Source organism: Passer montanus, unplaced genomic scaffold (assembly GCF_014805655.1).
Source record: "Passer montanus isolate IOZ18808 unplaced genomic scaffold, ASM1480565v1 scaffold23, whole genome shotgun sequence".
NCBI classification, from domain to species: Eukaryota; Metazoa; Chordata; class Aves; order Passeriformes; family Passeridae; genus Passer; species Passer montanus.
Window position 1 is genome coordinate 3,186,585 of NW_024366926.1, and position 72,089 is coordinate 3,258,673.

Below are 72,089 nucleotides of genomic sequence, written 5' to 3' on the forward strand. Positions count from 1 at the left end.
TGTTAGATTATGCAGACTTTAAAAGAGTGCTCTTCTAATCAAAACAAAACTTTCTTCAATACTTTACCAAGACTGCACATCATAAGCACATAATGAAAACGAAATATAGGCACTTGCCATGCTGAAGGTAGCCAGTAATCTTTAATTTGCTGAATGTATTTGCATGGCTGTGTTGAATATTATTTCCATCTTCAGAGATGTAGTTATTATAACTATTCCCCTCCCCAGTATCTGATAGCATTAATGCTAAGATTAACCTTCTCTTTTCTTTCCTAACAAAAGTGATTGATGTAATAAAAAGTAAATTAGTATAGGCTACTAAATAGGAATAGTCAGCTATAAATAACCAAAGCATTTCCTCTTAATTACAGTTTTGATGCTTGCCTTGAAATTTTCTGGTTTTCCATCTAATAAATTAAAATCTGACAGTGACGTGTTGGGAAAGAACCTTAGGAGAACTGCTGTTACTTTTCATTAATTTAATACATGATTTTTTCAGTGTAATATTTTCAAAGTTTAAAGACTCAGGAACCTCGGTTCCATGAAGCCTGTGATATCTCACCTCCCACGTTGATACACTGTAGGTGTGAAACTTTCTAAAAGGTGTTTGCGAAAGGGTAGCAATAGCCAGTGCAATGATGGTTGGTTTGGGAAGAAAAAAATTATCCACAGATGTTAAAAATATGATTAATCATGGAGAAGTAGATTGGGAATTTGCAAGCTATGAAAATCACAGATCTAATTTGTTCCCAGAGGACATATTTAAGTACAGCTCCATTGGCTTTAACAGACTTACTTGACACTTCAGAGTAGTGTCAGCGAGAGGACAATCGAACCCAATTTCCTCAGAGTAAACAAGTGCAGGGGAATTTCAATCAGCATTTTCTTCAGACTTTGGTTACAAAATTGAAGCTGCACATATCCATCTCAAACATAACTCTTTTAACTTATTTGATTTGGGTTTTTTTTTTTTTTTTGACTTTGTGATGAAGGGCAATACAAAGGAAAGATGTTTTGTGTTGAAATTGGTAAAATATACAAGGTTTTCACACTTCTCTACTGGTTGTGACTTGATACACAGTCCTTCTGGATGGAATATGGTTGGCACAACTGAAAACACAACATAGCAGGGCAGACCCCAAACTTATAGTCTTGTGGTGGTGGTAGCTGGTATGCACCTCAGGACAGAAGTTACAGGGGAGTTTTTGATCTTCCTCATGACTGCAGGACAGTTCCTGGCATCCACCTTCCATAAAATCACCCTGATCATTCTCTGGCCTCCCTCTCAGTGGTGCTGCTGGCTACAACCACACTGCACTGGACTACTCTCACTGCCACCCAGGCATGTTGTTATTTTTAATTGCAGCTGTGTTGCTGCTGCTGCTGCTTGCAGCGTGGAGATTCTTCAGGGTTTTCTTCAAATTTGATATTTAATAGGTGCTTGTTATCATCTCATAGAATCACAGAATGGTTAGGGATGGAAAGAACCTTAAAGATCATATAGTTCTAACCCTCCTGCCATGGGCAGAGACAGCTTCCACTAGACCAGGTTGCAAGAAACCCCCTCCAACCCCAACCAGTTTGAGTGCTGTAGTTGCTGAGGCTGAGATGCTTGGTTGAGATGGCTCCAGACATGGGAGAGGAGGGGGATGTCAGCCTTCCCACTCTGTTTAGCTGTTTGGTGTCATGTAGAGATGAATGTTGTCATGTGAGCGTGGAAGATAATGTGTTTTCTGTGTGAACTGAACATAACAATTAGATAGCAGGAGGAGGTTGAGCATAATGACTGTAAATCCTGGATTGTCAGGAAAATCTCCCTAACCCTAGACATTTACACAGCTGGAGCTCTATCTGCTCTAGCTCTGTTGGCATTGATCCTGATGTGGGAGAGGAAGAAGAGGGTCAGACTGATTATTGATCTTTTGTGCCTTGGTCAATGTAAATTTTTGCCTTGCTGAAATATTTTGATAAACGGGAATCTTCTTTAACTCCTCTTGAGATAAATGCTTCTATTAAGCCTGGTTTTTTTTTCACTGTGCAACACCCAACTTGATGCTGTTCTTTGAAGTGCCTTGAAGCACAGTATAGGAAGCAAATAAGACATATTGCATATAAGAGAAAAGACAAGTCTTTGCTGAAGTTGCAGACATCCTTGGCCTTATTTTGGTTAATTTTGGGTGTGGGCCAAGATGTCAGTTCACGGCTTTGTGGCTTTTTGATTTATTTAAAAAAAAACCCTCCTTGTAGAGGTTTAAGTATGTAAAATTTCTATTTGATGAGTTAGAAAATATTTTCTTAGATCTAATTGATTTTTTCCATAAAACAACCTAAAAAGCCTCAAACCAGCTGCACAACCAAGGTGAATTTCATAACTGAATTTCTCCCCACTTGAAGGTGAGGTGAAATGATGTTTGCAAGTCCTTTCAGAAAGATCTCAAACCTGAAATCTTCTAAGAAATCAGAGCACTTATGGCATGTGAGGCTTACGTGACCATTAATTTAGCAACACAAAGGGAACTTTTAAAAATTATAAAAAGGAAATAGGACTCTGGTCTTTTTTCATAGTAGTAAAAAATTTCCAGTGAAGCTTTGAAGGGTTTGTGCTGGAATCAGTGCTGATACTCGTTCATATTCATCTATTCATTCTCAATATATTCATAAATGAAATGGAAAAGGGGAGAACTGTTATTAAGGATATGATTTAGTGCTATCAATAAACATTATTCAAAATACTAAAGACAAAGGCTTACTGAAAATTATGGAAGGACCCATTGGCTGGGCAGTAGGTGGGCAGATCAAATTAAATATAGATAAATGTTAAGTGATGCGTGGAGGGAAAACAATTGTAGTTTCACATATTATATGATGGGTTCTGGACTGGCCATTAAGTTCCTGGGAGGCAGATTTGAGCTTATGGCAGAGTTCCCTGAACACATAATCTCAGAAGTCAAAAAAGCCCTTCAGTATTGGCATTATTAAAAGTAGAATAGAAAGGGAAACAAAATCATGGTACTGTACAAAACTGTGGCTTGCATTTTGAAATCTCTGTTTGGTTCTGGTCCTTTCATCTCAAAAAGAATGTGATGCAACTTGGAAAAGCTTCAGAGAATGGCCAGGGCCTGATGGGGTATTGTTGGGAGTAGGATGGTAGGGAAAAACATTGAGTGGTATAGGAAAGATGACAGGACCTCTGGTCCAAGTTCTAAAGGCACAAATATTGTTTTCATGTGAGGTTTAATTATGCCTTAGAAGCCTTTGTAAAAGGATGCTATGAGTACTAAAAATGTGTTTTTTCTGGAAGACTGGATGAAATCATGCAGGAGACAAGTGGTTCCCCAGAGTCCTGGGGAGTTTTCTCAGTAGGGGGAAGTACCAAATATGACTGATCCATGCTTACTCTTTCACCTTGACATCTGCTTTTGGTAGTGGTCAGTGTGAGGATACTGGATAAGACAGACCTTTGGCCTGACTCAGTGTGTTATGTTTATCTTCTGAACAGATGGCTACGTAGTTTCTCTGATACTTCTAAAAGAATTCTTATAAATTCTTTCTGCTCCAGAAACTGAGGGCAATAAATAGAATATTATCAACCTTTTTTCTAAACTGGAGAGATTTGATGTATATGCTATTCAATGGATGTCATATCCTGGGTTGCATCAAAAGCAGTGTGGCCAGCAGGGTGAGGAAGGGGGTTCTGCCCCTCTACTCCACCTGGAGCACTGCACCTGACTCTGGGGTACTCAGTACAAGAAAGATGTTACCTCTTGGAGCAGGGCCACAAAATTGGTCAGAGGGCTGGAGCACGTCTCCTCTGAAAACAGGCTGGGAGTTGAGGTTGTTTGGCTTGGAGAAGAGAAGGCTCTGGGGACACATCATAGCAGCCTTCAAGTACCTAAAGGGGGCTTGTAAGAAAAATGGAGTCAGACTTTTTAGTAGGGCCTGTTGCAAAAAGACGTGGGGTAATATTGTAGACTAGAAGAAGGGAGATGTAGCTTAGATATAAGGAAATAACTTTTTATGATGTGTGTGATAAAATACAGGAACAGGTTGCTCAAAAAGATTGTAGATGCTTCATCCCTGGAAGTATTTGAGGCTGGGCTAGACAAGTCTCTGGAGAAACTGATCTGCTTGAAGGTGTCCTTGCTTACTATGGGTGGATTGGTCTAGATGACTTTTAGAGGTCCCTTTCCAAACAATTTCATGGTTTTATGAAAAGAATCCAACCATCTCCTCTGTTGTCCTCCCCAAAACAATTGAATCGTTTAAAGGTTTCTAGAAAAATCTGAACACTGCTATGCTGATATAACAGATAAACCGGCCAAGAGGTCTCATAGCCAACAGCACACAGACTGGGGCATCAGCCCACCATGCTCTTCTTGCTCATTTGGGGTACTCTGGGTGTTTCTCCAGGACTATCTTCTCTCTGCCACAACAGGCATGTGTTTGATCTCCTCCTTGTGCAGGGGACCTTGCACAAGGGTAACATTAATGTCACACTGGGAAGCTGAAATCAAATTAAAGCATAGGTAAAAATCCTGTGGGAAATCCTTCTGCAGATGCACAGCTCTTACACATCTTTATATGCACGTAGGTGTTTTATCCGTGGACCTTGAGTCCCAAACAGTCCTCATGTGGTGAGGCAAGATTATCAGGGGATGCAACATCACTAACAACTGGCATTCTTTGAAAGCCATCTATTTTGTACCCTTGTGTTTTTTAGATGGGGAAAAAAAATCCCGTCTATCTCTGACCTCTTGCTTTTGAAAATAATCAGTAAATCACTATGGTGTTTTAGCCTCTCTTTGAAGGTCGTGTTTAATTGTGTATATCATTTGTATGTGGCTCTGATCTTGCTGTCCCTGAATCTGCAGAAGTCCCTGAAAAGACCTGAAGAGATATTTTACATGTTGAAGCAGAGGAAAAAAATGTCCAGGGATACTTCTTATCTCCTCTGGCAGTGACTACAGGAAGCCAGGATCCAGGAGGTAGTAAGGAGGACAAAGGACAGCCTCATATTTTTAATGAGATTTAGCACAAATGGTAGGAAATAGTTAGATTTTAATTTATAGTACTTTAATTAAAATCCTTAATCAGAATCATGATGGTCATTTAGAGACTCTTACGGGAAAATCTAAAACAAAACTCTGTCTTTGATTTCCTTTTGTTTATGACAAAGCATCTAAAACGCCAGACTCTGGGTAGAATATTTCCTCCTGCTGTCAAGGTTGGCTTTATCTGGGTAATAGGTCAAGGCAGAGGCCTTCAGGGTTAGCTTGAAATGTATTTTAGATCTGGAATGCACAAGCAAAGATCCTCCTTTAGCTGTGTTGTCTCTGCATGTCTTTGATGCCATTATGACAACCTTCCTATCTGATTTTGTCTATGATTACATCAAAATTGCCCTCCTGGTAAAGTGCACTATAAACTTTAATTGAATTCTGCTAACTTTACCACACTCTTACAGGCAGAAGGAGGCTGTAATGGATTTTTGTGTGCAATGTAGTAATTTCTATTTTCTGAATTCATTTGAAAAGTTGGCAGATGTTAACAGAAAGGACAGAATGACAGAAGCTGCCCACATTGTGGACTCTTATTAGGACACTTGCATATAAATAATATTCTCAAATATGGTGTCTTTAGACACGACATTTGAAAAAGTTCAAGTACCTTCTGGCCCTGCCAAAACCCATGTATCACTATAAAACAATAAGAAAATGTGTGAGCACTGCCAGAAACCTCTATCCCTGTGGATCTTCCCCTGGTTCAAAAACACGTTTGTAATCCAGACAACAGAAAATGCCATAAGCTACAAAAGAGGAAAAGTCCAATAAAAACATTTGCTGTTCTGAGCAACCACACACTTTGCAATGTGTTAAACCTTGAGTGTGCAAGCAAGAGTGAGCAGTGAAGGAAAACCAGCAGGTTTCTGTGTAACCAAGAGGGAGTGTTTCTGTCTGTCAGTAAAGCCAATGCTTGAGAATTGTTATTAGGTATCCCAGATCTCCCTCCCTAGGAGCTTGCAATGGCTTCAGTGGCTTCCAGGCGAAGCACCACAAAGGAAAGAAGAGACCACACCCCAAAATGCCAGTACATGAACCAAAGGCCATGGGCTGCTGGTCATCCACATGACACTCAGAGAATCTTGTGGGTCCCTTTGTAGGAATTGCTGAGAACTGAAGGCTTTGTGCTTGGATGAATATCTTTTGAGGAGTAACGAATGTCAGAAGATTGTTGGAAGAAGCACCCTGCAGGCATGAAGAAAGCAGTGAAGAAAGACTCACCTGAGGAAAGAAGTCTCTGCAACTGCAGTACTGAATCACAGACAGAGTAGGACTGCTGAACTCCCCCTGGCTTCCTTAAAAATTGAGGTGCAGTTTGGCTGCTACACTAACCTCTGGAGAAGTGCAATGTTTGAAGTTTAAGTGGTTACCAAAAACAAGGCAAATGTTGATTTCTAGCTTAAACTGCCAAACTGAAATGAGTGTCTGCCTATTGCAAGTAGACTTTTAAGTTAGGATTAGGAGATGAGATTGTCTTGTGTATAAAACAAATTCTTCATGGTCAAATTCTTTGCAGAAAATAGTTTTGTTTTTATTTGTAGAATTGTAATAGAGTTTTCCAGGTAATGCTGATCTTCAGCAACCCTCTGCTCTGGCTAGGGATCTCATCTCTTGTAATGCCCCTATTGAACTCACCAACAACACACTGACAGTTCTGAGTGTTCCTGGGGGCTTTTTTTTCTTTTTTTTTTGTTAATTTGGCTGTTTGTTCCTATTATTTTTTTTTTTAGCAGGCAAAAAAAAGGTAAGCCAACTGCAGGAAGGATCTTCCTCTCCTTTGATTCTGAAATTCTGGTTTGATTCCTAAAGCACAGCTTCTTAAGCTGCTAGGACTTTGTTCTGCTTGTATTCAGTTGAGTAACAGTCCAGCTGATTCCAGAAACCTCTACAGTCTGCAGTTTCTCATCTAATAATGCAGAATAAAGTGGCTGATTTACATAATTTATGTTTCCCTTGTTTCCAGTGCAGTTTCCTGATTACATTAACAAAATCATGCTTTTACTTTCTCACCTTTGAAGTTCTTACTTTGAAAGCTGAGGATATCTGCCTTATTAATTCAGTGTAGGTGACATTAGGAATGGGCCATGGCCCATAGTGCAGCGATCACTAGTGCAGATAAAACAGATTCTCATTAATATGAATATATAATAAGTTTATTAAGGTAGGGTCTGTAGTCTGGAATGAAACAGGGCACTCTAGTGCAAATTGCTTTGTTTGTTTAGAAAAAACACAAATCCAGTCTTGGAGAAAAAAAGCAACTAATGACTAATCAACTGAAGAAGACAAAAACCAGAAAAGGAAATGGATGGGGGAGATCACGTATCTGCCATTAGTGAAGGTCTGATAATAGCTGAGACCTCCTCAGTGCAATACACCCTTTTCCATTTCATTTCCTTCTTTGTTAAATCCAAGGTCTACCTAATGTTTCTAGGTAATTTCAGTCCCTTTATTGCAAAACTGGCTTCAAATTGGAACTAAGAGAAGGTTTAAGGTGGCATTTTGATTTTTTTTTTACCTCATAAGGTTTATTTCCTTTTGTTTTGCTTGTTAACTTGGGGGACTTTGTTCTATGTTTTATTTGGGTCCTACAAGGCAGTTGATTGATGTGGCCAGGAACTTGATCTTCTTATCTGCTCTGCATCTTACATAGTGCTCCTCAGAGTGACTGTGCTCTGGTGTGACTTGCTAGATGTTACTACCTGTCTCTTTCCAGGAATCCTATGGGAGCTAAAGGTTTAAATTTAACCTTTCTCTTTTAAAAGTGATGTATTTTTAATTTATTTATGCACCTCTGAGAACAATGCCCCAGCAAATTATGGACTGCCTTTTGAGTGTGGAAAACACTTCTGTTTTCATTTGGTGATTAATTTCCCTGAAAATGAGGAGCTACATGTCCCATTTGGGTACCACTGTGTCCATGTTGAAGATTAAGGTCTCTGCCTAAAGACATTTGCAAGTGTGAGTTGATGAAATGTAGCTGATACAGCCAAGTGGAGCAATGGAGTATGTGTTGAAGATAGTTGAATCTTGACTCTGACAGGACATTAATGTAGTTGAGCACAGTTATAACATGATTTGCCTTTCCAAATCTGCAGCATTAAGGAAGGTTAAATATGCTAAAAAACACTAGGCAGATGTCCTGCAGGTTGCTTAATAAAAGCTGAGCTCAGCTATCCATATTTAATATTCAGAATGGACAAGCTTGCAACAGAGAAGACAAATGTTTTCTCTGCAGTCATCTCTACTTTTGTCTGCACACCATGTGTTAGAGGCAATCCTCATAAATCTTAAAGGATGTGCAGATTATTTTGCCCTGTCAGCTTTCTTGGAGGTACTATGGACTTTTTCCTGGAAGTACAACTCTGGCCAGCAATTACTTATTGTACACCAGCCATTGGAGCTGGACACTGATACAGAGAAGAGAATTGGGTGCTTCAGCTGGAAGTTACCAAAGCTGTACATGTTTTTGCCTTCTCTATCCCACCTAGAAAGGTAGAGAGGGGATATTACCAGTGAAAAGAGACAAAAGTTGGAAGTCCTGGTACCACTGTATTTTGATATGTCTACCTTGGACCATGTTCTGTCCTCCTGTTTGGAAATATTTGAGCTCATTTCTTGTCTTCCCAGATGTGTATGCTGAAACAGTTACTTGTGTGTTGAACTGCAGAGTGTTTAACTGCATTAAGCCTCTTGGTTTAATGCAACTAGTTTGGTTTTCTTGTGCACAAATTATGTTAATTTTTATCCTTGGACTGTAAACGGAACTTTGGCAAACCCTCTATTTTGTTTTTTGCAGAAATCTCTCTTTATTGACTGTGTAGGAAGCTCAGGCAGTCTAAATTTCTAAATATGCTGGTTTAGGTGTGGAATGTGTGGCAGTGTTCACAGTGTGTCCCCCTTCCTTCTGGCATAGAATAATCTATTAGTGGGAGGCTCAGGTGAAAAAAGCCTCCATAATCTATGCAGTGCTGAAGTGCCCTTAAATCTATCCTCAGCTGTTCTGAACAGTCTTGTGCTTCTCTTTGTATTCTGTGCATGTTCCTTCCCAAGTCTTAAGATTCTCCAATGCTGTATTAAGCAATAGATCTAATATCTCTCTCCCACAGCTTATCCTTTCCTTGAGCAGAATTTTACATGCAGGGAGTTTATTTGGGATATTTTTGCTCTTTCTAAAAGAAGAGCATGGGTAAGGGTTTACAGAAGGACCACAGTCTCCAGCCAGAGTTCCCTTTTTTGAGGCTTGCCCAAATAAACCAGCCATCTCAATCGCATTTTGAGAGTTTGGGTTCCATGCAGAGGATGGTGTTTATGGGTAGTGAATTAGCAGGAATCAAGAAATTAGAACTTTCAGCCTAGCAAAAGCTTCACCACACTTCATCTGTCTCATTAACACCAAAATAGCTGTGCTACCAATGCTCCAAACAAAGCACTGAATTTCTTCTTGTAGCTGAGAAAATACCTTTTCCTGGATCATTTGTTGATTCCCTTGTCAGGTTGAATTTGCTTTACCGACTTGCACTTTCCACTGTGAACTTGCCATGGTGCTAATTTCCATCAGCTGTTCTAATGAGCTTGTTTTCCTTAAAATAACAAGCAAACAAGCAAAAAAACAACCAGAGAAAAGTTCACACACCCATAACTTGGGCTGCTGCTGTTGCAAGACCCTGAAACTAAAATTGCACTGATGAAACATTTTTTTCTCTTCAAAATAAAAACCAAACCCAAGTAAACAACCAGACAGCTGTCTCAGCTGCTTACCTGTACCTCACACCTTGCTGCATGCATGTGCGCTGTCAGTTTAAAGTACATCAGAAGATCACAGTCTGTCTTTTCTAACATAAGAATGGTCATTCTTGAGTTTTCTCCAGCAGAGAAATTAAAAAATGTGTCTGAGCCTGAAGGGTAAGTTCAAACTGTCTTTTGTTGAAAGGTCTGTGTCATAACATTGATTTGCTTGGCTGCTAGATTTCTTAGCCCCTAAGAAATTCAGTTGTGAAAAGGATATAAAAGTGGCATAAAAATATGTGTTTTTCTTCTATTTTTCTGTGTGCTGATATGCAGTATGTAAGCAGAGGGAACTGTTTTGATGCCAAATTCGTGAATAGAAAATACCTAAATTTGTGTTGTTTAAGTGCCAGAGCAGGTGTTTTTGTCACTTTTAAGGTCAGATTTTGAGGCAAAAAAAAAAAAAAAAGGAATGCTGTAAAATTTATGTAGATTACAAAGAACTTAGTGACTAATATGAAAGAAGTTACTGTGAAATACAAATCTGCCTTACAGAGTTGCAGACTGTGTTTCATACTTAGGTTTCAGTAAGATTTCAAATAAAGTAAAGCTTGAAGAAAATTCTGGCAGTAGAAATACAATTTGTTGGACTCTGTTGATTTCTGTCTATCCTGTGGCTGTATATGGCTTTTGATGTATTTTCAGCTTTGAATTGGTTTCTCCATTCTTACTACCACATACCACAGGGTATAGACTGGGATGAGCAGAGTTAAAAAACAGTATTAGGAGCAAAGGTTCTCTGTCTGGTATCATGCTAGAAACTAGAAAATTGGAGTAATTTGGGTCTAAAACTAAAAAAAGAAAAAAAGAAAAAAAAAATCAGCTAAGAATGATATTTTACCATAGAGAATAAATGAGTTCTTTTAAAGTTCATGAATTAGCAGCATGGAAGCTATGAATTAGGTTACATAAAAATAAAACTCCCTCCTCTTGCCATGAATCTCATAAATCATATGGACTATCTTACCCAGGTTCCCACAGGACTCTTTTCTCAATGTAAATGCTGAAAGTCTATGTGATTTTAAAAGAGACAACTGAATAAATTTATGGGGCTAATATATGCATCTCTGACTCAGGAAGTCTGAATCCTGCGAGACTGAGAGTACATTCTGGGGAAGGTGGCTTGGGAAGAGCATGAGCCATATCCAAGTTGACCTTGAGGGAAAGCAACGCATCCAGAAGTGACTGTAACAGCCTGGTGTTAGCACTCTCCAATTGGCCTCCAAGGGCTCATGCTGTCTGGGAACCTGTTGCCTCTCTCCCTTAGCTCTGAGATGCTAAACAAATTTAAATTCACTTGTCTTTCCTATTTTACTTTCAATGCTCAGTCCTTGAGTCTTGCACTCAAAAGTGTTTCCTTTTTCTCTGGGTAGCTCAGAGTAGTTCTTGTGCTCAGGGAAGCATTTCCATTCTGATTATTTGGGAGATTTTATCTCTGCTGCAGAACAGACATGAAGCCATTTCTTATCCAGGAGAATGGATTGATGGGCAGACAGGGAAACTGTGATAGCCCAAGGTATATGTAAACACCACAGCAATTCCCATCACCACACCAGCTCAGTGACGTTTTACACAACCATGTTACCAAGGAAGGAAGCCAGCCAGCATTATCAGGCTTGTCTGCAGTTTGGAGATGCAGGTTTAGCTTCATGCCCAGACATTGCTTTCATGTGGATGTGAGCAAGTCAGCCTGCCTGTGTTGCAATTCTTTCACCAGCAGCATGGGGATATGAGCTACAGTCCTGCAAGGAAAAAGCAGAAGAGCACAGGGCACCCTAGAACAGTGCTAATGAATGTGTAAGTACCATAGGCAATGCTGCAAGGCTCTTCTCTTTCTACAATGAAGAGTACACTGTCTGCTTCTATCTGAGTGTGTCTCTGTGTGCTCAATAACTGCAGGGATGGGATTCATTATTGAAATGACAGTCATTTCACTTGGTAGGCTTGGGTCGAAGATTCCCAGTTGAATATAGTGTTGATAAATTAATATTGTTTTAGTCAGGTGGACTGTTACACTAGTTATGAGGTTCCACTGACAAGCCCCAAATTGCTGGGTTTAGGGTAGCAATCAAAAAAAAGAGTTGGTTTTTTTGGGTTTTTTTTTGTGTCTTGAATAAATGTAAACTCAGGCTCAAGTTTCAGAAGATGCCTCACTCACTTTAATGCTTTTTATTTTAGGGATTCACTATTCCTCAAAGATAGCTTTATATTTGGTATCTTTCCTGAAAATACTATGCTGCCACACTACAAATGTGTCCACATACTCTATTTTTAAATAGAGCTTTTGAGGCAGCTGCTGCTCTCACTGGTGTTTGCAGAGGAGCACAGATGCCCAAGCCCTGCTGCGGCTGAAGAAATAATACAGACACAGCCTGTGCCTGCCCTGCCCTTCAGTTATCATCTCAGCAGCCACAGTAACTTTCCTATATCAGTCCACAGGGACTTTGTGTAGTAGGAGGGTGTAATTCTTTGATCTGGGCTGCTTTTTCCTTAGAACCTCTGAATCCTACGCCTTATTAAATGCTCCTCATCTTGGAATGTTAAGGCTGTATTCTGTGTTGTGGTTTCAAAGTCAGAGATTCACAGAAATTAGGACTGGAAGGAACGGCAAGAGTTCCTCTCATCTTTGCACTGATGCAGTGCAGGGCCAGCTAAATCTATTATCCTTCACAGCAGAAAAAGAATAGGGGAGCTTTATTGGAAAGTATAGACATAGATCTTGAGATCTGTAATTGCAAACTTTATCATGCTCCTGTGTTCTTAGAGCACTGCAGCCACAGCAGCAGTGTTGTGATGTTATTTGTGGCAGATGACTCTGAAGACCCCTTAGGTCTGGAGATGCCCAGAGCAATCTGTTCTGTTGCTTATCCAGAACACTCAGTGGAACTCGGCTCCTGGGGATATTGTACCTGCTGCTGCAAGATTGACCTTTGCCAGCAGATTCATGGAGCTTATTTCGTGCTATTAAGGAAGAAAGATGATACATTTTGGGTACCACTCACATTTATAGACACTGATTAATACTTATAGCAGTAGGTGTAAAAAGACATTTAATGCAAGGAGAGAAAACATCACTGTAAATCACTGAGGCTTTGCTAGCTTGAGTTAATCCTGTTCTCTTTGGTCAAGAGGGAATTTGGGTTTGTGTGCATGACTGTTGTATGCAGCAGGATCAGAGACTTCACAAACAAGGTATTTTTTCCCAAAGCATGGGTGCAGGGTTTTAATTTTACCAGAGGTCACCTTTGGTTTCAAACAATTTTTTTCCAGAAGGGAGCTTATCTTTGATGAAATGTTTTTGTCAATGGTTTGCTTGTAGAGATGGCTCTGATGATGTGGGTCATGGCCATCCCCTCTGTTTTACTATTCCACAGATTAATATAGTGTGCTGCACACAGAATGTGCAGGGGCTGTGTATATCACCCTAATAGACAGTGTTTGCAGAAGTCATAATTCACAAAGGCAGTCACAGCAATGAATTAAGTGCTCTTGGCATTTGGGAAAGAAAGCCCATTTGAAATCCAGCTGCTTGCCAGCTGTGGATATTCATAGCAATTATTACATAGGTTGCTTTTTTCACTCCATCTTTTCATTTTAAAAGTGTAATGAATGATTTTATTGCCATCTTAAAAGTCTATTTACAATCCATTCATCTTGTGATGAACATGTGTATCCGATTCTCAACCTCTCTTTAATACTCTACAAAGTATTGTTGCTTCGTTTAAAGTTTTCTTGGCACGGATGTGAGACAATCACATTTCTTAACAGCTTGAGTGACCTTAACTTTCACTCCTGTACTACTAGAGTGTGAGTTTTAATCAGTATTTAATATATAACTAGGATTTTTTTCCCATTTACATTTCAGTCATCCCTACCTTTCATTTTTCTTTGCTAGCAATATGTGGAGAATGACTGGGGATGCTTGGAGGCATGGCAATACAGGCAGGTACCCACTGCAGTTTTTGATGCCTATGTACACAAAATAAGGCTTCTGATGGCCACATGGTTGTGACACTGTTGCTTTAAACCTGTTTCCTCTGGCAGCTGTAATTGCAGTGACCACTTGACTGCAGCACCATATTTTTCAGCTTGTATTCTCATCTGTCCTGCTGTGGCACTTTTGTTAACAGTGACTTAGCCCACAGCTGATGATGGAAGCATTCTCAGTCATTGCCATGCTGCTGGCAGGCCTGGAGCCTAGTTGAAGGAGCAGCAGAGGTTAAATGTCTTGGGTGGACAATGAGTGGCATTTAGATTCTTGGCACGTGGTTGTGGCACTGGGCATTGAAATTTCAGGTATTTTTTGTCTTATGCCCATGTATTGCCTGTGATCACTCTTCTTAGCTGTCATGTCCCAGCTTCACACTCAGAATCTGGGAGATCTGGGCATTTGACCTTGTTCTAAGATGATCAGACTATTGATGGGCTGTATCCATATTTGCCATCCCATACTCTTCTAATCTGGCTCTGCTGTCCTCTGATTTTCATAAAAATTTTTATTATGTCACTCTCTGGATAAAATGTCACTCTCTGGATAAAAAAGTGAAGATTCATTCCAAAAAAAACAAGCTAGAGATGCCTCTGCCCTGTGGCCTGGCAACCTTGACACAAAGCCCATGGTCTGTTACTGGGTACTGTATTTCCTGCCCTACTGGGCAGCACTGCATGGGCAGGGTGGGGAAGGTGGTGGAGGAGGAGCTGGATTTTTTTCCGTGAATCCCTCTTTGGAGGGGCATGCCTGATGTTGCTGCCTGTAGCAGCCTGCCAACCTGGGTGTCTGAAAGGAGGGCTAGAGCAATCCCCCTCCAGGCACAGATAAACTGCAACATTTTGGAGGTGGCCCTTGCTCCAATAAAAAACAACTGAAGGCTGTGGGACCTGGCCAATGGAAGATCATGCCTAACAACACTGGCTCTGATTTTTAAAAGCTCCTTTTTCATAATTCCCTACCTAAGTAATAAGATAATTGCATGCATACACAAGCATTATTTGAAGGGGACAAGAGAAAAACAAAGCTAAATGATTTATGACAGGGAGAGTTTGAAGTACAGGAAAGGGATCTTAATTAGGAAGCCAGAAACATATCTGTGCCTCGTGTGAGGACACACTTTTCTGAGGACAGTGGGTGAGACTGAAAGCTGACCTGACAACTTGAGCCTTTCTGTGCACTAAAAAGTCTGGAAAAATATGGCATATATCCATTTTTGCCCTCCCCCCACTTTCTTAATACCTAGATGCGGACCTGTATGGTCTTTTCTAATATGGTATGTTGCAGGATTTTTTTCCCCTTCCTTGGCCTGCCTCATTTCTTTTTGATAACATAATGTGAAGGTCATCTTCTGAGCCACAAAAACTCAGCTCTTACTTGCTGCTTAACAGTTTCAGTGTCTGGAAATTACTCTACCACCAAGAAAAAGTACTGATCCAGGAATATCAAGTCTTAAGCAGTGAGGAATGTATATGCCTGTGCCCCTCTAGTTTTGATGACTTCATTTCCCCAAGGAATGCAAGGATAAGCAGTGTGTCAGCACTGACCCTCAAATCACCTCCCTTTCCTGTGATCCTCATGGAAGGACTTGGGCTCTCTAAACGGAGTCAGATGGACAAGACATGCAGGTGGGAAGATCCAACTCTTTGCATAACTAGCTCCCACTGCAACAACCGTGTCTTTAGCTTCTCTCTTCCCCTGCTTGCTAGATGTCACATTTACCTTTGTGATATACTGGGCAGAGAAAGTTTCAAGCTTTCCAAAACGTTGTGTTAACTGTACTCAGTAGATTTACTTTATCTATTGGTAGCTAGGAAGAGGAGAAACAGCCTGCTAAAGGTAGTTCTAGGGATAAGAAGCTGAGAAAGTAAAGAGAATTATTTGCATAAGGCTTAGCAAAGAACTAATGGATTGAAAATAGAGTTGCAAATGCTGGTGTGAGTGAATACTACTAATACAAATAACAGCTGCTTGAGTTCCTACATGGTTGGAGTCATTAGCTTCATCGAGAGTTACTTGCAGAGTTCCTTACCACTCTTTCTGCAGCTCTTTTTTCAGTCCTTCTCTGTCCTTGATGAGATTGGACCCCATCTTGCACAGGCTTACACCACTTGATCGTGGTGATAAGCATGGAAGTTGCCTGCTTTCAGCTGGTTAAAATGCAAAAACAAACATTGATTTAATATATCATTTAGTTATTTTTTTACTCTCTTTATACTGTCTTTCAAAACCACACAGGTTACCCCTTCTCCAAAACTGGTTCCCAGTATGAGTGGTATTTGTTGTCTTGAACTGAGATTGTTTAACCTCATCTAAAATCCTGTTAGAAAAACATGAAGTGATTTTTTTACTTGTTCTGTATTTTCTAAAGAGTTTCAAATGCCTAAGTTTTTCAAAGCTGTTACCTGATTTTATGGATTTCCATTATAGGACACATACAGACTTGATTTTTTGCAGGAAATTCTGTGTCTTGGAGGCTAGTTAATGTGGCTAAAAATTCCATCTCCTCCAGACAGACAGCTAAATACTTTCATGCAGCTTTAATTTATCTGTGATATTTTTGCCCAAAGCTTCTGTCCAGTGCTCTGAAATCTGATCACAGGATCTAGAAGTAATATTGTTTGGAAGGACTTTTGCACCTTGGAAGGTTTCACTAGTAATTGTTGTAAAATGACCATACCAGTTAGGAATATGGTTTTTCTTTCTGATATATAAAACACACCATGAAATTAATAACCAGACACAGTAGAGCAGTTCTTTTCATTACTTAAATGGGCTTAATTGGAGTTACAGCAAATTTAGATGGCATACAGCAGCACTATATAAATTAGGTATGCATTCCCATGAATAATACAGCCATTATCCAACTCGCCTTCTTCCTAATTTCATTCTCCTCCTTAAAAGAAGTTAACATTTTTGTCACCTACTTAATACAAATGATATTTTACTCTTAGGAAAGAAATAATAGAAGAATAAGTGGTGCCAAACTGTAAGACAACAATTAGAAAGTCACTAGGAGCAGCAGTAAAAGTATTTTTGACTTTTGTGGTAAAATATGCCTTGAATCTGATCGTGGTTTTGGCATGACAAGAAACTGTAATGTGCTATGACCTGCTACATTTAGCAGAAGATGGCAAGATTAAGAGTCAGCAATAAAAACTTTTTTTGATCTTTCTGCTCACTTCTGCTCTGTGGTTGAACTAGAGACACCTGAACATAACCCCTCCTATGCATCCATTGGATAAATCCTTTCTGAGGCAGTGACACAGCTCCCATCCCTGCATTTGCCAAATTACTCCTCTCTGTCCATCAATGGTGAATAGGTGGTAGGCTGATCTCTGTTAGTAACTTTGAGGAAAAGGAGATATGCCCTTTAGGTCAGCTAAAATCTTCACAGCTGGATGCCAGTGAGGTGGTTTGTAAGCGTTGCTCAATCAGCAGCAGCAGATGGGAAGCCCAGGCTGCCAGTTTAGCTGATGGGGTGACTTTCACATGGAATGACCACTGAACAAAACACACTTCAAGCAGCTGTTTGCTTAGACAGGGTTTTTAATAGATCATCCAGTATCCCTGAGCAGAGTGTTACTCATTTTCCATGAAAGAAAAAGCCCCTGTTTTTCAGACTTTAGAAAGCCCATGAAGATGTTCCATTTCCTCTTATTCTTCATTGAAAGAATTGAAACAATTCTTATGAAATAGGAAAATTTCCCTTAAAAGCTTCAATTTCTTCAAAAATGCTTTTTGAAAAAGAGGTGTCTGGAACAACTGGGCAATTTAACTTTTAATTTGTGCTTAATCTTTCATCCAGCTTCTCAAGAAGCAGGGGAAGATTTTTAGGACCCAAAAGAGAATTAGGTTTGCAAAGCTTCTCATCTTTCACTGTAACTTGAATGTTTCTGTCTTTGAACCTTTTAAATATCCTCTCATAACAAAGATGCTGAGTAAGCGTGTTCTTTCAGCTTGATTGAGAGCCAGATTTAAGGGTCAGAGTTATTTTTTAATGGCTGTTTTAGCATTTTTGGTACTTTCCACTCTCATAGTTATTCAGAAGTGTGCATGAAATGGAAATGGCTTTGAATATTTATCTTGCTTCCCTTTCTATTACTTGCCATGCTTTTTATAGGCTTAATTTTTCCTTCAGTATTTATGATACATTCTGCCTAACTTCAGTTCTGAGTAGCAGTTGTAACTGAGGCTTAATGAAGTTTTTTTGATGGTGACTATAGATGCATTCAAATAAAACATTTTATTGTAACATATTCCAAAACTAGCCAGTGGTATTAATTGCAGTGTTAGAGATTCAAACAGCAAGGTGAATTTTTAGTTTGTGTAGCCTTACAGTAAGAGCTAAGTAAATCACTGATGGAATAGAAACTAATAAAGTACCTGAATTCTCACCTCATGGCTGATTTGGCAACAATTTTACATTTTCTTTCCTATATTCAATTGAACTTATTCATAGATATTCTTTCTGGCATAAACTTGAAATTGTTCACAAATATTTTTAATGAATATTTCTAAGCATTTCCCTGTGAGTTTTTCTAAGCAGTTGATTGCAAGTAATTGGCAATCAAAATGCAAGCTGTGCTGATTCATTTTTATTAGGCACATCACTTACAGGTATTGTTTCTCTCCCCAGATGGAGGTTCCAGTTCAGGAAAATATTAAAAGTTTTTATTAGGCACATCACTTACAGCAAGGTATTGTTTCTCTCCCCAGATGGAGGTTCCAGTTCAGGAAAATATTAAAACAGAGAACTCAAAGGGACTTCATAAAATGCTTACAGGTATGTTCCTCAGCACTTTACTGAGTCCAGAGTATAATGAGGTAGTTCTTTAAAGCAAGTTTTTTGCAATGCATAGGTAGTGTTTATGAGTTTAAAATGCACTTTCTGTCTGTGTTTCTCTGATGTTAAATTAAAACTTGCTGCTTCCATAATATCCTTGCCAGGAAATTCACTTGCCAGAAGTATCCATAGAGAGGGAGCAGAAAATGAATGTGAATGCAACCACAGCAAATGCTGGTGAGTGAATAGTCAGGGGAGCCGGAGGTGCAATTCCAGTCTAATTATGGTCTAAACAATGGATGTCATCCATGAAACAAAAGGATTTAAAACAGAGGCCTTTTTATGTACATTATTCCACCACCCAAATAAGAATTGGTTCTAATATCTCTTGGGTTTTTTCACTCATATCTGCAATCATGCAAGACAAACAGAGGTTTATAGTTTCAGGTTCCTGTCCTTCCCATTAGAAGAAGAAATTTTGAAAATCAGTAGGATTGAATCAATTTTACACACACATATTGACAGATATGACCATCTTCCTTCCATGCTGCCTGGTTTTGTCATGTAATTTAAGGAATATAATCCAGAGCACTGAGGATGACATTTATCATGTAACAGTTTGAAAGACAGTTTGTCATACAGAGGGGCTCAGACCTCATTAAAATCTCATTCCCAGTCAGCATCTGGTGATGGAGGACTTGATACAGGTAAGGAAAGTTCATTGTAGGGTCAGAGCCTGAGCATGGGGATGAAATTTCTTTTGACATCTGCCAGGGGATAGATCTTCTGTGTATGGCGTTGTGACAAGACAAGGGCATGATGTAGGCCTTTTCTTCTGGACAGCAGAGGATAGGATCCGCCCTGTAGGATCTGCTGCTTTTAGGTTTCTAGCCAGTGGAATGGCAGTTCAGGCTACTGTTTCCAACTATCATGACAGAGACTTGCCTCACTCCCATAAAGCAACTTAATTTACAATACTTCTAAAATTACTCTAATTTCAAGAATTGCTCATGCACAGGTGGGTTCAGTAAGTTTTAATATAATTGATAGGTGTATTTAACTGTATTAGTAATTTAGTCTTACTTTGGATTGTGTTCTCAGTTATGACCTACCTGTTATTTTTTTTTTCCTAAAGAATGTCTGGTTATTTTATGTACAGTGTGTGAAAGTTCTCAGTTATGACCTGTCTGATTTTTTTTTTTCCTAAAGAATGTCTGGTTATTTTATGTATAGTGTGTGAAACATACATATTTTCATAACAACTGGAGATGTATTTGCACGAGTGTGAAGTTTCATTTGCAGAGTTTGAAATTGTAATCAACAAACTGTTCTTTAATTTAGACAAAGCAAGCATATCAAACACAAATATTAACCATTCTATCTTGCAGTGAATACTTTAATGTAATAACAAAAGATTTGGAAGTAAATCACCACAGCTATAAAACTTGTATATGCATTTCCCATGCTGATCATAACACAACTTGTTTACTGAGGAAGAGGGAAGTCTTGCTTACCTGGCAGAAAACAGGGGCAAAATAGTTTCTCTTTGTCATTTACCATGTATGTCTGTGTGGGCTTTATAAAAACAAACACATCAAGCATATCAAAATAACAGGTTTACTTTCCAGTCAGTGTTCCCTGGTAGAGGTATGAGGGAGGATTTTGATTCATCATATAAAAAACTCCAGACAAACCTTCTTCAGTGCAAAGCATTGTGGTTCGGAACACAAATAGTTGTCACTGGCAAAAAACACCTAAATACAGATGGATGTGAATCAGTGCAAGGACTTTACAACTCTGCAAAAACATGAAGGAGGAAAAGCCAGTGAGAATGCCAGTGTTTTTTTGCTAGGATGGGAGGCAGTGGTCTGGGTTCTCTGTTCTGCTATTGATCTGCTGTACAGACACATCATTCTCATTTTCTTAAATCAGCCACAGCATCTCAGGGTCACAATGAGGCAGTAAGCTCAGCTGGTCCTGTGGATGCCTTCTGAAATGGAAATTGAGGAAAGTAACCTTTAGTGCAGTATGGGATAGGTGAAAGTCTGTGCTGTCACACTCTGCTTTCTGCCTCTTTCTTCTGTGAAATAGAACTCAAATTTTGAATATGAGTAAAAAGACCATTGGCTCTTCCTGGGTGTTCTGGGCTTATTAATAAAGTGGTTCTGAATAACAGTTTTCTCTTCAGTCCTGAGGATAGATATCTTTTCCTGTATTCCTGTGTCCTGACAGTGGTCACAGCTCTGGATACTCTACCATGGTAGAGTAACCAGATCTTTATTCCAAACTCAGTAAATTCTGTGTGGCTCAGGGGTGGTGCATGGGGGTTGCCAGCCTACCACAGGCCTATCTCCCCAGCTCGCTGCCTTGCTCTTTCCATCTACATCTATTTAGACCACACAGTGAGGCTTTGCACTTAAAACTGTGATGTGTTTGAAGAGAAATCATTTGTATTAAGAAAATAAACTTTTAAAGAGCTTTATTTTGGGTGAGGAGGGGAGCAGGGTGTGGAAGAGAGTTGGAGAGAGGAAGTGTATGAAGTTACCTGCGAAGATTAAGTTAAAATCTTGGTGGTATTTCATATGTACTGGGGGAAGACTTGCCCTGGAAATTGCAGGGATTTAAGGAGCACAGTGTCTTTTGGATGTCCATCCCTTTAAGCATGGTTTTAAGGGCTATTGTACACAAGTCAAGCAGTCTATAGTTTTTGTTTCCTAATGGTTGTGTTTTAGGGATTGTTAATCCTTCCTGTGGATTTCATACATAGAAGGTTGTGGCAGAAGGGCACAGATCTCCCAAAATGGTGTCTTTTTGGATCTCAGCAGGTGTCATGTCACAGTAGTCCAGAGCTCAGTACGGGCTAATTTCTCCTAGGAGCATTACAGCCTCAATTTGTTGGCCTGTGTTGATTGTTTCTGAGCTGCTCCTTTTCTTATCACAGTACAAAGCCTGACCCAGGAGTTCATGGCATGATGACATGTACTAAACCTTCCAACACAACACTCAGCAACTCTAGAAAGTGGTTGTTAAGCAGCAGCAAATGAAAATGGCCAGCCAGTGACTCAGCTCCTCACACAAAATTGTCATTGCAGTAATCACCATTATCCCTGAAAACCTGTCAACTTTCCCACCTAATGGCTTTGCAGAGGCCTTGGAAGGCCAGCAAATTCAGCCTGTTTTAAACAGCTTTTCTGACTCACCTCTCTTGGTTCAATAGCAGAAGGTGTATCAGGGCATTTGCAAGCCATGAAAGGGCAAAGGTTGTTATTCTGGGGCAGAAACGGGGTAATGAGTGACTCAGCCAACCAGTAGAGGAGAAATCACATTTTTCATAGTGTGGGCCACAAAAACAGAAGCTGTAAAGAAGTGGGAAATCAGTGTGAGACCTTTTGCCCCTTCACACCAAGCCCTCCTCTCTCAAGATCCTTCCTTAGTCACAAAGGAGCTGGCCCATAGCTAAAGGTCTGCAGAGGTCACCCGTCCACACCACTCACCCCTTTCACTATTTGACAGCCAAACTGGTATTTAGGTGAAGTTGACTTTAGCCTGTGAAACATGCAAAAATAACCTCAATTAGTGTATTAACCTGGCTGACCAGGTGGTAAAAGGCTCCATGCAATTCTGAATGCCTTCAGAAGAGGCTGACTTGACTATGACTCGCTAGCTGGGAAGATAAATGACAAAACCAAGTAAGAGGAAGGCTTTCTCTAGACCAGGTTATAAGTATGCTGCATGCACCTTGGTGCCTCAGGATGCCATGGAGCTGGAATTAGAGAAATTTGTGTCAATATGTGACCAGTAAACAGCATAGATTACTATGCTGTAACCTCCTAATGAGAAGATTTTTAAATTGTATGTGGCCATTATTAGGAGAAAAATCTCTTAAACAAAGTAAGTGCTCACATCTACATCCTTACCATCCACACTAGCTGTTGTCAGAGGTGGGATTCTGAGGAGGATGTTTGGTCTAAATCTGTGTAGTTTCTTCCATGTTTTTAAGCAGTTTTTGATCCATCTGTGCATTAAGACGGGATTCTACAGCTTGGTGCTCTGTAGCTTAAGCCCATCAGGACAGCACTCTCTAATGTACCTCACTTCTCAGCCAGTAGAATGTCTGTAGGCTGACTGGTGAGAGGTGAGTCAACTCATTTAAAGTAAATCACCCTAGAACTGTCTTCTCTGATCTCCAAAGTGCACATACTCTTGCCATTGTAGCAGGATCTTCATGTGAAAATGAAAACAGAATTTCATCTGAAGCTTTAGTTCTCCCAGAGTACTTAAAGCAGACACAATTTTATATTCACAACACAAAAACCTGATCCATTCTGTATTTCACTTGAGTATGCCATTTATTTTCAATCTCCCTCTGAGTAAGAAAGGTACTATGATAATAAATGAAAACATAAATTCCCTTGAATTGCTGTTCTTTTGCTTTTTATATTGCTGCTGAGATTTTTGCTGGCCTTGGTTTCTCTTCCTCACTGCTTCTGAGTCTATTAAGTGACATTTCTTAATGGTTCCAGTTGGTGTTTAGAAGAGGAGAAAATCCTCTCTCAAATCCAAGGGGTTGATGAGTCTCTGAATCAGAATTTTTTCAAGACCAGATCCAAGACGATGTATCTGGCCAGAGCCAGTAAGAGAAAAGCCTCTCTGCACAGCTAGTTATTATTCATTCTTACCCACAGCTGCCAGGTGTAAAGATTTGCTTACTGTAATTTAGAACAGGGACTTGAATTTTTTTAAAACTTTATTGCAGTCTGTCTTGCTGGGTTTCTTCTTCCTGGACACAATGGATATTTAAACACTAATGGGGACAAAGTGACTGATTCAATGGCTTGTGGACAATCAGTAGGACTGCTTTCAGCTGCATTTGTAGTACTGTGCATTTGTCTTTTTTGTCTTTTGTATCCCAGGAAGTTGTTGGAAAAGCATGTTTAGCTTCCATGTTGCTTCAGAATTTTTCCATGAAACTTCTTCATATCCTCTTGTTTGTGCAACAGAACCAAATGTCAGAGTCAGAGTGTTAGTGATGAAATATAATTTTTGTTTTCCAGACAGACCTGCCTGTGACATATAAATGCTGGCAGCATGAAGCAACTGTTGTGACACAGCTTGTCAGGAAAGTAAATCTGGGCCTTGGGGCTCCTGGTGACAGGTGTCCAAGTGGCTGCTGCCTGACTGGTCTGCTTGTATCCATAAAACCTCACACCACTAACTCACGGCAAAGAGCCTTGACACCCATTGAGTGCTGTAACAAGACTATCACAGAGTGAAGGCTTTTCAGACATGATCAGATGCTGCTACATCCCTTCTTGATTTTCCCTGCTGTTCCAGTGAGCAGGGCTTTATCCTGGACAAGGCAAATCATGTCTTGCTGTCAGTTTTAGGACTCCTATGAGCAGCAAGGGCTAGCCTTAAGTATTCTGTTCTTTCAGTGGGCAGTGTGCAGCTGAGAACTTTCTTTTAATGCAGTAATACAGCCCTGTTTACTTGTAGGTACTGAATGTAGTATATCAGCATCTTGACTATTGACAAAGGAGTGCCTCTAGCACCTGCCAGCAATTTTATGTTACTGTAACCCACAGTATGGCAAGCATGTGAGGTAAACAGGCTTGTGCCAGTGCATAAGAGGGAAATAATGATTTAGCAAGTGGGTGTTTGAGTTGTTTAGTTTTGTTTGGGGCTTCTTGGTTGTTTGGTTTTTTGTGGTTTGTTTTGGTTTTGTTTTCTTTTGGGTTTTTTGGCTTGTTCTGTTGGAAGCTGTGTTAAGATTCCTCAAGTAAATTTGTACTGTCCTCTTACTATTTGAGCTGCATGGAGGGAACCAAATGGCCACGGGTCATCCTTTCCCTGCAAAGCTGAGACAATGATGTTGCAAGGAGAGTGAGTCCTTTGCCAGTCTCGGGAGATATGTTAGAAGTCTTTAGACCAAAAAGTCATATTCTGAATTAAGGGATAGACTTGCATGCTCTTCATTTCTTAGCTGAGATTTCTGAAATATTTCTACTGGTGAAAGACACTTTTCATATAAGTGGGTAGCCCCTTGAGGGATAGCTCACTGTTGTAAATTCTGCTTATAAATTTTAATTAATCTTTATTTCAATAGATACCAATTTCTAGTAGGTCAACATATACTCAGTGAACAGTGAGAGGCCTCTATACAGTCTGCTGCTTTATGCAGTACTTTTGATTAAGCACATAATTTCAATTACTGTCAATCTAGCTTTATCTAAAAGCTCTTTTAAGTGTTTATTTTTTTTTCAGCTTACCAATGCCAGCAAAAGTGGCATTGGCATTTTCATACCACTTTTATCTACAGAAAAGAACAACTTTATTAAAAATACAGGAAAAGAGCAATATGTACACCAAGGGCCAGATTTAAGACAGCAAAGTACCTGCATGTCCTATAGCCATGTAAATCCTTCTCAGTGGCTGAATCAAACTCTTGAAGTCTTTGTAAAAGCCCTAGGCTACTTAAGGCCAGATTTTCAGCAGTATTTGTAAGAGAGTGTTGAGGGACTGTGAACTTTGGTCATTTCAGCATTAGAAGCTTCAAGATAGAGATATCTAGCTAGTGTGATTTTCAGAGGATTTTCATAAATATGTGGTACTTAGGCATTTTTCAAAATTCTGCTGCTGTCTGTATCTGCATCTTTAAGCCCTTAAATACTTCCACAAATCCAGACCTAACATCTTTGGGCTGCATCTCAATGTTAGACTTCAACATTAAAATTTTCCTGGTGAAACTAAATAAATGCCCTACTTCTCAGAAGTCAGCAGGAGTTAGTCAGAACTTCTGAAGGTCAGACTATGATTAGGAACGTGCTTAACTCTCTGAGGTTTGTTACCCGAGGTTTGTTACTTAGTTTGACTGCAATTAAACTTGCTTGCTTTGAGTGCTGCTGTTTACAGCATTTCATTGCAGCGGAGCAAGTGAACCGATGACTGCTACAACCCTGCTGCTTCTGGGGTTTGTTTCCCCTCTTTGTCTTTTCTGGTGTTTGGTGTTCTGAAACAATTCCGTCAGAACAAAGAACTGTGCAAGGGCATGTGGCTGTGGGGAGAGAGGACAAAGATGTGGAGGGGATTTTGGATGTCAGTGATTTGGCGTTGGTGCTGCCTGGCCTCACACTTGGCTTCAGTTTGCATAATTACAGAATGAGATTTAGCTCTGCACTGGAACCTCAGGTGGCAAGGAGGTACAACAGGGCCTGAATCCCACTGTCATTGGGGAGAGGGCAAGGAGTGTGCCCATGTGTTCAGGACTTGGTAGTGTCTTCCCATTTCCCACTTGGAAAGTGTCAGCTGGAGTGACTACAAGACTGGGAGGCATTTATGTATTATGGTGATAAAGGGTCATGAGATTTGGGGGGGTGTTAAACTTCTGGAGAAAAAATATGTGACTTCTCTTCTTCCTGATAATGCAAGTGGTGATAAGCCCCAGGGGATCATAGCATTCTCTGATAGCAGCATTCAATTCCTTCCTCTGCTCTGAGGACATTTCATTTCAGGGATATAAGGATAGCAATAAAAGCTTTCTCCACACCTTCTTCCCAGAGCAATTCCCCAGTTCATAGCTGCCTGTCCAAAACTACGTCAGTAATATTCCAGTATTCAGCCCAATAAAAATTTTGTCAAGAAAGCATAAAGTTTCTGTCAGATCTTTTCCATTAAAAATCACTTTTATAGCAGCAGGCTGTAACAAGCACACAGCTATGGAGTGAAAGTGTGAAATGATGAGAAATTTGGACAGTGTTATCATCCAATGGGGAGTCAGTGGCAGGCCACTTAGAATGCCTCCAGTGTATGGAGCGTGACAACCAGAATATTTTTCACAACAGATTATAATGTAAGAAATTTATTGCAGATCTCAGAGGGGAATAACCCACACCACTGATTCTAGTCCTTTCCCCCAGATATATTACTCAGATAATATAAAGTCATAACTCCTTGTGAATTATTTATGATCCTGTCCCACCTTAAATTAAAAAATATTTCTGCTGGATACTTGCAGGGTTAATATCTGTAGCCCCCTGTGTTTGATTTGCTGAAAGGAGCAGTTATTTCTGTAGTCAATGGGAGGTGTATAGCATTTGCTTTGTCTGGTAGCTACACAGATGTGACCAGAAACGGGACATGCATCCGTGACCAGACCAAGTAGATCCAAGCACAGAAAACCACTGTAGCCCAGGCAGAGGACAGTTATTCAGTGAAAAGATTTGCATCATGATCCCTGACTGAAATGAATCTGATTCATAGCATACTTCTGTTTAATCTTTCATATGATGGATCATAGCACCAAGAGCATCGTGGCAGGAACCAGACTTGGCATTCATCGAATTAATTCCTCATTTTTTATCGAGAAGTCAGGAATGTTCATAATTTGTAGCATATTTGTAGCAGACAGCAATGTCTGCATGACAGACAATATAAGTCAACCACCAGCTCTCTGTGTGCTAATGCATTCAGGAAACAGCACACTACTCAGAAAGTGACTTAAGAATATAAGTATTCTGAGATAGTGGCTTCCACTGTGAATGCAGGGGTTTACCAAAATAATGGGTGAGTTAGTTTAAGAATAAGGAGTACCTTCTGATCTGCACCAGACTTTAAGCTGTTGTAGGCTTAAAAAAATTCTGGAAAAGGAGAAGATGATTTTCAAGTCCTAAAAATGAGAAGTTTATGAGTAGTGCAGAATTAATCTTGGAAGACTTACTTGACCTTGCACTTCAAGGTTAAACAAATAACTTGGGATAAAAAGGAGGGTTTTTACAGAATATAAATTTAACCAAACTTGTCTGCAGCAGTATTTCTTCACTTTCCTCTGAGTATCTTGTAACTAGTCATTATCAGACACAAGATGGTGGACTTATGGGCACACTGGTCTTACCTAATCTGTTGTTTCTTCTGTGATCTGCTTTTAAACAGCTTTGTACCTTATTTATTAATCATGGGTTATAAGAACAGGACCAGAATGACAGGGGCAGACAAACACCTCCTTTATCAACATGCTTTTCTATGGTCCCTCTTTCTTCCTTGTCACAAGAAAATAGTTGCAGAAGTCCATCCCTTTCATTTTCAGAGGGGTTTATTGGGTGTCCTGACTTGATAGCTTGAGTTGGTGCAAGGCAATGAGTACCTTTGTGGCAGCAGTGGTGCAGGGCATCAGTAATGCAGGGCTGAGTGGTGATTGCAAGACTTCTTATTAATTCTTCTGAGAAAGGAAGCAAGGTCGTGAAAATCATGTCAGTGATGCACAGGCAAGCGAGGAGTAGAGGTAGAGAGAGATTGTTCTGAGATAAACACAGTAGAAGTCAAAGTATGGTCATTCTTTTATGACCATGTTTATGAGAACATCAGTGATATTCTTTGCAATTGTCTAGTTGAGTTTAGTGCAACTCATGGCTTTGCTAGAATTATAAAAGAGTCCATCTACACAGATACAGCACTCCAAAAGACTTCCTGGAATCAGGTCAGGGAATGGGAGGAGGCAGAAAAGTGTCTAAAACATGGTGCTTTGCTTAAAGCTGCTTGAAAGAACATTAGACCAGAAATGATGTTGAAGTAAAGTTGTAGGACATAACATCCATCCATCTGTGCTTTTCCTCAATCAGGTCAGTGAACTTCATGCTGAAAGTGAGGCTTAGGCTTCAACTAGGAAGAAATTTTTATGCCCTCTTCCAAAGGAAGGTTTGAACGAAAAAGTTAGCATTTACTGCCAGTATGTGTTGTTAGGTTTTACACCCTGATCTGTTGATAATTTCATCACTTGAACTTCTTGATGTATTGATTTGATTTTACTCATGACCTTAATGTGATTGTCAGATTGTTCTGTCTTTAATTACCTCAGTAAAACTGTAGTATATTAGCTCAGTGAAGTGCTAATTTAAGTGCCTCTTTGCTTGCTCAACCTCTTCTAGAAAACTAATTTTAAAAAGTCAACATAACAGGTTTCATCTGTCAAATTTTGCAGCATGGACGTTGCATTCAGTAGGTACAAATAACCTTCAGCAAAGAAGATTGCAAGTCAGTGGTTTCTGAGACAAACTTACTATCCAAGCCATTTGGCCTGACCTAATAAGAGAAAAAGCATGTCTGTACCAGAAACTTTGCAGTGGGACAAGGGAAATAAGCCATTCATAAGAAAAGTTTAGGAAACAGAACATTTTCAGAACTGCCCATGTTGGGTAACTCGCATGGATTTAGGGACAGTGTCCTACAGCCAGTGGAGGCAGGGAGCAGAAACATTTCAGTGAATAATTTAAAAGGCCCCATAAACCCTAGTTCATTGTGCTCCTACAATTTACTTAAAGGGGGTATCCCTCCTATATGTTGCTTCCATTGTGGTCAGTGTGTCAGGGAGAATTTATGGGAAACATTGCCTGCAGTCCTGGTGAAGTTTTTCTTCTCACCCTGTAAGATTTACCTTTTCTTTCTGATTCTCCTCTCCTCTGGTGTGTGTGAGGGGAGAGTGAGCCAGCAGCTGCATGGTACTTTGTTTCCAGCTGGTATTAAACCACCACAAGCCCCAGATTCCTGCTGCTGGAGTTGCTTGGCTAGAGCTGCCCTGTCACTGCCTCAGCAGGGTCCATGGGCCAGCTGTGGGCGGCAGAACAGCCCCTCTCACCTTGGTGCTGCTTGGATAACGGAGGGAAGGCAGGGAAAGAGGATACTGCTTGGCAGTGGAAGGCCAAAGACAATACTACTGAGAGGACAGGGGTATCTTTATCCCAGTTATACCTTAGGGGTGGCTAAGGGGTTCCCCAAACCAGATGCAGTCAGCTTCACCAACAAGGTCCATTTTCTCAGTAACAGCTGTGTGATGCACCCAGGCACTGTTAAATCACTCTGATGCTGCCCAGAGGTCTATACAAATTGCTCTGCTTTTTAGCATGCGTGTCCTTACAGCCAAACAGTCCCAAATAATTTTTGAGAGGGGCATTATGAAGCCATGAAAAGCCACTTGGATGACTGCACAAATCCACAAATAAAAGCTCCAGCTATGTATGTCCTTTACAGTTGTATAAAGCCTGCTGATATCAGCCACTTCAAATGGGTGTGGGATGAGAGGCATCATTGCTCTTTCACAAATGGACACTAAGGTCACTCAAAATCAATAGCAAGTAAGAGGTGAAAAGCAACTCTTAGAGAAAATAAGGCTGAACTGCTCCAGAATTTGAGGTTTGACCAACCACTTCTGTGCAGCTTGCACAGCTGCAGAAGCAATTGTAAAAACACCTGGGGTTTGTGCCTCTCTTGTGTTTACAAAGCCCCTGCCCTCATGGACCTCAAAGACAAAGCCACACAGTTACACAGGAGAAAGAAGTAACTTCTCCAGAAATGGGCACTGGAATCCAAAGTTCTTATTTGGATGCCAGAAGCAGTTCTTTTTGTATTTCCCAGCTCTTTGTTTTTATAACAGCCTCATGGTCTACAGCAGTGTTTCACAGTGATGTTCCATTAATATTGGTCTTCTTCTATATGCTCAGGCACTTGTGTTCTTATGGGCAGCTGCAGATGTTTTCATTTTTTTTTTTTTAATGAGCTCATGTTTGTGTATAAAATGTCTGAATTTTTGGCTTATAATTTTTTTTTGCTCATGCTTGTGGAAAAATGCATATGAAAAAATAGCTTCTTACTAAAATATCTGCAGAGATGCATATTTCTATGCAAGATTTCTAACTCTTTTTAAATAAGCTATTTTCGATTGCTTGATATTGGTGATGAGCTTTTTTGCATTATGGCTCCTAAAAGTAGACACAGTGCTAAAACTGGTGCAGAGCAGGGAAGAAGGATAAGGTTTTGCACCACAGAGACTTGCCTCCTTTTTCTGTCTTAGACATTTGCCTTTTCACAACAATTTTGCTGTTGACATGCTCAGCTTGTGATCTAATCTGTGCTCATTAGAGGGCATTTTACACATGCACAGAAGGCAGACTGAGGGAGGGGGAGAGCCTTTGCCAGTACTTAGAATTTGAAGTTACTTCCCCAAAGTGGAATTCATGTACAGTAGTCACTCTCCAGGCCAGATTTTGAATCTGTCACTCCAACCATAAATCATATATTCAGAGGAGTGGAAAACTCAAATAGGCACCTGCTGTCTAATGGAAGAAGTTCTTCATTCCTGCTCTAAACAACATTGTTTGTAGCTTTTCACTGATTTGGGTTGAAGAAATTCAAGCTCTATTAAAGCTTTAGGAGAATTTCAGTTACTCCAAGTGGGTTAGATTTTTGTTAAACATCATTTGAATGTCTATATATATTTTTATGCTATATTATGTATACCATTTAATAGATTTTGATCGGTAATGCAGCCTGAAGCCTTGTTACTTGAAAGCTTTATAGCTACCAGAAGCAAGTGTTTTCAGTCTCTGATGGAAAAAAATCAGCTTTCTTGTTGGAGGCTGGCTTTTTCCAAACTGAGAAATCAATAAATTGTCTCATCCTTTTATGACAGGTCTGGAATTTCAGCTCTGTGTGCCCTGAGTTGAGTACTGTGGATATTCCTTAAAGGAGAATTTAGCTGTCATAATTGATGGGATGCAGCTTGCAGTCTGCTATTGGGCACCTCAGCTTGGGAAGGACATCAAAGTGAGGCTATTTATTGGGATAACCAAAAAAAAAATAAAATCATGAGCATGTGGAAACTGTCACCCCCTCTTGCCTCTGGGTGTCTAGTTTATATTCACTCCAGTGGAGACACTCACAGTGTCCTATTTTTCAAGATTCTTCTTTCATTCTTCCTATTTTAATTTCTTTTCCTGTCATACATACTTAACACAAAAGTAAAACGTGACACTATGGCAAAATGGGATCAAAGTGAAGGAGAATCCTTTGCTACTTTCTAATCCAAAGGAGAAAGGTGTTGTTAGCAAACAAGTGAGATGTCTGCTGTTCTGTGACACAGGAGTGCTGCTTTCAGAGGAAATGCCTTCTGTTTGAAGGCATCCAGTGGTGCCCATAGTCAAGGCTGCCTCTTAGGAGGGAAAAAGTGGTCTTAATTAAGATGATGTCAGCAAGAATATAATAATATTGCAGGTACAATGTCCCTGTGAATTAAAATTGCCATGAAGTCGTCCTTCAACAGTGTGCTGAGTGTCTGAGCAAAGCCTTGGTAGAACTGACAATTTTATTGAAGTGAATGTCTGTTGCAAAGCCTTTTTTTTTTTTTTTTAGTGAAGAGCTCTCGCTTCATGTCATATTTTCAAAAGGATCACCTGTTTCATTCTGAATCTGTGCGACAAAACTGAAATCTATCTTATTGTAGATTGTGCTTGGTCCAGTAAGAAAGTGCCCTGCCAAGATGTTGCACTGCTGGTGTGTGGGGCCCGAGTTCTTGCAAAAGAGAAATGGAGATTTCAGGGTGTGCTGGTGTTGAGTGGTGGCCATGGGTAACTCAAAACTTACAGCACCTTGCTTTGCTCTTAGAACCAAGATCTTCTTCAGATGTGTGGGTTTATTATTTTGGTCTAGAAAAGAGTTAGTCTGCAAGTTGCCACCTTCTCCTTTGAACAGTAATTGTACAACTTCTTCCTCAAGTCCAACCTACCCACCCTTCTGTTTGTCTTCAAGACAGAATGGTCCTGCATCAGTTACGTGCTGCAGATGGATATGTGAGGAGGGGGGTGGCTGGTTAGCAGGGAATTGCCCTCCTGTCTGTGCCTGGGAGTGGGTTGCAGACGGGTGGGATGAGCATCAACCAGCACGGGTTAGGATAGTACAGAGAGGAGCTGAACTTCACTCGTGTGTGGAGCGAAGGGTCTAGGGATGGAGCTGAGTGTCTTCTGTCAACAAAATGCTTTCTCTTCCACAGATCAGACAGAAAGAGCTGCAGGCTCTGTATTTACTGCAGAAATTGTGCAGAATACTGCAGAATTGGCTCATAAGTGTGTGAAGGTCATTAAATGAGTGCCATCTACTGGCACAAGGGGTCTTTGTTGTCTGCTTGCATAACATGAGAAATGAGTGCTGCAGCTCATGCTGAATCACTTCCAGGTGAGCCCTGAATGCAAGGTGCCAGCCTAGTTTTAACTCTGGCCACAATTTTTATTCCTTTTTCAGCTTTTTCAATGTCGGTGGAAATCCCCTCATCTCACGCTCTCTTTGGCAGAGCTTACGGACTAGAACCATCTCTTGCTACTTGACTGGGCTGCGTGGACAGAGCAGGTCAATGCACATTGTTGAGTGACCCTGTTTAAGTGGCATGGTGTGTCACATTCAGCTAGCTTCTGGCAGAAGCATTGCATGTCCTGCCACTCTTCCACATGTCCTCAGCTGTCAGCAGGCTCCCTTGGATCTTTATAAACTCAAGTAGAGAAGATACCTAGGAAATAATTTCAGGAAATCAGGAAAGCTACCTAGGAAATCAGCTCTAAAGTAATGCACAGCAAGGCAGGGGGCTATTACTGCCATTTAATTAATTTAATAAATATACCTAATTGGAGCCATATCAGTGTAATCATCACTAGGAGGCCTCTCATTTATCTACTTTTCATGCAGAGCAGAATTTTGTACAGCACAGGCGCAGTTTCAAAAGATGTCAGGACCAAAGGCTGAGTAGGAGTCAAGTAAATCTTCAAGCACTTGGGAGAATCCGTGTGTGATTGGGCAATTGGTCACCCAGAGTTACAGTACAAAGACATTGTATCTATTTTGTTCACAAGAGAAAAGGAGGCAACTTGCATTTTTCTGTGGAGGGAGGAACTGTGACCTTTTAAATGCTTGCATCAACAGATGAAAACTGAAGTCCTCTGATAGAGCTCTCTAAGGAAAATTTGTCCTGCTGCTTTCCTTGATTAGGAGAAAGCAGTTTTTCTGCCTTGCAAAAATGTCTGACATTTAAGAGATTATATGAAAAATCCATTCTTCAGTAAGATAAAATGACAGTTTTGCAAAGTTCTTCACTGAGAATGAGGCACTAGGATAGACCGGGGTACCCATTCCCATGATGGAATCCCAGGCTCCCCAAGCCATTGCTAGAACAAGGAACTCAGACTCAAGCTAGGAAAGATGCCCACATCACACAGTTATTCTCCAGTGGAGTCTTCCTCCCTCATGAGTTCAGTGTCCATCTTCTCCGCAGGAAGCCTTTGAGAACCATATTGACGGTAGCTCTCCTCACAGAAGAATTTGTCATCTTTGTGCAGGGGAAATATATTTCCTAGAAGATTTCCATCTGTCTTGAGCACATACTATTTAAACATCCAAAATATTGAAATAAGAAGCTGTTGGCAGAACAATCACCTTATCATAAAACACACCCCGCTAAGAACATGATTTCTGTTTCCATTTAATGTGAGGCAGTGTTCCTCATTATTCTCTGCACACTGAGCTTCATCTAAATCAAATTGAACTGAAAAGGACAATAGTGCTATTGATTTCTAGTACTAAAAATAATGCATAATAACCTCACTGTACTGTCAAATCTGTTCAGTGAATGAAATTGCTATCACAGAAGATGTATCATTATTCATCAATTTTATTATCCTTGCCAAGCAGGCTGGCATCTTCATTCAAGTCATTTCTATGGAACCTGACTTGAGCAAGAAGTGACAACACGATCTGCACTTTTTGGTCACCCATGCATGCCCAGGAGCTGTTCAAACATCTTTATTCCTGTGAGGAGAGCATGGAGGTGCCTTCCTGCTGATTGTATTTCTTAGGCTAATAGGTATGGGAAGACAAGCTGCAGTTCAGCTGCAAACAAGATGAGGAGAGATGGCACATGCATGTGTTTGAACGTTTTAAATCTGTGCACAACAGTGCCAGGAGCAAAGATTCTTGAATTAGAAAAGATATAACAAGAAGATGAAAAGCACAACTAAGTTGTTATATGCTATAAGCTATCTAGGCTATAAGCTTTTCTCTTCTGTTTTTAAATACTGTTTATAATGAGTGCTGCAAAGGAAACCCTGCAGTACAGGGTGTCATGTTTTGGGACAGGGAGTTGCAGTTGTGTTGGAGGTTCAGCTGGCATGAACTGGCTTGGGTTCACAGATGGCATCTCCCTTCTCTGCCATGTGCTGTAACATAGCTCAATTCAAGGATGCATGCTGGGCATAATTATTTTTAGATGATAACTGCCTAGTTCTGGAGGGGCCTTTAGCAGTCTTGGAGCCAATAAGAGAACTATGGCATCAGCAATGTGAAAATTGCTGCAGCTCGGCATCCAGGAAAAAATACTGATTGGCTTGGGTCAGGTTCTGGTCAGAGAGAGCCACCAGCAAACACTGACACAAGCAGCAAGGGTTTTGGGGTTTGGGGCTATTGCTGTTGATTAAAAAACCCAAAGAAACAAACCAACAAAACCAATCACCCCTCTTGCAAGTATTTTTCTTTTCTCACACACTTGGTTTTTCTGAACTGCAGAATGATTTGGGTTGGGATAAACTACTTGCTTAGTTTTTGTGACATGTCAAGAATTCATAATGAGGAATTCTTGATCCTACATGGCTCTGTAGCCTGTGCTTTGTAACACTTCCACCACTTGCATCTGAAGTCCAAAACTGGTCCAAATCCTCTTTCTGGTTTTGATTTGTTGGTGTTTGTATCTGCCCTTCCAGGGGCTGGCTGGAACCTACTACAGACGGGCAGAAGTGCTGAGTGGAGCATATTTCACTAGTTTCTTAGTCTGACTGCTAATGGGAAATACTGACACTCGGTTCCAAGAAAGCTCACTCACGTGGCCATCTCAGTTTACCTTGCAAGTTCAGGCTGACTGCAAGGTTCAAGGAAAGGGGATTTAACTGACCCCAGCCATCAAATTTACTTCAGTCTGACTGGTGAGGAAGTTTATATGAGGTTGAAAGTCAATTACTTTGTGTGTAGGTGTTGGAAAATTCAGGAGGAAAAAAATAATTCTTTTTGTGTAAGGTGCCCCAGGACTTTCCTGTAAACCTCATATTTCTGCTCCCAGGCTCTCAGATCATGCAGATGATTATTTTAGCACAGCTGACTTTTATGACATCAACCCTGCTCATTTCTGTTTCAGTCGTCTTCTCAGGCCCTCCTATCTCATCCTACTCAAGTGGAAGGAGTATGTGAGTAAAGAAGAGTGGGAGGAACTGGCAAAACCCCAAAACTTTCATATGATGTAGCATAGCTGGTGATGATGATGGGTCTGAGGACCAAAATATTCTGCCATTAGCCAGGCCTTTTGAAGAAGGGAATCTCTGTAGGGCAGCACTGAGAAAGGATAGGAGCTCTTGGGCAGGTTGCACAACTTGAGCTCAATGGATGGTCTAGGCAATGCACAGGCCTTTTAGAGGGCTGCTCTCGAGCAAGAAATTTCCTCAGCTGACCTTGTGGCATGGGCTAACTCTGCATTGAGCTGACAGTTTGCTTTCCAGGACCTACATGACACCTGAGGTGGAAACACACTTCCCACAGAAAGGCTATTAATAAATCTGCTTTTGTGAGCTCTTGGCCACAGTCTGAGGCCATATTCTTCTAATAACCCTAAAATATGTTTTGTTTTCATGTACTTGTGCATATTAGGTTGAACCTTTCCTACTGTCAGGGATTTCTGAAACCTTAATTGCTTTTCCAGCTTAATTGCCCCTGGAATGAGCTCAGGAATTAGCTTTTTGCTAATGGGGAAATATTTGAGCTGTTAAGGCTCTCAACTATTATTTTTAGACCTAAATTAAGGTGGGGAAATGAGATGCAGATAACAATCAAGGTTTCAGTGTTATTACACTCAAATGCACTAGGACTTACAGGATTAAATACAGCCTAAAATGAGTCCAAGAACCTGTTCAAAATTAGTAGAGTAGTCTTGAGATGAAATATTTTCTCAACTACATGCCATCTTGATGTTATTTATACTTGTTTTAATGTAAAGGTTTTGTTGACAGGCATCATTCCAATAATTTCACTGGGTTTTTATGCTAAAAGAGTTGGCTTTATTGGAATAATATGGGAAACTTTTAGGGTTTATATTTTTTTTATGTCATCTTAAAGAAAAAATTGAGAAATTGAGTAATGACCTAATTGGTTTTAGCAGATGCTCTGCCAGCATGTGGAGAATTCATGTGGTATTGCTTGTCACTGGGGTGCCTTAACCATTTTTGAGTACTTACAGCCCTCAGAACCAGTACAGTAATACCTTGCAGTACTTCTGAGGTATATGCAAAATACAGGTTTCAGCAGATACAGCTTAAAGCACAGCAGTTTGTGAGAGTAAAAACTGGAGTGTAGCAAATTAGCAGTTTTATTTTATACCCAAGTCATTGCTCAAAGACAGAAAATTATGCTAAAAACACAGCATGTGATAAAAACTAACATTATTTTTATTCCTAGAAAGAAATTTTCATAGAATGATTATCAGTGTGGCAATTGTCATCACTTACTGGTTTGTTTAAAGGACTCTGCTCCTATGTGATGGCCCCTCTGACAAGGCAAACCTCAAAACAAATTCAAACATACTCATCTGTCAAAAAGTCTTGCATTTAATCATTCTGCCTATATGTGTCACTCAATCACGTTTTTACCCAGGTTTTTAATTTGTGGGACCTACATAAGGTAATATTTGAAACCCTGTAGAAATGTAACATCTGCTTCTTTCATTAAAGGCTGTCAAAATGTATATATGCAACGGGACCTAAAAAAAAAATTCACTGGGGAAAAAAGAAATAATTTGAACCTCAACTGAAATATTTGTTGAATGTTTTGGTGACGCAACTGGAAAATTCTGCATGAGTCTGCTCTAGATCTTGTCTTGCTATTTTTCCCCTCTTGACTCTGTCTTTATAATATGAGCAAAGCTGTTCCTTGCTGGAGACTTTTTCTGTGAGCATGTATATAAACATTTGGCTCAGAGGAAGGAGAGTTAACTGGGTCTTCCTGGACCCCTGCTCTATTTTTGTGAAGAGGATGGGGGAAGAAGTGAAGGGCCAGGTACTGAGTGGCTCCTGTATCCATGAGCTGCCAATACAGAGGCAATGGTACTCGTCTGGCCAAATTTGGCCTTTCAGCAGTCTCTCCCCCCCTGCCTTGCATGGTTCCTGACCACACCCAGGTCCCCTCCCCTGAGTTCTGGGTGCCTGTTTATGCCTTTTTCGCTGTTAGTTTGTTCCCAAGGGAATGCTGTGCTCTGCAAAACCCTCGTGAGCTGCACCAGGCTCCATAATGAGATGCTGGTTGTACTTGCAGTGCACCACTTCCATCTCTAAAGGATAAGTAACATCATTTATGGGAAGTCTTGAGAGCTAAAGCAGATCTGGCTGTGACAGGGGCAATCAGATTTATATAATTTTCTGACAGACAGTTAAGCTTAAAGCTGCGCAAACCGGAAATATACTGTCAAAGAAAGTTAATGCTTTAGGAACCCAAGGTTTTATGAGGCAAGGCACAGACCTCTCCTCTTACAAAGATGCTGCTGCTTTCTCCTGTCTTTTCAGAAGCCCCACACTGCCATAAGACAGCACCCCACCCTTCTATAAATCTGATCCCTATTAAAGGTAATAGAAATAAGTGCATTTTTAAAGAGGGGTGTGTTTGAAATGGACTCTACCATGACTTAGAGTTTAGTGTTTGTGTGACAAGAAGTAGCAGCAATTCTCCTTCGTTATAGCTGGAACAGTAAGTACATTTTGAACTCACTAATGCAGGGAGATGATATGAAATGAGGTAAAAGCTGCAGACTGGGTCACAATTTTCTAGCCAGCACAGTGCCCCAAAGGTATTCTGAACCATTAAGGCTGTCTTATGCTGTTTCAGTTGAATAATTTATCAGTTCCATAAGTTTTGGCACAGTGTCTCAAACCTAACATTTAGCTAGGGCATGTAGGTACCAAATGCAGGACGGACATGGAGGCTGAAAATTTGTTGCACACATTTCTTGCACCCATGACTATTTATGTTTTGGTGGAAGGGTATGTTGCAAGTCACAAAATGTGATGGTGGAATGCATGAGTCAAAGAGAAGTCTGCCAAAAGCGACAGCAGCAAACTCAGGTCCGTGCTGTGGAAACCTGTGGAAAATTTGTTCTCCTTTACATGTCATATAACCCTGCACTGTGTCTGGGGGCTCTGACTGCACCCCAAAAACACACACTCTACCCCTGATGTGGGCAGGAGACTGCAGAGCTTTGGGGGCCTAAACTGTAATGTTTTAGCAGTGTCTGACTTTGACAAAGGCACCTTGTGCAGTGTGTTTTGATGAGATCTTACAAACCCAAAGGACATGGAGATACCAAACATCCTTAATACACTTGATGGGCCTGCTAATATGGTTTTTGGTTTTGTTTGGTTTGGTTTTTTGTTTGTGGTTTTTTTTTTTTGTGTGTTTTTGGGTTTGTTTTTTTTTTTCTCCTGGGACTTTATAGCTAAAAGAGAGTTTCTGAGTGTGAAGCGAGTTTGTCATTCAAGTATTACTGCATGCTCAAATCCAGCAGGCTTTTTCAGGACATTGTATGATCTTGATATCCTATTGTCCCAAGTTCAAGAAGCATTTGTACTTTTCCTCCTATCTGAGTGTGGTCTAGAGTGACGACAAAAGAATGAAGAATACAGACTCTGTCCAGGTGAAGAATACAAATGATTATGTTTTTATTTAGAAACTAAAAAAGCAAATCAGTTCGAGTAGGAGAGTTTGTGCTGCAACTGTTCTAATTCTGCAGAAAATGGTGCTACTTTACGATCTTTTTGCTGGAGGCGAGCATTAAATTTAATTCTCTCTCTTCTTATTGTTACAAAATACCTGTACCTGCATATTGCACATTCAAGTAACTCTTCAGTGTAAAGTTTTAACCAGAGACGATGATTGCAAATTCTTGTTTAAAGATGATAGATATTTTTCCTCTGCAAAGACAATCTACCACTTTTTAAATGAAGTACTTTTGAAAGCCGAATGTAGCCTCACTGCTTTAACATCTCTTTCATTTACATACTGCACTGAAGGAAAAAAAAAACAAGTAGGTAGAAAATCAGAGAAGGAGGTGGAGAAAGAAGACAGAATTAGATAGTCAAACACAGTTTAATTTTTTTTTCCTGTCTTCAGATATTCCACATGCTTCACCTCTATTTATTCATCCAAAAGGAGCTAACTGGAACTCATAATTTTGGAGTTTTTCCCATTTGAGCTAGGTGCCTTCGTGCACTGTCAGCTGACCTTAGCACTTTGTGCTGAGGAAGTGATGCTAAATAGGTTCCTGTATTAAAGAAGGTAGTTCCCAGAATTGGGAGGCACTTCCAGCAGACTGTTTAGGGGAAGAAACAGAAAACACCTAATCCAAATCCCAAACAGACCACAGGAGGAAGATGAGCGAATAAAAAAAATTGAAAGAATTTTCCAGAATTTTACAGTACGACATAATTATGGGTGGAATTAAAATGCTCTTCCTTTTGTTATCTTTGCATTTGGTGCAGTAGGGGTTTTGTTTGATGTTGTGGTGATTTATGAGTACTTGTGAAATGACACAGAAGGCAGAATTCTGGTAAAAGGGAGAGGTGAATGATTGCCCTTAATGGAGCAAGGGATTCATAGCTATAGCTTTGCTTGGGAATACTTTCCTAGTTTGTAGAGCACTCTTTTATACAGTGTTTCAGTGGGATACAAATCTTTGATCATCTCTGTGCTAAATGTGTATTTACCTGGGTAAATGTTTTGCTCAGGTTTCAGATGTATTTTTGGTTGGGTTGGGTTTTTAGTTCATGGTGGTTTTGGTTATCACAGAAATTAGTGGCTCTCAGGTGATTTCAGCATGTGCCAGGGTGAAGATGAGATGACATTGGGTCTGAATGGAATCCACAGGAACTGAAGACAGGAAGCTGTAGTGTTAGTGAGGCTGTATCACTTATGTCAGGAGAAACTTACCCACTTGGCCCAAGGGGAACATAAGGAATTTTTGGTCAGACCTTTTTATATGTTGATTTTGTTGTATATCCATCTGTTTATAATATGCTTTTTTAGGTTGTTTTTTTTTTTTTGTGGGTACTTTAAAAATGGCTTTAGATGTTGGATCTTAAACTGCTTTACAAATATTTCACAATTTCCTTTCCATCTCATAGATATTGGGCATTTCTGCCTCTAATGCACATATAGTCTTCACTGTAGGAAATAAAGTTGAAATATAGAACCTTCATAGTTGTAAGAGATGAACCTGAGTGTTGAGAAGCTGGTGTACTCTCTCTTTGGATCTGTTTTTTTTTGTAATAATGGCAAGCCTGCTCCCTTGGTCTCACTATCCAGAAATTCCAGTCTCCCAAGTCTGAATCCAGATGCTGATGATGTAGGCGGGTGTTTTCCTAAAACTGAGTGAGCATCACCCCGTAGTAGCAGAAGCTGTTCAATTATTATTTGGTGAGATTCCCCATGTGAACCTGGCATGAGTATATTTAACACTTCCTATTTGTAATTACCAATGTTCTACAACATGTTAAAAATAGTCCAGAGGCTTTGGCCCTGCGTGCCCTACAGTATGTTAAACCTTGCTTAGGCTTACTGCAACACTGTAATCACAGATCTTGTTGCCTAAGGGAATTTTCCCACATTTCTTAATTTAATTAAACATTTCTCCTTAATTTTAATTAAATGTTAAGACGGAGAATTCCTCCTTAACCCTGCAATAATAAGGCTTTGTAAACCAAAGTACAGTTTTCACAGATTTTATTCTGACACTCCGTCTCATTTGATACAGTGAATAATTTAACAGTGATTTTAATATTCTGGGGTTTTTGAAGTCTGTTTCTATTTATCTTCTTCCAGCTCATTGGAAGCAAATGAGACAGGTCACCAAAAAGCCCTAATAATTAGAAATGAGGTGAGCACCACGTCTACACCATCTCTGCTTGTCTGGTAGTTGTAAACTCCCATCAGTGCAGTGCCCACCTAAGAATCCTGACAAGTAATCACTTTTCTGTAATTTTCCAAATTTTCCAGTTTTGTGGTCATATTTATCAGAGTGTAGCGAGTTCATGTCCTGTGTTTTTGTAGTGACAGCACTGGCCAGTCAGACTGTCTGTTGGAAAGTTTAGGTACATGTAATGTAAATAGCTGTGCAGGTTAGCTATGCTTATCTCTATTAAAATTCTGAAGTGTCATGTGAAAGCTCTGTTTCTGCCTGGAAAGAATACTGTTGCAGTTATTTCACCAGTAACGGGGATATTTCCATATTTCTACTCAGCGGGACTACACTTTTTACCCATTTTTATGTGAGGGTGACTGAAATTGCTCACTGATCCTTTGGACAGAAATTATTTCATATTGCTCATCAAAGCTTTGCATCTCTTTGGGCTTTTCTCTGTGTGTGTATGCGTACATATTACAAACACTGCTATTTAGAGAAAAAGAAAAAAGAGAGAAACGTGACACAAGAACTGTACATCCCACATGCCATACACCAGCATGCTGAAGGAATTTCAGCTTTAAGGCTGTTTCTTTAGGCTCCCAGCTGACTTATGATAGCACAATGTGATATTGTAGAATGAGCAGAGTCCCATCAACACCACATTTGTTCAGATTGCTTGCTTTTTAGCTTCCACACTGACATTCACAAATATGAAAGGGAAGAAACTTACAGTTCTTCTGATATGCAGAACATTTTATAGTGTAAAAATTTACTGTATCTATTTTAGTCAAATGCATTATTCTGTCATGACCTGGATATAAACATAGTAATTTTATATAAACAGTTTTCACATCAAAAAACGTTTATTTTACAGTATTTCAAGGCACAGAAAAATCTGCTCTAAAAGGTGAGCTCCTGGCTGTGTTTATTTCAGTAGAATTTACTACAAATTGCATTTATGGGGCAATGAGGCTTGGAGCCGTCCCACCTTGCTTTCTTTCCAGGTCTGCTGTTCACAGCAGGGAGGAAAGTATTCAGATGCCACTTGAAAGCCACTTGACCCTGTGGAGATGCTGTTTCTTCTCCATCATCTGCTGGATGCATAATGCCTGGACTACTATTTTAGGCACTATATTTTGGTGGAATGCTGAGCTCAGACCTGATTGTCCCTGCAGCATCATTTAAGGCTGGATATTCTGTAGGTGGGAAATAGCAGAGCAAGTCCTTTACCTTGAAGAGTTGTCTTAGCTGATGGATTTTCATAGGCCACATCACAGGAGCAAGTTTTCTTTACAAAAGGTGCCTGTGCTTTGAAAGTTACTTGTTCAGTGCCACACTCACATATGGCTTCAGAATCAGCAGATCAGGCCTCTTTGGAGATCCACTGCCCTGAGCACAGTGCTCCATCTCTTATGGATTTATCGTGCTTCTTCCACCATAAAATCCATAAGGATTATTATCCATTTTCTTGTGTTTCTGAATCACATCAACAAGTCTGTAGCCCCCAAAGAAATGCTTGGAAATCACCTTATATTGAACATAAAGATTAAAAAAAAGAAAAAAACTATATAAGAAAGAAGGGCTTTACTTCTTTGCTTCTTTCTTTTCTTAGTGCCTTTAATATTTAAGGTGTTTTTTATTTGTTTTTTTGTTGGGGTTGTTGTTGTCGTGTGGGGTTTTTGTTTCATTGGATTTTTTGTTTGGTGGGGACAATCAGCAGATCAGGCCTCTTTGGGGATCCACTGCCCTGAGCACAGTGTTCCATCTCTTATGGATTTATCATGCTTCTTCCACCATAAAATCTGTAAGGATTATTATCCATTTTCTTGTGTTTCTGAATCACATCAACAAGTCTGTAGCCCCCAAAGAAATGCTTGGAAATCACCTTATATTGAACATAACGATTAAAAAAAAGAAAAAAACTATATAAGAAAGAAGGGCTTTACTTCTTTGCTTCTTTCTTTTCTTAGTGCCTTTAATATTTAGGGTGTTTTTTATTTGTTTTTTGTTGGGGTTGTTGTTGTCGTGTGGGGTTTTTGTTTCATTGGATTTTTTGTTTGGTGGGGTTTTTTTGTTTTGTTTTGTTTTTTGTGTGTGTGTTTGTTTGTTGGGTTTTTTTTTTGGTTGTTGTTTCTTTGTTTTGGTGGGTTGTGGTTTTTTGGGGGGTTTTTTGGTTTTTTTTTTTTTTTTTTTGTGAAGCAAGTTTCCTAAATTTACAGCCTAACTTGTAATTTTAGGATACTTATAGTCAGCAGCACAGGGATTGATAGAAAAATACAAAGGATTCATGTGATTCCAGGAAAGACTATATAGTTCATTCCCAGGGACTTGTGCCAATAGTTGTCAGAGAATACTGATAAAAAAGTCAGTTTTTCAGAAGGGAATGAGCAGGTGTGTCTGAATACATGAGGTGAGCCAATCTGTTGAATAAGAAGATCCTGATTATATGGTACTAATTTTTTCAGGGCAAACCCTCATGTAAGGTTCTTTCATGGGTCACTTCTGCTTTAAGCTCCTGTGCTTTGGAAGGATAAACACTGGGTCATGTCTGTTGGTGTTTGAACTTTTAGCCTAAGAAGAACTGTTAATGAGAAATGTAACTGCTGCATTGAGTTCTACATTATAAGTCTTTTGTTTGAAAATTAAGATTACAACTTTTAAAATAAGTTAAATAGTGTAAAGCTCCTAGTAAGTATTATTCGTTTTTGAGAACTCATATTTTGCTTTAAAAATCATTATTCAGAGTTCTGTTTTTTTCTAAAGAGCTCCAGAGTGTAAGCAGGCATTTCGTAGCAGGGGGTAAGGGGTTTGGCAGAGATGTGCAACATGCTGACTGGAGCAGAAACATCCTTCACATGCTTGGTTCAGCAGCAAGGCTGAAAACACTGAAAAGACATTTAGAGATGAAATCTGCAACCAGTCACATTGCCTGGGTTGCTTCCCCTACAAAGACAAGTTGGGGGTTTTTTGTATTTGTAAATTTTGTAAAATTTATAAATTTGTTTGTAAATGTTTGTATTTTTTAATTGCTAATTTTCCAGAGGGTGCAAGCAGCCATTATTTCCCCATCTGTAGAAGCAGAGAGTCGGATCCATGTCTGAAAGAGCAGTGAGTACCTTCCCAGAAAGGGCTGCTGGCTCACAGACTGGTTGAAAATTGAGAAAGTGCTTTGTTAAATATTTCAGAGCAGCTGAGCTTTAGTCTGGTGTGGCCTCAGTTTTCCTCTGTGCTATTTTCTATAGTTATTTTTCAGTTGGGTTTTGTTGAGGGGGGTTGGGGTTTTTATTTGTCTGGGGTGTTTTTTTGTTTAGTTTTGTTTTGATTTTTTGAGTTGCAATATAAAACTCATGACTCAGAATTTGTGTGAGAAGGGAGCCTTGGAAGCTGCTTGAAAATTGGTATCACAAACTTATAGCGCCAATAATTGAAGTGTTTTCTTGAAAGTTGTGAAATCAAATTAGCAACTCAATTTGCTTATGGTTTTCAAGTGGGGAAAAAGAAAGGGCACTCCTATTTTTGTCAGTGATCACTGTCTTGAAGATAAATGACTTTGCTCCTTGCTGTAGGCCAGTGTACGTAGCCTCTAGCCACTACACAACATTTTTTTTTTGTAGTAATTGATTTTTTTTATGAGGAATTTTCAGAACAATTTCAAACCCAAATATTTTCCCTCTACCCTTTTATTTCTTACTTGCTCCCTGGCTGATTTGGCTGTCGGTGTAGTGCACTGACAAATAAATCATTGTCAGGACTGCGTTCCCCAGTGCACAAGAGTCAGGAGTCCCAAACTAACCCTGCAGTCATGCAAAGGTCCTTACTTCACAGCTTTATCAGAGCTTGCTGACTTTGCAGCATCCCACCGAGAAGGGAAGCTCATCACATGAAAGACAGTATCTTCTGTACTCAGAAAAAATAGACTGCAAACAAAGGTGCCACACAAATACGATATTTAGCACGGGCAACGCGAGTCCTGTTGCAGGGCAGGTGACCTGGTGGGTTAAACACCACAGAATGAGCTGGGTGACCAAAAGGTGAGGGTGTTCTCTGTGACCTTGAGCAAGCAGATTCCTGTCATCATAGCTCAGTTTCCGTTCTTGTGTCATGACAGAGCTGCTGCATACCTGGAGTGAAGAGCAGGCCCCTGGTATTAGGCTTTCCTACCTGTCTGATTTCATGCAGATTGTGCTAGGAAGCCATACAGAAAAAAGGTCTTTTTCTGACAGTTTGGGGGCCAATTTCTGTCTCTCAATGTTTACCAATGTACGGCATCTCACAACTCCAGTGATATTTTTGAGGGTTTTGCTAGAACTTCAGAGGATGCTAGTTTATTGCTAAATATTTTGCTTTTGGTCCTTTTCACATTGAAATTTCAGACTTGCCACCCTGCAGAGGAAAGCTTTAAAATACAGACACATTTGATGAAACTAGATGAAAACTAGAAAAGCTTAAATTTCAGCTTTAACTGATCATGTTAAATTTTCACATACTCACAGAAAATGGAATGTGGGAATTTTCTGTGATGCTGTTTCAGCTTAAGCATGCTAGTGTGGATTTTATGGGGTCTGGGGGTTCCTGTGTGCTGCAATATTTTAATGTTTTTAGCTTCTTGCTGTACTGCAGACATTTGTAGCGAGCAGAAGGCATCAGATGTAGGATAGTGATCTTTTGAACTGCTGCTAAAGCAAAATGTGCTAAACTGTAGAGTGAAAGGTGATGCCACAATCAGCCTTAGAAATTTCACTTCATTTGTTTTTTCAAGGATAAGAAACAGATGAAAGAAAACCTTTTTTATTTTTTTTTTATTTTCCTAGTTGCTTTCCTCACTGAGAAAAATAGTAAATTCACCTTTCAAGATGAATTAGAAATCAGTCCTAGCCACTTGCTCAAGGAGGGCCAAAGAACAAACAAACAAACATTTGAAGTGTAGAAAAGTATGCTAATATGGTCAAGTTGGGGAAAGGTAATCTAAATTAAGCAAGAGGGAATAGAGAGACGACAGCAAAGATGTGAAGAGACAAAGAGCCTTCAGAGAGTTCCTCTAACAAATACTGTGTTTACTTTGTTAAAAATGGGGAAAGCAATCTTTGTCTGCATGTTATCAGTAAATGAGGGTTTTAATAATAAATTATCTATGTGATTGCTATTTTCTTTCCCTTTGCAAGGAGAGAGGCTCTAAAAAGAAAATAAGTATTTCTGTAACTAAAATGTTTCACTAGTGGACAGCAAATAGAAACAAGTCTGGATTATTCTTGTCTTTTATTTATGGGGTGATGGATTTTTGTGCAGGCTTTTTGGGGTGTTTCTTTTGAACAGAGAATTGGGAGAGAGACAGAGATTAGGGAGAATTGCTGTCTTTGGATGGGGAAACAAGTCTGGATTATTCTTGTCTTTAATTTATGGGGTGTTGGATTTTTGTGTGGGCTTTTTGGGGTGTTTTTTTTTGAACAGAGAATTGGGAGAGAGACAGAGATTAGGGAGAATTGCTGTCTTTGGATGGAGTAGTGTGAATTTAGCACCATTGTCATAGTTACTGTGGCATTAGCAGATCCAGGAGCACTGTGAGTTGGAATAAAACTATAATCTTCTAATCCAATGGTTGGGTTGAAATCAGTGTGGGGACACAACTGACCAAAAACTTGAGTGTAATCAGCAAAAAGGGAGTCACTGGCATATGACATGATGATCTTTGTGTGTGTTCTGTGACTAAACCCAGTACTCCAGCAGGCAGATGGCCAGTGGGGGGTTGCACTTTGCCTTTCAGTGCCCTTCTCCTGATCATCTGTGCTTGGGAATATAAAACTACCTTGGATCCCTTTCTGCCTGTTACCCAGCTCTCTTTCTGAGGATAGTAAACACATATTCCTCAGAAGGAGAGCACACATGCAACCTGTGAAGCTGTGGAAAGAATTTGAGTGGTAGCACAACTGGGAGGTAGTAGCCCTTGTGTCAAATTAGTGAAAGAAAAATGCTGCAACTTCGAATTGTGCTTAAATTAGGAGCACAAATCCCATTTTGCTGCTTCTGTCCTAAATTTTGGAAGTTTTGCCTGGAAGAGTGTAATTACATGCCTGAAAAGAGGTCTTAGGTGTCTGACCTTAGGTCCTGTAATTTTGTGCTTATGGTCACCTGAGAAAGGAATAATATGCCTTGGGATGCATTTCTTTTTAGGATGACCATTCGTGCCTTTTTGCCATCTTCTGATTCTCATTTCGTTCCAGTGTTGAGCATGAGTCCCTTGCTTCCCTGTAGGGAGAGATAGATGAGCAGACATGTAAATGAACCTTCTGTAACTCTTGCACAGGATTTCATAGTCTGTCACAGAGGAGCAATCGTCTGTCACATTAATATGGTTCTTATTACAGTATTTATGTCAAACCCCCTGTCTTTCATCATTTTCATTAGCATGAAAAGTAAGGTTTTAACAACTATGGTAATAGGTAATAATGTAGCATTAGAACATAAATCTAGTGATGATACAGATACCCATGAAGTGACAGGGAGATGTTATAATGTGCTTCCAGCACTTATTTTGGGGACAGATTTGTGTACGTGGCTTAATTTTTAGGAAGTATCCACTATAATTATCAGAACTAACAGGGACTCTTGGCAAAGGAGAAAAAGAAATCTTTGGGTTGCAATTAAATTGAAGACAAGAGGTAGCAGTTGCAGTTACAAATTACCAACTTTCTGATGGTGCTTGGCACACATTCCCTTCCTGCTTCTGACCGATATGTGACAAAACCTCACAGTTACAGGAGGGTTCATTGCCAGAATCTCTGACTTTGGTATAGGAAGGACATTTTATATGCAGTGTGTATTCACAGGCACAAGTGGGATAAACTGAAGTGAACCAGATCATTGAGTTAAATAATTTAAATGTTAGAATATGCTTTGTTCACAGTCAGAACTGTGAAGTACTTTGCAAAGATAGCAGAGCCCCTCCTGAGCAGAGGAGAAATTGCTCAGTCATGAAAATTTACCTAAAGAGCTGAGGTAAAGGCAACCATTATTTGGAAGAATAGGGCCATTCAGTGGACCTGCATCAGACTGAGAAAACACAGAAAGGAACATTTTCCCTACACAGTAAGGAAAGGAAAAGTACTTTAGTTATCCAAACTAGCGCTTGAACACACTGTTACAGTAAATTTGAGATGTAATGGAGTGTTTAATGGCTTCCAGTGATCAGGAAGTTGGTTTTAGAAAGATTGTGGGTGAGAAAACTTGTACCCATCCAAAGCATCCAAGTGATTTACAGCATTTGTAGGCTGCACAGTGCATTGTGGTGCTGAGAAGCCCCAGGCTGGCGCAGTTTGCTCTGCTGCCAGAGCTGAACGCAAAGCTGAGGTCTCCTGGCATTGCTGCTATAGATCTAGAGAGCGCTGAGACCCTTGACATGTGAAGATGTATTAGCAGGTTTAGATCTTGAGGACTGTGCTCAGCCTTGCACTGCTTCCCACAGGAATAATCCATTAGCTTTGGGTGTGATGCTGGTTTTCACCCTGTAGCTCTGTCTTCTCTGACTGAGCTCTGGGATCAGACACCTCATACTGCTTTGCATCAAGTCAGATCACATGCCACAGCATGCAGCCAACTTGTCCATGAGCAGGTAATGCTTCTCCATGGGACCCAAGCCCTCGTTTTGGATCCATCTAATATAGGTGGTGATGGGATTTTGCTTTCACTGCTGACCTAATGCTTTCAGGGGGCTGAAATGTGACTTCCCACATTGTGGTTTGGGAGCAGGCTCCATCACTCTTTTCAGCATCACTTAGATTTTCCTGGTCCTGATTTCCACGTATTAAAATGTGTTGTGCTGCCTTGGAAGGAGGTGGAGGATAGAGGACTGATCCTCTGGTGACCAGTGACAGGACCTGAGGGAATGGCCTGAAGTTGTATCATGGAAGGTTTAGGTTGGATATTAGGAGAAGGTTCTTCACATAGAGGGTGGTTGGGCACTGGAACAGGCTCCCCAGGGAAGTGGTCACAGCACCAGCCTGACAGAGTCCAAGTACCTGGATACTGCCCTGAGACACATGGTGTGATTTTTGGAGCTGATCTGTGGAGGGCCAAGAGTATGATTTAGGTGATCCTGGTGGGTCCCTTGTAACTGAAAATATTCTGATTCCTTTGGTAAGAAGCTGGCAGCATGAGGTCTGTGCATGAAGATGGTTGAGGCTACATCAACTCGGATATGAATTTACCACATGTGAACTTATGCACTCCCCTTCTGTGTGCAAATCCCTGCATCCAGCACAAGTGTTTGGCCAGTGGGTTCAACAGCTGTCCTGGGAGTTTAGGCTCCTTCTCAGTGCACTGAACTGCTCAAGCAGACCTCTGGTTAGTGACAAGGTGCATTTGTCAACTGCAGCCCTTTTTTCCTGCTCACGAGTTAATCAGTCTTTGTCATTCGTGTAACTGAGCTGGCTGTTACTGCTGTTGATTTGTGATACAGGACTCTTTTGTCTGGTAGAGATCAGAGCAATTTGGAGATGAAGGTGAGTGCTCTCATCCCCATTTAACTGATGGGAAAACAGCAATGAAAACCAATTTCTGAGAAGCAGCAGAGCTGAGAGTTAGCCATTGGGAATAAAATCTTGTCTCTTACCATCCCTGTGGATGCTTCATAAATTTCAAGTGAGCCTAATGTGCAGTTTGAGATATGTTTTGATATATATCCTTTTGACAGACAAATCATAGCCTATCTTTGTTTTTCCAGATAGGATGGGCCTGATTCTTTCTAAAATGAGATTTTCAGAGAATATTCATCTTCACAAAACCAAATTCCACCTTAGCATTCTGCAATATCGTGTGTTTAAGCACATACTCTTGCTTGGTAGTTTGCTCACTGCAACATTCACAGAAATAGTTGGAAACCTGGAATTGGATACACTCGAAGTAAATTTATGTGGAGTAGACAAATAATTGCCTGCACAGTGGTTACCATCAATTTACCTAATTTCAAAATCCAAGTTCAGGTCCATGAGAATAATGAACTGCCTTGGTTCTCTCTGTCACCTCTTTGTCTGAGTGCAGTAGATGAGCAGGGAAGAATGTGCAATCCCAGCTATCAGCTAGTGCCAGCTGTTTGTGCCAAGGGAGAACCTGGCTCAGCATGTCTCTCCACTTTGAAGGATGTGTGGAGCAAAAGGAATGTCTGCATTATATGGCTAGAAAGAGCTGGCAGGTTACATTGTCAAGCTTCCAAAATATTGTAGCACAAGCAACAGGTTCTGCAAAGTCCTCTCCAAAATGGCCAAGCAGTTTGATGTTACTGATAGGCTGAAGTTAGGCACCTTTGACTTCTCAATGGGTTGATTCAGCCCCTATTCTCTAATTATGCTGGACCTTCCAGCAACTGTGACTGAGTTAGAAAATCTCTCCTTGCATCCATTAACTCCTGCCCACCTCCACACTGATGCTTGGCGGAGTGACAGTCACCTTTGGGCAGTGTGTGCCTGCACACTCAGGTGTGCTGCTCTGCTGGGATTTATGCTTCCATTCCCCCGACACATCTGCAGGGTGACATCTGTACCTTGTGAAAGACGAGCAGGAATAAATGCTGCGGGCTTTTTTATAAAAATGTTAGTGCCTCTACACTTAGGCAGTAGTGTGGCCTGATTATGCAGGAGCTCTGAGGCTTATCCCAAGATGATGATTTTTACATCAAAAGTAGATTAATGGAAGTCGACAGCCTTGTGTCCATCCAAACACAGTATGAAATGATAATAAGTATAGAATTGCTAGTCTGTAGGGTCTCATGTCACATAGTCAGACTAGATAAATGATGAATATGTAATGAAATTACATAGAATTGAGACAGATGGCTCTAGCTTTTGATAAATGCATATATCTTCACAATCAGATAATAATGCCAATGTGTGGAAGATCAATTGGGATATAACAACTTTGAAAAAGAAAGTAATTTTTTCTGCTTTTGCTTTAAGATGCGCATTTAAATAAGAATCAAGCTTAATTTAATTATAATTTTTTTTCATCATGAAATTAAACAAGAAGAAGAAAAGAAACCAGTGGGGAAAAAATACAGGGACATTATCATCTTATTTTGCTTTGAATTGTAGTTATTTATCCTAGTGCCTATAATGAAATACTATTGCCAAAAAGAAAAGACAATTATTTTCTCCCCAATAAACATTAAGATAGATTGATGGTCACCGCTATAAAAAGGATTAAATGAAATTCTTGACACCGTTTCAGGAAGATGTCAATTTGTTCCTAAGAACTCCAGTTATGAGGAAGCTTATAATACAGTCCACTTGTTATTGATAGGGATGTTTAATATTTTACTGACTATTTAAGGTGCAAAGTCCTTGAGATAAATCAACTTCTCATCCTCTCCCTGGATTTTACTATTCACTAGAGGTACATCTTTCAGGGAATTGACATGATTGACTAAGGACATAGTGTAAAAAATATCATTTGAAATAATGTCATTACCAAAAAGGAAGGAATTTTGAGAACAAAATAATTATGAAGCTCATTAAATTCACAGTTTCTGCATATTACAGATTAGTGAAAGAGTAATGGCAGTAACTCAACACATAATTTTGGATGGTGGTTGTGTATTATCTGAGTTACTGTCACTTTATTTGAATTTAAAGTCCTTGCTTGTGTAGATAAACAAATATATCTGCCCCTCATTTGCATGGGATTTAGGATGTTTTCAGGTGAAGAGAAAGTAGCTTTCAGTTTTCTGCAGTCCATCAGCCAAACTTTGAGTACTAATTATAATGAAAGCATACCAGCTGAGGTCTGAGGTGTTAGGTGCTGTACCAACACCTAGGAAGAGTATTACAGATGTGGAGAATTTGTAACCTCTTGTTTCCAGATGAGATTTCCTGATCTGGGAGGGAGGAAAGGGTAAAAGCAGTGCTGGGTGGCAGTACTAGGGGTAGTCCTCTGTGCTCCATGGCTGTCTGCGATGCTCCCATAGGAGAAGCTTCAGGTGAGATATCACCTTCTGTGGCTGGGGAGATTTGGAATCAGCAGCTGGCACAAGAGAAGGAAAATTAAGTTTAGGTTGCAGTCAGTGCATAAAATTTCTTGATGCCTTCAGAAGATGACTCATGAGTTTGTGCAGTGGCATTGCATGAAGAGTACTCCATTTCCTCTGCACTGAGGAACAGAAAAATAAGGCTCAGAGCAGTGGACTTGGAGGCTTTTTGTGCAACCATTGGAAAAAAAACAACAGTGCAAGATCCCTTTTTCTTTCAGTACCATCTGTGCTAAAGAAACAGGTGTTTTCTCAACTCTGTGCATTTTTCCAGAGCCTCCCAAATGTTATTTCAGCAGTCTTTATAGGAAGTACTGCCAGGTGCTGGCTCGCAGTGGAAGTGGAGCAAAAGCCCTGCTCCTCTCAAGCTTGAGGGCACTGATGCTCCCATGGGAAGCTCTTCTTGGAGTAGTAAGAATTTCTGCTTCACAGGCTGCTGGCTGCAGAGCCATCACGACAGGAGACACGGTTCTTCTTCCACAGTTAGCCACTTTCTCTGTGCTTCCAAAAATTGCTTACAGCTGTCTCAAGCCAAGTTACCTAAAGTTGGAGGCTCCCTAATAAGACTTAAGCACTTTAGCCTTCTCTAAGCAGAAACTCTTTGCATCTACATTTCAAGTAGAAGGATCACTGAATGTCTAAAGCATTTTTAGTGGTATTAGTATTTGCCTTCAGCCTGCATTTACATGGAGTCATGGAGAATCTGGGATAAGATCTTAAAAGAGCCTATCACTTTGTGATATTGCCTCAAGATAATTTTTTTTTCTGTGAATCGTAACTGTGATAGTTTATTGATCAGACTAAGCCAACTTTCAAAAGAGAAGATAATGCCATACATTTTACATAAGCTGTTTGTGCAGCTGCTAAACAACTGAATGTCAGTAAGCAAACGCCTTGGTGGTGGCAGGTGGAGAGTGCTCTGTTCTCAAAAGTATCAAATCTTTCATTTTCTATTGATGCTTTTTAGAAGCAAAGCAGTGTTTTCCATTACAGCAAGTCCTCAGCTGCCTTAAAAATTAGCAGAGATGTAGAATTCCTGGTCTGTGCCCCAGGAGCAGCCTGCCATCCAGTTGTACATGGCCTATAACCATTTCATTTTCTAAGCTGTAGCAGGTTTATACAATCAGGGGCATTAAAATGTGGTTGGCCAAAGGTGTTAGAAGGAACTGTTGACTCTCACTAAGGAGGATATTTTTCCATCTCTGTGGTATAGAAGGAAAAATATAAAGTCCTTATTTCTACACTTCCACTAGAGCATAGATAAGTATGAAGACAATTTTCTCTTCTGATTGTGTATTATGGGCTCTAACAAAGACAGGCTATCCTCTAAGTGGAATTCCCAGTAAACAGATCGTACAATTTCTGTCTGTGTAGTGAGAGACATCTGCAGGAATCCACAGAAGGTGCTAAAGCACACTGGTATTTACCATTTCTTGGTCAATCTCACATACACACACAGTTTCTGGCATTTCTCATGCTTCAGGATGACTAAGACCTTCCTCTCCATCCTCAGTCGATGATGGTACAATGATTTAGAGTAGGAAACAGTTAATGGAGCTGAGCAAACTTCTGTGGAAGCTGCTGCTGTGGGAATCCCAATGCTGTGTGACATAGGAAGCCTGACCATTAAAATCCTGAAAACAGCAAAAGCCCAGGTTTACTTAGCACTTTTGAAAGCTGGGGAGAAGAGGAAAGGACAGAACTCATCCAGGTCTTGAAAAGCTAGACAAAATTAGTTGAAGAGAACCATTGATATGATGGTAGGTATGTTTTCAGGGCTTTTCATGGATGCTACAAACATGTCTTAGCAAAGGCTATAACTAGTAAATACTCATTAGCAAAAGGCAGGCTATTGCCATTCTCTGGTTTTATCCCTACTTTCTAATAGATTCATGCATCTCTGCAAGTAAATATTGGAGTCAGTGAAACTGCATGGTATTAAACAGTTTCCTGCATCTCTCTCTGCTGCAGAAAATGCAGTGTATTGTCCTTTCCTCCATCCCCCTCCTTCCTCTCCTCCACATTAGCTCTGGCTTTAAAGCTGTTTAACTAAAACTCAAATAAAGGAATATGCTAGAATTGGAAAGATAATTATAAGGCCAAAACCTCTCACACACCACTGGATTCTTTCCCTCCTGATGTGGATTCTGGATTTGTCTGTGAAAGCAAAGAAAGATTTCTTTGGTACATTGTCATTAAAACAGTTAGAATCTGCAAATCCTGTACAGTCAAGACAACAGCAGGATTATGTTTGAATCATAAGAATGAGCAATGTGTTCTGCTTAATTACAGAAGTTACAGAGGGAAAGGATTTATTGACTGCCCCATCCTTCACCCCTCTTAGTGTAGGATTGTTCTCTCCATAGTGCTTCTTAAGTCTTTTTCTTTGCAGTGTTACATGCACCACGTGATGGATCATCCACAGCTTAACTGGAGGTCTTGAAGCAGTTCTTAGCAGATTAAAAGGTGTGGTTGAGCCTGCTAGTTGCTAGCAGATCATGGTCTCAATTTAGACTTCAGGAATTCACCAAGATGTGCTCATCTGGGGCTATCAAGCAGGAGAAAACAAAAGTGTCTCAGCTCACTATCAATGTGTTTTCCCTGGAACTTAGTTTTTACATTGGCTGTCTCAATTTCAGCTGAGAGCTTTTTCTCATTATTTCCTTTTGAGAGTTAAAAAATAGTTCCCCCCATCACTCATGTTCACAGCCTCTGGTTTCACAGTCTCTCCCAACTGTTTTGTTAATGTGGACTTTATCTGTAAAATGGTGCTTATTTTTGATCACACTTCAGTTGGTAGGAAATTTCCTGCTAAAATCCTGTATTTTGATAAAGCCCATTGCAGGAAGCTTTGGAATTATTTCAACAAATCCCACCAAAAACCAATCTTGATTTTTCTTTCTCAGTTTCTTCCTTAACTCCCTCCCCAGCCCTAGCTGAAATCTTTATTTAAACTTCTGGGGGTTTATGGGCAGTATTTGGTGTTTACATTTTTCCTGAATAAAAGGCTGAAGTTTTTTTATACTTAAGAAGACTTTATCCCAGTGTGTATGTAATAGCTGGCACAAATTTGTGGCAGTGGAATGCCTTCTCCCAGGTGTCAGATACAAACCCTTATTAACATATTTTAGCTCTGTCTTCTTCTAGAAGTGTCACTGAGAAGCACATGAGAAATTAAGGCAAATATTTTGACCTGCAAACCTATTGTTACTTCTCTATCTAGGCTCTTGTTATTGTCCATCCAAGGTCTTTCACTATTGTTTCTTTCAAGTTTTTATTTTTGCTAAGAATAGAAGTGTTAATTTTCCCCAAATTCAACCCTCTTGAAGTTACTCCACATATTTTTGACTAAGTGTTTTAGTGGCTTCCCCACCCTCACACAGTCAGAAAAACTGTCAATCTATGGAAGTGCTTTTCTTGCCACCCTTTCAGGTTTCCAGTTTTCAAAATTGCAAGCTCTTTCAGTTTTTGTCTACTTCACAATGAAGGAAACTCCTAATGTGAGGAAAGCAAACCCAGCTCCTCTCCCTAAAGCCACCAGCCCCTGCATGAGTAGGAAAAGTCTATATGCATAATATATGCTGAGAAAAATAATTGACATTTTCTGAATATCTGGCATTCCAACTGACTCAGATTTTGATCTTGTGTCTCTCCACTTCCTTCTCTTCCTGTAAAGATGAGTTTATTATATTTTTGCTCCCTGACATTTAGACTGTCCCTGACATTCACATTGAATACTGTCTGTAAATTGGTATTACAAAGATGCTTATTCTTCTTTAAAGTTTCTCTGAATGTAGGAATAGAAACATTAGCAATTTTCATTCTTAAACCAAGCTTCTTAGAGACTGAAGAATAAAACAGCAGAAAGTAGAAGCACTGAAGTCCAGTTCCAGCTGTACTGTTAGTACACCCCTCCAGAAAGAAGATTGCTGTTTTTGAAACACGCTTAGCTTTTTAATGAATACTAAGGGCCCTTGCTGCTCTCGTTGATGCTGCTCATCTCTGCTTCCATCTCTTGGGAATGCTGTTTCTTGGCTAAGCCAGGCATTGGCTCTACAATCTAGCTGGGTTGTAAAATGAAGCTCTATCTAATTTAAGATTAGTTCTGTGAGGTGTGTGCTTTGTCTAGTGCTGTGTACCCTCTGTGGGTCAAAAAAAAAAAAAGAGAAAAAACAGAGAGAGACTCTTCCAGAAGGAAGTTCACCCTAAGCTAGGACTGGATGAGATGCCTGTGTCTCCAGTCCCTACTGAAGGGGCCTAGGCCAGCTAATTCATACAAGAGCTAAATCTCCCTCAGTCATTCTGCCCTGTGTTACAGCTTCTGAATTGATTCCCACGAATTCTGTGTGCTTAGTCCTGTACTTGTGGCACCCTGGAATAATATCACAAGTATTGTGATGAAAACAAGAAATTCACAGAGACCCCCTATACTTGTCTGGAACCACTGGGTAAAATAAGTGCTGCTTTGGTTACTCTGAAAGGTTGAACAGATATCTAGTTTAGGGTATCTCTTTCCGGTATTACCTTGAACTATCTAGGAAGAGAGAAGGTTTAATCATCCCCCTAGGTTATAATTTCACTTCCCAGTAGAAAAAAATCCTGGGACAAATCTTTATGACAGCATTCGCTATGACAAGGGGTGTCTTTAAAATGATTAGAGAGGCATTAGCTACAGTGATCAATCAATGAGAAGAGGGAGAAGTTAACTTTATCAGTAGCCTGAAGAATAACTCTAGAGTTGCACTCTGCCAAAGTGGAAGGAAATAAAAGGCTAGTGTAACAAATCCATGGGAGAAGTTGGGATCAGAAAGAGTCCATCTTTTCTCTAAACTGGATTAGTCAGAGGCAAAATGCTTTCCTCAGTCACAGATTGCCAGACTTTTTTTTTTCCCCTTAGAAAGCTTTAGAAAGGGATAAAGAAAAATTTTCTGCTTCAAAGTATTCAAATATTTGTTCCTGCAGGCACTCTCAGGGGATTATAGTATTGTTTAAAAACTCACTGATTGGGGGATTTGGAAACCTGAACTGCAGGACTACACTCGTACTAGAAAATAGTTATTGTTATTGGCAAAGTAGCATCAGTTCTAGCTCTTGGGCCAAGTTTCTTTGACTTTGTAAGAAGTTCAAGGCTCCTTTAGAGAGCTCATATCTTGGGTTAGAGGCAGCATCAGGGCTAGGAAGTTCATAGGGCTTCATTCTCTTGCTGCAGCTAAGTGTTTTTTCCACCAAACGCCTCACTAGCTTTGATGCTACTCACTTGCTTTTGTGTCAGTGGAAAATTCTACCACAGTGGCTGAGCCAAGGCAGGACTTATTCCCTCATCTGTGTTGTACAGAGTTCTGTGTCAGGGCTAAATCACTGAGACCTTTCTTGACTTTTGTTTGAGTCATTTTCTCTGGAGCTCTTATTGGAATTCTGTAGGAAGGACATGTATTAGAAGGTAAATTCACATGCTCTGTTTTGGCATCTTCTTGATGGGAATGCCTTTGTCAGTGCTTCCTTTGGATCACCGAATCTGATAAATATCACATGGGAAGCTATTTGTAAAACAGAGGTTTGATACAATCATAAATCACCCAGCTGATGCTTTGGTAAACCACCAGCTGCACTGTGTCCTGCAGGTACCAAGAAGGTCTATGGAGACTGAAGGCGTCTGAAGCTACTGACAGGGATGGGAAGTGTTTTTAAATAAGTTTGTTTAGTTAATATTAAAACTACAGTTTAAAAGTAACCTGTTTACTGTGTCATAACACTCAGCAAAGCCCATTCCAAATTACCAAATTCCATTCCAGTAATTTGTCACACATTATTATGGTTCTTGTCACTTGCTGGCAGCTTGGAGACTGAAAAATAGGACATCAAATGTATTAGATGAGGGTGTGTTTCCTGAGAAAAACCCCTGCCTTCTGCCTCCTTTCAAGTGTGGGCACTTCCCCTAGTTTATGAATGGCAGCTGCTTATATCCACAGTGAGAGTGAGTGTTCTCACTGATGTAAATTGATCCAGTGCCACTGCAGAGCTTTAGTCCCACTGCAAGTAAAATTGCAAGCACTATGGTCATTTTGAGTAGGAGACGTTTATCCAAACTGGTGACAATTCACAGCTTAAATTCCCTGGTTATTCCAGTCTGATCCAAGGAGATGGAACTTTTAAAAGCTTGCTCTAGCATTTTACATATTTGGATAACTGAAAACATTGCTTGTTTTGTTTTTAGTGGTTTTCTTCTTCTAGTTAAAAGCTCTGAAAATGATGAACCCCTGTCAGCGTGGCAGAAAAACATCTGCTTTATTCATTAAAACTCACAATAAGCAGAGCCTTGGGTCTTAAGTGAAAAACATAAGTTTTTAAAATATTGGGCTGGATTTAGCAAAGGAAGAAGAGAACTATGTTCCTTAAAACAAAAAACAAAAAAACAAAACAAAAAAAAAACCACAAAAAAAAACCAACAAAAAAAAAAGAAAAAACCACCAAAAACACCCACAAAAAACCCCAACATAAACTGCCGTGAAATTTCAAGTCTGGTATGTGACAGGTCTGCAGTTTCAGAAATGGGAGTTTTATACTTCTGGAAAGCCATGATCCCATAGTGACAGCCTCCCCATTATGAAGTATTCTTGTCTTGTCAAAGAAGCTTTGAAAGGAACAAAAGCTATTTAATCAGTATCTCAAAAAGCTCTGTGTTAGTTGTGTTTTGTGCATGCTTTAAATAACATAGAGAAAGCGTGTTACATGATGGCCTAGCAATGAAAGGGCACAGTTGGCTGTCATCTTTGTAACACTGCCTTGCTGGTGTCTGTCGAGCAGCCAGAAGTTTTTTGTGTTGCTGAGCACAGAATTTCCCCGCAGGCAAAATCCCACTTGGACAGGACAAAGAGTTTGTTCCAAGTTGTGCTGTCCCTTTTTTTAGGCATCTTCCAAAAATTAGGCCAGAAGAGATATTCCAGCATCTTGCAGATGGTGCATGCATTTATTCTGAACGGCAGGCAGCCAGTTTGCTGCCATTCAGCAATCTATGCTGTGGTGACATGGATTTTTGCCACATGTAGATTTTTCTGGTGTTTTGCTTATTTCAAGAAAAAGAAGAAAAGAACCAGCTAGTTTAAGGGGGTAAAAAAAGCAAACTGCACACTGTTGCTGTTATGAGTTTTGAAGTGCAGGCAGTAAAGCCTTCATCTCTCTTATGGGGTGATATTTTGGTCTTATAGGTGGTTGAGAAACTGTGTCCCAAGTAAGTGTTACCTGCTGTCTTAAAACATTCATGCAGATTGATTCTGTAAGGGGTGATTTCCATTTAATATGTGCCTCCCTTTTCTCATCTAGATTCAAATATGAGACATAAATTGCAGCCTTATTTATTTTTGCAAAAACAAAACCACAAAACACAACCTCTGTTATCAGATAAATTGTGTATTAAGTTCCTATTTATTATTTGATGGTTCTGCATACAGTTACTGTATGCCACTGATTCTCTGAGCTGATATTTTCTGATATTTGTTTTTCTTGTATGTAGAGTTCACCAGAGAATGTCTGCTTTCTCTGCCTTGGGGATATGTAACAAAGGATTTCAGTGACTATTGTTAGGCTGTCTCTCTTTTTCTCTTCTCCCTATCAATATTCATCCCTTTTTGGGTAGTGGTGTACTCTCCATACAGCTACAATTCATTGTGCACAACCAAGAACCTAAAAAATATTGAAATGAAATCCTAGCCTTAGGGAAGCCCTTAAGTACTATTTTAAGGGCATTAATTAGAACCTAATTATCAGGTTTATCTCCTTTTAGAGACCAGGTTCAGGGTATGAGTTGAATCCAGATCCCCTGAAATATGACATTGCCAAGTAGATGTACTTGTTATAGTAATAGGAGGAATAGGTGTTGACTTCTAAACCAGCAAGGTGGGAATTCACTAAGTGTTAATCTAAGGTCACTAATCTGCTTCTTGTGTGTTAAAAACACCTGAGAGTGTCAATGAGAGTCAGACTACAGCTGCATGACCTGGGGAGGTATGAATGGAGCTTCAGAGCTGCTCAGTCTACTCACTACCTTACCCCAAGTGATGAAAGATTTCCCATTCCAAATGATATTCCCATCTTCATTTCAAAATCCCATGTCCTTCAGACTTCTCTGCACCTGCCAGTGTTGAATTTCAATCATTAAGAAACTTGTACCTTTATGTAGGTGATTCATTCCTTCTCTATCACATCTTTTCTGACATTTGAAATTGGATTTTGCAGAGGTACCACTTTCCTATAACTGATAAGAAATGTTTGTTTCTGGCAAGATGGATTTTCTGTCTTGCTTCTCTCCTCTTTCCCTTTATCTGCCTGCTTTTGCATTGTTCTTACAGTTCTTTGTCTTCATTTTTGAACTTCTTTCTTCCACCCACTTTTCTTGCTCTTACTTTTTCTCTACTTTCTTCTCTGTTCTTCCTGTGTCTCTTCAGACTGCTTTTGCTGACATTTCTGATGCTCTGCTCCATTGCTTGAATCCCTCAGCCTGGAGATGATGCAGTGGCTATAAAGGTAATAGAAAAGAAAATCCAGCTCACTCTTTCCAGCTCTGGCCTGTGTGTCACAGACAGTTCTGGATCTTTTTTTTTTTTTTTTTCTTCCAGAGGCATGTTGGTTTCATTGGCTTTTTCAGTAGAATGGGATTTTTTTCTCAAAAAACCAAAAAAAGTGTTTGGTTGGTACCAGCATGTGTGGTTAGGAGATCTTGGTTCCAGCTGTGGTCACCTGATTTTCATTATTCTGGTCATTATTTTCTGTTAGAGTTGCATTTTTTATAGATTATTAAAGGGGAGTTGAAGGCCAAAAAACTCTAGGCCAAAAAAAAAATCATAGCTTGGGAATTCACCTGGAACAAGGGCATCACAGAGTATCAATGAATTATTCACTGGGCTACCTGCTACTCTGAAATCTTTAGCTCTTTTATTTTCCAAATGAAATCTGTTTTCTATCATGCCACCTCTTCTCTTCCTAAGGTGCAGAAGAAGCAAATACCAGATTTGGGAGTAGAGAGCTCCCTTCCCCTATCTTCTCTGTGTAGGCAGGTCTTTCTTGGGAAGGAGCAGACATGGATTAGCCCAAGCTCTGGGGAACACTATGATCTTTTCTCCATCCTAGGGGAGACTAGGGGACTTAGGCTTTTCCAGTGGGAATAGGAGTGTGTAGGAATGGGATTTCTACTGAAAGAGAAAGAAAGGAGCGCTGGAGTCCAAAACCCTTGCAGTGGTCACAGTTGAAGAAGGAGCTAGAAGAGCAGCCTGGATCATGGGGCTGGATAGGGCAGAAAGAAGTGAAGAAATGGAGCTGAAATGTGACTTGTAGGGAAAAGAGAAGGGAGGGAAAGTGTCTGAGTATGGGGATGTCTGAGGTGACCAGCTGTGGGCACCCAGCAATGGATCAGTCAAGACTCATTACAAGGGAAGATGCAGCTACAGAAGTGAGTAAGGGCTGGATCAGAGCACTGGACGTGGAAATACATTGCTGAGGCATACAGGGTAGAAAAGAGTTGTGCCTGCGAACTTGAAGCTGCATTGGGGACTGCTTGGCAATGCTTCAGGCTCTGTGTCAGTGTGACTTGGTGTAATTTTCTATCCTATGCACTTCAGGGCTTAGGGGATGGGCTAAGGGAAAAGGAGAAAGGCAGCCTGCTGAGATCTTGAAGCCTTTTTCACCATGGGCTGTGTTGCTGGCCAAGCATCCTTGGCAGCCTGCCACAGTCAGCTGAGCTTGTTAGGACCACACCAGCACCTTTCAGAGCTGAAAGAGATCCGAGCAGTGTGGCTCTTTTGTTTAGCAGGAATCACAGAGGAAAGACCATGAGCCGCGATACTGAAAAGCAACACCGTGTTACGTTCCTCTTTAATATAATCTTTTCTTATGTATGTGTGCTTGACTGTGACTCTCAAAGGATAATTCATTTAAAAAGTTTCTCAGGAAATGTAGCCATGTGAAGTTGTGAAGTTACTTACAATCTCACTGTACCTTTCATTGCTGTCACTGTACCTTTCATTGAGGATGGAAGACTTTTATCGAGTCTTTAATTTACCTCAAAGTTTTATTCCATCATTGCTCTATTTTCAATTCCATTTTTATCATAACAGGACTTTCTTTTATTTACATGGGTGAAACCTTGAATTCATAAACTGTCAGAGTGATTTTAATGTAGAATAAGGCTTTATCACTGCATATAAATATCTTTAGCCTGAGATTCATTCAGAGCAATCTTTTGTGGTTTCAGAATGAATATAACGCTTTTTATGTGTACATACCACTAGATTTAAAATGAGATTTATTACATGCGTTGCTATTGTATAGAGAATGAGGGGAAATATGGGGAATACTTTCCCAATGTTTAAGGCTGCACCTCTTTGAAATAATAAACCATTCTCTCCTACTTCAAAGTAATTTTATAGTTATGTTTAAAGAACACTGAGGGTTTGTCTACTGCATTTGTAATTTTTACACTCAGCCAGAAAAAGACTCTTTGAAAAATGTTTTTTGCTCATTATTGTTTGTATTAAAATACAGTCAGTGGACCATGACCAGCATCAAAGCCTCAACATGTGTTCTGTGCAGCACATTGCAAGGGATAGTTCATGGTACAGTTGGATACTCCAGGCAGAAATCATTTTCTCATTCTTCTTCCCTGCTTTGCAAGCAAGATCATGTCACAACAGACATTCAGCCTCCTATTTCAGTGTCTCATTACCAACTGAGAAGACACTTGCTGAGGGAGCGTAGCCAAGGCCACAAAAGAAGTTTACAGCAGAGCCAGGAACTAGACCCAGATTCCCACTAGGTCCAGCAAGCACATCCATTTGGCTAAAGCTTCCTTAAGGATCTTGTCTGTTGCTGGATTTTTCTTTGGGTTGTTCCAGGTTTATTGGCAAACTTGTTTAGTCCTCTCCTTGAGCAGATAGGGTAGTATCCACACTTTCTCTTGGAAAAGTTTGGAGAAGTAGTGTGTGGCACCATTAGCTCTGTAGGAAACATTTCAATCGATTTATCAACTGCAATGGAAAATAAACTGTGCAACTGCTGTATTTTTATTAGAGAAGTGGCACAGATGAATTTCATCACAAGATGTGCTCGATATCTGTTTTACCAGGAGCAAGGGTTGCCTTTCAAGTGAGAGCAGCTCTCAGTTATGGATATCCTGTCTTCTTTTTAGTTTTCTTGTCACAAAAAAAATATATGGTAACTACCAGCTTATGTGAAATTGTTAGTGGCTGAGACTTGCTGACCTGCATGGAAGAAATACAGAAAGAGCTGAGAGAACAGTGGCTAGCTTAGAAAGCCTGTTCTTTCAAGCTGCTTTGGTGCATATAAGGAAAAGATGATTTCTGGTGGAACATAACACGGCTAGGGTGACTTTGTGGGTACAGAGATGGAAGTAGCTGATCACATCCATTTGAAACATTGGCAGTATTCCTCCAGTTATCTCCATTTCTTTGAGGGTCTCTACCCTGTCTGAAGATCTGAAAAGAGCAACAGAAAGAAAAATGCATTGGATGAGCAGGTTTAAAGTGAATGTATTGTCTGTAGAAAATGCCTGTCAGTGCAGGCATTGGAGAATATGGGAAGCACACATGTGTAGCTCTCAATTTTCACACAGAATGCAACAGTGTGAGCTGCATCTCCTGTATGTGTTACATGCACACAAGTAGATGTTTGGTGTTTGTACATCTTCCTGAGCCAGTGCTTCCTGTGCATGCTGCATGTGCCTGATGGCATGGATGGTTTCCCTGTGTGCCCTGTGTTCTTGAACACACATTTTCCATAGGCAATACATGATCTTTTTCATTTTTATGGAGCCGGGATTCCGGGGAATTCTTCAGCTATTACTGAGCTTTTCTGGGTCAGCCCTCATCATGATTAATATCAGTGATGTTCTTCCAAAGTCAATGTACTGGCACTGATTTAAGTTTTGACCTCTTCTTACCTATATTCTTTTGTGAATGTGTTTCTGTCACTAATGTACTCCACTAAGTGCCTGGTAGATCTATTGGAATAGCTTACCAATGGACTTATTTCAAGGTTTGATTTAGAAAATGCATTTCTCAGACTGATTTTGATTATCTTAGTTCTCTCCTTTCCAGCAGATTGTGCTTTTGATGTGTTTGTAGTCATGTATTTTTCCTTCAAGGTAATGTTTGGGATCTCCTTTTACTTCTAAGGCAAGCTGTCAGCTCCAGGACTATTACCAGCTTTGTACTCTTGCTTTGCATTTTTCTCTTTCCCTTCCTTCCTTCCTTCCTTCCTTCCTTCCTTCCTTCCTTCCTTCCTTCCTTCCTTCCTTCCTTCCTTCCCTCTTTTTTTTGGTGTGTTTCCTTCCTTTGCATTAGCAGGAGCTTTGTTCTAGCAGATAATGGAACACAGCCACAGTCCCTTAAGTACAAGTATTTGCTGATTGCCCATTGCAACTGGCTGTATTTCATAGTATTAGGAAGAGATTTTATTTTGCCCGGGTAAAACAAGCCACTAATTGAATTTCCACTAAAATATTTATTTGCCTACTCGTCCTATCCAACACTAGCAGATGGCTGATAGGCACACGGTGCTTAAAACTTTGAAAGAGATTGTAACATTATAAAAAAATTAAATCTGGATGGCTTTTTGATTTAGTCTTGATACAAAGTAGAATATTTCTGCCTATTATCTACTTTGAATTAGAAGTGTAATTGTGACAAACCTCAATGACTACAGAAACACTGAAAAGGTCTTCTTTTGTATTCCTTACTTGGTTTTTTTCCTTTTAAATTGTATGCTGAAGTTCATTTGGAGTGTTATGGTAATTTCATCAGATCACATGAATTTCATCAAATTTCAGCCAGAGATTCTTTTCTTGCAGCATCTTTCAGGTTTGGTTTAGCACAGCTGTGACTTTAGCAATAGTCCACTGGACAGTTTCTTGGCTCTTGGACTCATACAGGCAGTGTATTTCCATGGATTTTTGACTTTAATAACTAAAAGCATGAGTGTGAGAATGGTTTGCACAAAAGTAGGGCCAGTTGCTTCCTTAAAGCAGATTCAGAAATAATTTTTGTTATGGAAAGCAATAAAGGTATGAGCGAGGAGGACAGATACATATCTGCATTTATGACCCAGCCCCAGCAGACCACCTGGAGCACATTCGGAGCACAGGAAAACCTAAAAGCAAGGTCCCCCTGCAAGTGCTCAGGGAAAGAATTTAACAAGCAGAGCATATTGTGAATGACCCATCCCTTGGATATTTTCCCAGCTTCTGGCAGTCTCTAGTGAAGGTCTGCCTAGACCGGGGTTACATCCAGGCCAATGTGTTTACTAGTACCTAAGCAACCTTAGGTACAACTCCAGAATTTTGGCTAATCCACTTTTTAATTCACTTGTTTTGCAGCTTTTGTAATATCCTATTTTGCTGTATGCAAGCAGTACCTCTTGTTTCTTTTGGACCTGCTGCATTGCCATTTCCCTGGATGCCTCCATCTGGCTGATAGAAAAAGCAGCAAACAAAAGCAGCTTCATACTCATCTTCTTCATCTTACAGACCTCTGTTAAAATACCCCTCTGCCATCTTCCCTCCCAGCTCAGCTGTCTGTATCTGTAGTCTCTTCTTAAACCAGGCAGTCTTGACTATTTTTAATATCACTCTTTTCTAGTCTAGTGTCCTTTAGATGGGCTGGTGACAAGCCTTGATGCTGGTGCACCAGGAACACAGATGGAGAGGTAATGAGAGTGCTACCAGGGAGCACATCCCTAAATATTTTTTCCACAGTTGTAGCACAGATATCAGCAATAATCACCCTTTTTAAAAAATAAATCCTTCCCCTGGCTGCTTGCAGATCTGATAGTTCATCTTGAGAGATGTACAGTGATGTTATTTTCCTGCATGCTAAGTAAAGAAATCTCAGATGTATGAAATGAAAGGTTCTGAACTGTTTTTAAATTCCCCATACCCAGAATAAGAAGCACCCACCCCGCCCCACAAAAAAAAAAAAAACCCACAAAAAAAAAAACCACCAAAAAAAAAAACCAAACAAAAAACCCTAAATACTTGAGTCACTTATTAGGGGCAGCTTTTTTTCTCTGCCATATCTTGATTTAAATTGAATGTGTCATTTGGCATTAAGCAAAATGTGAGTTGTATCTTAAAAGACAGCATAACTCATAAATAGTGTAGCCATAAGCCAGATGATGGCTTACTTATAACCAGGCAAATCTAATATCCTGCTTTGCTGTAGGGTATGTGATTTTCTGTGTGTGCTCCACACTCCTGTAATTGTTTGTTGTAGAGGATGGTGAATTTGCCACTTGCCATGAGCTCGTTTCTTGTCTTAATGTGATGCAGTTAATATAGATGAATATATTTTTAAGGATTCTTTGAAATGTCACTCATATTTTAACAGTTTTCTGAATATAATCTTCCCATGGCAAAGAGAATCTGTGGAAAAAATCACTACAGGCTAAATATTTATTGAATTAGACTATCACTGAGTTTATATTAAAAGATCCATACGAGGCTTCAGATTTTTTGGCCAGTCTCAGAAAGATATACAACTAGATATGAAATTTCCTGCAAAGTAAACTACCTCATAACAAATAGCTTTATTAGAATTTGCTCAGGAAGATTTAAAGGTGAGTGCCAAGAAAATTTATCATGTAACCATATTCTCTCTTCTTTGTCAAGAGAGGAGACAAAAAGTGTATTTCAGAAGCAGTTGCAAGGACTAATACAAAAATTACATCACATCCATGTGAATATATTTGAACTGAGTGAAATGCTTTCCCAATCAAGAAATTAAAAATTAACTTTCAGTTGTTTGACAGACATCCAAACATTAGATGTTGTAGAAATAATTCTGTGAAATAAAAATATTAGTAACATTATTGTATTTAATACTTCTGAATAGAAAATTGGAAAATATAATCCTGGGCCTTTCATAAGTATAAGCATTTGCTGACATCAGAAAATACCTGTTTTGTTGTTTATTACCAGGACAGGTTTTATAAATGCCTTTGGGAATAAATCACCAAAGCCATTTACTCATCTTCAAAGAAGCAGAAGGAAATAATTGACAACAAAATAAAAAGGTGTACTTTAGAGAGTGATATAAAGTGAGTTGCAGAAGATGGCTTTGCCATTAAAATGCCTTGGTAGCTTCAAAGTTCTCATCTAAACTACCACAAATGGCTTTTTTAAAAAAACATATTTTAAAAAGAAAAGTGCTTGCAATTAAGTGTAGAGTCACATGTGATGCACACACACAGATATGAAGCATTTAAAGACTTGAAGAGAATTCTGTCTTTCAGAGATTACTCTGCTTACAGCTTTGCTTTTGAATGAACCACAGTCCTTTATGTCAATAGGACCATGTAAAAGGACCTTCCAGGTAGGTGAGAATCACTGTACACCTCCACCCTTAACCAGATGTAAGAGCTACTGGTCCGTGGCACCTGTCATTGGTGGAAAAAGTGTTCCTGTGTGCTCCATTTCTGTGCTAGAGAGACAAAACTAGAAAAGTCTGGGGCTGGGATTTAGGACTCACCCACTGTGAGTTTCTCCTTTTGCTTGCCCTCTTTATGAAGAAGAAGCTGCAAATAAAACAAGAGGCTGCTCTACCTGTGCATGGCCATTCTTCATGTAGAACATCCTTGCTCTTTGATTAATAGCACATTTCCCTGTGATTTATAACCATGCCTATGTTCAGGTGGCGTCAGAATAGCAAGAAAAAAGAGTCAGGTTTATTAACAGGGAAACCATCTAGCATCCTATTTGGTTTTACTCAGAGTCCCATAACCACTATCAGCATAAGAAGCAAAATTTGTCCAAAACACAAAGGGCCAGGTGGAAGTTTAACACTGGCTGGGATGGGACATACTCACTGCATTTCTGGCCCATGTCTGAGCCCATGTCTGGCTTCCAGTCACCAGCACTCCAGTACTGCCTTGTCGTGCCCTGCTGCCACACTCTGGGCTTTGTGTCTCCTCTGGTGGGACTTGTGCATCGTCCTTCTGCTTGGAACAGGAAGTATTTTTAATTTAAAAGTAAAGGACCATAAAAGAGAGCATGACAAAGAAGCATAAAACAACAGTGGAAAGTAAAGGAAAGGGACCTTGCTTTAGAAAGTATTTTGATCCCATTTTTGCCAAGGCTCATGGCAGAAGGACAGTAGCTGTGTTTGATCCTTCTCAAATTGCCTGATGATGGCTTGTCTGTGGAAGAGGCACGCACATTTTTTGTGACAGTCTGATCAATCTTCCCTATATTTACTTTCCCTGTTAGTGTGATTAGTTACCTAGGCCACATTTTAAAGCTGATAAAATGACATAAGTAGTCAGTTTTATGCAGTTGTAGTAACTGCCTTCTTAAAGGTCTTGCAGCAAGCAAGACAAGGCTGATGGTACCAGCTGCAGCTGGAAGTGTTGCCTGTGGTCCTCTGCAGCCACTTTTCAGTGGAGATTGATATCAGCAATTGCATATGGACATGACTGATAGGTGCAATGGCACTTTTAACCTTTTACTTTGGAGTGAGCTGTGTCCCCTCCAGCTCTCCATCATTTAGCATACCTGAAGAGGTGTTTCAGATGTGGCCATTGATACTCTTCTACTGAAAACTCAAAGTGACATGCAGGGAAAAAAAAAAGAGAAATTTTACCAAGTGCTTGTGTTACCTGAGTCACCCTGCAGCCTCCCTTGCTGCAGGGTCCCTGACTGCATGGTGCCATATGCCTGATTCCTTACTTTGAAGAGGTCTGACTTCCTGGGAGAAGAAAAATCAATATCCAGCTTTGACTAGGAGACTGAGATTGTATTTAAATGCAGTGGTGTGGCTAGTAACATTCATAAGTGAATAGACATTTTTGAAATGTACTTTATTGTACCTGTCCTGACCCTTCTCGACATCTGGCCTTGCTTTCATTCTCCCATGGGATCATATCCTCTGTGAGGCATCTCTTATTGTGTGCCCAAGCTCATTGTGCAGGCAGTGGATTGGGGTATAAGAATGCTCTCAGGATACTGCTCAAAGGACTTTCTGTGACATTTCCTTGCTGCAGGAAGCAGGTTCTGAATTTGTCACCAGTGTCTTCATTATCTGTAGGAAAAAAACAAAAAGCTTGGAAAAAGGTATGGAGAGTCCCTGTGCGTTATCATCCACTGGCAGGCTCAAAGCATAAGAGTGGCCCTACTGTGGTATTAGGTTTGGTGTGTCACCTGGGAAGGCCATCTGCAAAGGGCTTATGGGACAGCTATTGTCAGTGGCAGGGTGGGGGACACAGCTTTCCAGACATTTTTCAGGTGTAGAACTGGGTGCAGTTTCAGACTTGCAAAATTTCAAACTAATATTTTTGGGAACAGCTTTGATTATGGTGTATTTTAAGCAGAAGCAACTGAGCTGCTTGTAATTTTCTGGGCTGAATTAAGTGCACGTAAGTCTGGAATAACAGCATTTTTTGTCATTGCTTGGCTCAATCATACTGGGAAATTATTTGATGCTCCAGAGCTAAAGACAATACAATAACCAGTCTGACCAGTGTTTATTCTTGTCTGCACATTACTTAGAACCTCAAAATTATCTTAATATCAAAAAAGTATTTTTCTTCTGTGAATGCATTGTACAAAAGGAGTTTGTTTATACACAATTTTGTGGTTTTTTTCCGATCTTTACATTTTATTCTACTCTACATATATTAATTTTCTTAAGAAGATACTGGAAATCTGCAAAGGAACAAAGAAGGACACATGCCAAAAGTTTGCCTTCAACACCTTTTTTTTAGTTGGTGTTAATTTTTGAGCCATTATTCAAGCAGCTGTCCAGGTCAAGAGAGTTCAAGCATGCTTCTTCTGCGCCACTTGCACTGCAAGACTGCAGTGAAGGAAGGGAAGTCTGCAAATTATTAAGCATTTGGCAGTGCCTTCTAGTTGTATTAGGTTATAACTGCATCAGCTGCATGATTAAGAGGAAGTGACAGGTAAGCAAAATGAGAACAAAAGTCTCATGCTGTTAGAAGCAAATGTCACCATGTCATACACATTGCACACATATACCAGTGCTCTCTCTGAAAATACATACTAGAGGAGGAAGATAGGAGAGAGGGAACGTCTGTGTGTTTTGTGGGTGTGTTCTCATGTGTGTTTGTACAGTTTGTGTGCTGTGCACGTTGGTGTTTACCTCCGGTGTGTGTCCGTTTCCATGTGTGGAAACCAAGGCACCCATGGAATTGTGGCACAGGTTGTAACAGTGTGCTGGAGATGGAGCACAGTGGTGCCTTTGTTGAGTCCTCTGGTCTGCTGGCTTGAAGGTTTCTGTACAGTTTTTTTTTATTTTTCCCCTAATTAATTGATTTCTGGAAAAGTAATCATCCAATTTTTAGGTGTTTTGCTTTTCAGGTTACTTACACACCCCAGACAAATCTAGTTAAAATACGAGTATTGCAACGAATTACTACATTTATAGTTTGGGTTTTTTTTAATTGAGTACTCTTTGTGTATGTTGTAATATTTTAGAATGACATTTTCAAATTACACGTTCTACAGCTAAGTAAAGGTGTTTTCATAACTACTCAGTGATGGTAACCCTTAGTTTGGTAGATGATGGTGTGTAACATATGCATGGGGGTGGAAATACCTCTAGCTGGCCTCTAAGAACCAAAGTGTTTACTGGTTAGGTTCACAATTGGGAGTGACTCTGAGAGTCAGAAGCATGGCAACCAGTTTTGGGGTGCGTGAAAGAGTGTGGGATTATATAAGGCCCTGACCAAAGTAAATGTCTCTGGCTTGGCTGGGGAGAACAGAGGGCTGCTCATCTGTAGTTTCAGAATTAGTCCTGCCAAGCCTACAGGCTGCTTTCAAAATATCTCTCTTAACTGACGACCAGGGGGCAAATAATATTTTTCAGAGCCATTATAGTCATACAGAGGCAGGAGATGGTGAGGTTTCTTGGAGACCTCACCATTACATTGCCAGTTGAGATCTGAGCTGAGTGTGCAACAGGACAAACGGGCGCTCTTGGTTTCCTGCTTGTGTCCTTTATTCCATATCTTGGTATTTTAACTAGCTGGGAGAAGATGAGGAGGGCTGTCATGCTGCCAGCCACTGAGCAGGTGTGTGACACCTTAAATTCTGGAGTATCACTTGTGGGTTTGGCTATTCTGTGTTACTCTCATGGCAGTCTGTATTCCAGTCATCCAGCTATGCATATCAGTGCCAGTGTGGTCCCACATAGCAGGGTTTTGGGTTGGGAGAAGAGTTCAGTTTATACTTTTATAATATCAGACTTATGCACACATATATACCATATATGAATGGAAGTGAAAACTTGAAAAAGCAGAGATTGCACGTTGAGTGCTGAAAAGAGAAACAGTGTTCAGGCGATAACATCACCTGAGTGACATTAATTCCCCTGTCTGTTCCTAACCACTACTGTCATATAATATTAATGGTTGCATTTACAGAGAAAGGAGGAGCAGGCTTTAATACTGGGGATTCACATGAGATGCTCTCTGAAATCCTAAAGATAAGAGGAATTTTGCATTCTCAAAATGCCCAAGTTAAGTGCATTTAGAAAATATGTAGACTAGCTTGAGCCTCTCTTGTTGAATTTCTCAGATATAAAATAAAAATGTCACTCAGATTCTGCATTACCATATATGGAGGTTAAATCTGTGTATCATTCAATCATAAGTGA